Here is a 70,082-nt window from a genome sequence, read left to right on the forward strand (position 1 = left end):
TTGAGTTTGACCCCCAAGACTTGATAATAAGAAGCTTCTGAAAAAGCGGCCGTCTTACTTCTAGCCCTAATCTTCCCCACTCTCCCTTTCTTGTGTATAGTAACACAATGCGGAAGTGATCGAAGAATTACTCTGAATACATTGAGGCTCCGAACACGCAGATGGTAAATTCAGGTTATTTATTTATTTATTTATTTGTTTTATTGGTTTCTTGATTTCGTTTGCGTGAGCTGATTTCTTGGTTTTCTTTTTTCTTTTTTTTTCCTGATTCAATTCGGAAGACGGTCTCGTACTTGACTTCAAACAAACCTATTGAAGCTTAGTTTTTTTTAGAGTAATTTATTGTTTTGTTTTATGTTTATTTCTGCGAAATGGGTATTAAGCGGCGAGGACTCGGAGTGATTGTAGATATCCTAAAAATTCGGTCTGTAATTGAAAGAATTGAATGTTTAAATGATCAACATAAAGTTAGCTGATTGCTTTTGTTGTGGGTTTATTACAATCTGGGTGTTGATCGTCTTGTCTCAAAGTTGGGTAATTTAGTTCAAGTCTGCAGGCAATGCTGACGTTCTTCACTGAAATTTTCTTGCCAATAAAGATTATTGAAATTAGGGTTTTAGATTTTGTAATTGGATGTGAAATGATGGTTATTTATATATATATATGGCTGAAAAAGATATTTCATCTGGTGACAGTGAGGAGTTTGGAGACCAAAATGCCAGCGCGTCAGCATTTTTCTCGAATAGACACTTTTGAGCTAAAGACTCGTATAGAAAGGAAGGTGGGGCGCCCGAAGGCAGAGGAGTATTTTGACCTTCTCAAAAGATTTTTAAGTCTTAAGATTAGCAAATCCGACTTCGATAAACTTTGCATTGACAAAATTGGGAGAGAAAATGTTCGTCTTCATAACCATCTCATTAGATCAATCATAAGCAATGCATTTCTCTCAAAGACTCCCCCATCAAAGGACCACAAGTTAGAAGGTTCTCTCACTGTTAGAGTGGAAAATGGGTATCAGAGAAGCGATATTCAGTCACTATGCCGAGATATTCCACAATCCCCTCGAAAAGGGAGGACCCCAAATATTCGTGATCGCAAGTTTAGGGACCGCCCGAGTCCTCTTGGGCCTCATGGGAAGAACCATAGTGTTGCTTGTGAAGATTCAATCCCCAAAATTCAAGAGCAGCAGAGTGCTACTGAGCTTCTTTCTTTGGGTAGCAGACCCCCTGGCTCTGTGGAAGATGGTGAAGAGGTTGATCAGGCTGCTGAAAGCCCGAGTATTTATAGTAGAAGCCCTGTTAGAGCTCCTCTTGGCATCCCCATGAATACAAAAGGAACAAGGAAGGTGTTATGCAGTGGATCAGCTACTACATTTTTCACTGAGACTTGTCAGAATAGTGGTGAGCTACCTGATACCAGTTCCTTAAGGAAGAGTTTGGAGCAGAAGTTGGAGGCGGAGGGAATAAACATCTCGGTGGATTGTGCCAACTTATTGAACAATTGCCTTGACGTATATCTCAAGAGATTGATAAAGCCTTGTTTGGATCTTGCTGGTTCAAGGTCTGTACAGAAACACATAGATCAAAGACATGATTGTGACCTACCTGGTGTGAGGAGAACGTTGCCCATGAGATATGTACAAAATCAAAGTCGGCCCTTTTTTGCATCAATGTCAGACTTTTGTGTTGCAATGGAGTTGAATCCCCGAATACTTGGAGCAGATTGGACAACAGAACTTGAGAAGGTTTGCTTGCGTGCATCAGAAGACTGAACTGGAACTGATTAGCACATGATTTCGGTAAAGCAATAAGTTTGGGTTCGATGAGTTATCTCAACACAATTGTAAAATCTACTCTTAACAGTGAGCTTGAAATTACCAATTTTATAAGTACCGTCCAAGTATGTTAGTAAAAGTTGTCTTAAGTTTTAGATTGAGGGTGATTAGATTGTATATAGCTTTCAATGATTTTTTTTTTTTTTGGGGGGGGGATGGCAAAGTATAAACATATCAACAATTGGAAGAATCTTGCTATAATGGCTAGCGCAGTAGTCTTTTCTGACTAATATCTATAGTTTGTTAGTTCATTTTGTTATACTTAACCTGTTAATCAAACTTACCTTTGAAGTTTTCAGCCTACTGTTCTGTAATTCCTGATCCAATGAGATCCGATAGATGGCCATGTTGACAATTGTTATTCAGCTCAGTGTTATTATCTCTCTCTTCTCACTCATATGCACGCCCAGTCACACACATACATTGGGCAGTTAATTTGAAGAAGTTGAGGGTGAAGATTTAGACCCTATTATAATGTTTCTCATTCATTCCTTCCATTTTAAGGTGCTGCATACTTGAAACCCCCCTGGCCTCCCCCTATCTTCCCTTTTCCATCTTTTCTCTCATGAGGCTAAATTTAGTTTCTAACGAGGGAACAAAAAGAAAAGGCTAAACATAATAATTCGTACAAGATAATCAGACCCAAGGGAATAGGGAAAAAAGGATGTATAGAAAAAACCCAGAAGGACAAATTCAACCTTGATGATGCTGATACATGTAGTCGGTGGTTAAGGTGTGTTGAAACTCGAAAACACAGATGCCGAGTGATATAAACATCTGGAAGATGTTTGTTTTACAGCCTTGTGCCTATTGAATGCCAGCAGCAAAACAATATTCTAGGTGGTGGAAAGCATCCAGCATTGAGTGTCACAGCAAACTTAATATGCTTCTGCATGTTTCAATATACATGATTGAATTCAGTCACGTTAGTCCTATTTGCTTCTGGTAATCTTTTATGTTGTAAACCATACATATTAGTTCCAAATCTACCGATGCTTTGCTGTACAGTTTTAGTTTAGTTAGAATTTGGATATACACATAACAGAAGGTATTTAATCTAAGACAATTGCACTGAACATTGCTACACATCATCCATCTGAGACTCTGGAGAAGACCAAAAACTTAATTGGTATCGCCAGAAGGTATTGTATTAGACAAAACAAACTCATGGTTGGGTACCCCTGTGCATTGCCTCTCTCTTATTTGTTGGCAGGGCAGTGATCAGATCAAATCTAGGCACCAAAATGAAGCCACTGCAAGGAAAGTGCTGGTGCAGAGGAAAGTTGCGGTGGTAATAAGCAATTTATTGAACTTTGAAATGAACTTGTTTTCTGTCATTTTCTGAGTCAAATGAACTCCAAATATTTTTCTAAGCTAATTTCATGGTTAGTGATTGTACCAAGAGAGTTGAAAGATTTTACTGTTTACAGTTTACATATTAGTCTAAGCATCAATGATGAATTTCTATGCAACAGTTTCTTAATCTATTAGCTTGCTTCACTATACAAGTTGTAATTCATTTAGATCTTAGACATTCTGATAACAGAAACTACTTACTTATAAAAAAAAAAAAAAAAAAGTATTTACTCCAGGACTCACCTGGAAGGAACATTCCCGCGCATCATCTATCTGAAAAACTGTTGATAAGACTGAAACATGACTGCAATGAAAGTGCCGAAAGGTGGTATAAGATAAGAGAAACCATGCTCATAATTTGGCATCCATGTGCATTCTCTATCTTCTTTGTTGGCAGGGCTGTGATTATATCATGAACCTAGGGACCCAAGGGAAGCTACTGTAAGAAACGTTGATATTGTTATGAAAAATTTAATCAAACTTTTAGATTAGTGTATTTCAGTCATTTTCTGAGCTAACTTTGCTTCAAATATGTTTTGAAAAGAAAAAAGAAATGTCATTAATAAAATCCGGCTTGGAAGAACAATCTTAAGGATAGCCGAGAATTTTCTTACTGATTAAGTTTCTTTCACTCTTGCCTCTATTTCCATTTCGTACCCGTGTTTTTGTTATGATCAAAAGCATTGGGATATTGAAGAGTATAGTAAAACAGGGTTAAGAGTTATAATGCGTTTTCTGGTTGGTCTAGATTTTGGCTTTGCAGGAAAGAGAGAAGGAATTCCAATGATGCAAAGATTTACAAATCCTCATCAGCATGGCTAAGCTGTGCTGTACCGAATATGCAAGCATGTGACTGAACCTTTAGGCCTCGTTTGTTTTCGCAGATGAGATGAGATTAAAGTTGAAAGTATAAAATATTATTTGAATATATTTTTTTAATATTATTTTTATTTTGAGATTTGAAAAAGATGAATTGTTTATTTTATTTTATATGAGAATTTGAGAAAGTTGTAATGATTAGATGAGATGAGTTGAGAGAAGTTATGAAAACAAACAAGGCCTTATTCTCTATCTACCTATTAAAGCTCATTCACCTAAAAGGCTTCCCTATATAAAATGGCTTACTTATCTTTGGGAGATTGTCCACAGTGCCAGGTATTGAAGCATTTCATGCAGATCCTTCCTGCAATGCTCTAAAGCTGGTATCTTATATACTGGTTTCTTGATTAAGATTCTTTGATGTTAACTTGTACAGTAAAGTTAAAGGTTGAAACATAAATGGAGAAGCACTCGAACACTGTTCTTTGGGGGATATTCTACTGTACCAGGCACTTTGCCAGGGTTGTTTTACAGATTTTCTTGAAGCATTTCATGTGGATCATTTCTGTAATGCTCTAAAACTGATATCCCTCAACTCCAAGAACTTGTTTGCTTGTTTTGCTGGCAAATTACCCTTTATACTGGCTGCTTGAATAAGATTCTTTTGACGTGAACTTGCAGAGTAAAATTAAAGGGATGAAGATAAATAAAGCACTTAAACACAATTGATCGGTTCTACTGTACCTCCTCCCCTTAATTTAATTTGACGTGAAATATGACTCCTACAAAGCACTAACATGATTACTAGAAGTCTATTTTTCTATTATTTTATTTTTGATTTTTTTTTGAGTTCCTTTCATATACTACCTTTGCAGTTTGAAGCACAGTTATTTCATCTTTTGGGAACAAGAAACTTTTTGGAATTTCTCAAAAAAACTTCACTTTTGATCCAAACATCTTTACCCAAAAAAAAAAAAAAAAAAACCTCAAAATGTTTTCATCTTAAGGATTTACTTTGATTTCCGTAAACAAAAACCAGAACAACTTTCACAAACTAAAAAAATGGCTCTCACAAAAATTTTCTTCCCAAACATATTTTTTATGGACCCTGCGACTTTTACAAACCCACATAAAAACATGTCTAAAAAACTTTCTTAATCCAAACATATTTTGGATGGATCCCTCAACTTTCACAATGCTCCATAAAATTCAATCTCTAAAATCTTTTCAAAACAGTTAAAAGTTTACAGAAAAACCTTACATGATCTAATCTCTAAAAGTCTGTCTTAGAAAATAATTTGTGCATGTAATTTGGGTCACCAATTTCGTGTTCCATTCCTCCCGGCAGATATATAATCGAGTTGCAATCCTCTATTAACTTGTACAGTTGACTCATTTTCTTTGTGAAATTTGAAGTAGCAAGGAAAACTTGTCATTAAAGTTGTAACGGTGTGGATTATCAGTTTAAGCTTTGCTCTCATAAAAGATGAGTGTAATCCAGAGAGGACTCATCCATTTTTGTGTGTGTACACGTGTTTTTTTTTGTTTTTTTTTTTTAAGAAATGAGGACGGCACCTCCCTTTTATTGAATAGAGCCTCACTTAAGCGGTGGAAAATCCTGTTTACAGGACCCACACTGAAGCCAAAAACCAAAGCACTCCTAAAACATCAAACGTAACACAAAGTACTCCAAAGATTAACTACCGAATACGTAAATAGGGAAGATTTAGTTTATCCATGCAAATGAGCTCTCGGAGTTTCCTAGGTAGCTGCGTGGTATTGTGCCATACTCGCGGTCGTGTCCCTTGGCACCAAATTTCGCCAAATAGTCAGCAGGGGCATTTCCTTCCACGTGTGTGTAGACGTGTGCGTGGCAGTAAGTTAATTAACTTTACGTTGTCAAGTTTTTGCCTTTCCAAAAATTCCATGGTGTGTTCTGATGCATTATGTTCAATCAAGCACTGCACATCTTTCATTCAAGGTTGCAGTATAAAATTTCGTTTGTATACAGCTTTGCAAGGTAGGATTGACAACCTTTGAATGACTGAATGCAAGACTCAATCACTGATATTTCATATTTATGAGCACCCTTTTACCGGATGGCTGGTGCCTCAAAGCTCATGGCATATCCGCTTATCTTAATGGAAATGGTTGTAACAGTGAAAACTGAAAGCAAAAATATAAATGCTCGAAGACTTTTAGAAGTCTATGGTCCATTTCTTGGCATGGACGTGATCGATGGGTTTGGGATTGATATTGATTTTGTATTAACATGGGGGGAGGTGACACATGAACGTGATGTTTGTTCCCTTCTCTGAGACTTTTCCTTGTAATTGCAGACCACTTGTATAGGCTTAAGATGCTGATAGCGGGCCGCCGTTAAAGCTTAGAGGCATACGCGAGTTATAAATTTGTTGTTATTTTTCTTTTTCCTTACCATTAAGTAAAAATTAAAAATTAAAATATATGAGCGATAAATTTAAATAATTCCACTAGCATTTTTTATAAGCCTAATTCTTTTACGAGCAGTGCTATACTCACCGAAGGTGTAGCAGGAGGCGGGTGCCGATAAGAGTAAAAAATTATTATTATTATTTTTATATCCTTATATATATTTTAAAAATTTATAATATCATTCAAAAAATATTTTTTTAATCACTAAATAAATAAATAAAAATCTTGGCGAGAGTAGCATTTTTTTTATTTTACCAGCAAGAACATACTAATCACAGGTCCCTTGCATGCCTCTTTGATCGAAGAAACTATGCAATATTTGACCATGAACTAATTTGGCAGCTTTAAATACAACAAGACCTTGTCATTGTCAAATTGCACATGGCGACAGATCAGCCTTGTTAATTAAGAGATTTGAATAAGAGTTTTAGCGTGTAGCGGGGTAACATAAATGTGCGACAAATGCATCTCTGAGCAGAGTAACTACAGGTATTAAATACAAGTAAAGGCTAATGAGACATATGACAGAAAGCACCATGAGAATTATCAGGCCTCGTCGCTAATATCTTTGAGTTGTGTAAGGTATTTATGACACAAAGTTCCAGTTCTCTTGATTTATTCTATCTTTTTCTTCAGATGATAGATTCATATAGGGATTTCATAAAAACAAGTTTACAAATTGATTTATCTTGATGTAATATATCAAATTTATTTTAAAAATAACTGTATAATTTGAAATATTAGTTAAGATACGTTAATTTATAAATTTATTTTTATTAAATATTTTATTTATGAATGATACTGATTGGGGGGAAGGGGGCCCTATCTTTTGCCGTCCACCTGCTTGATTTATCGCTTCCGGAAAAGTCTTTGGATAGATTTAAAAAATATAATAACACTATTTCGATATTGTTCTTTATTTAACAATATGCCAATAATCTGAGCTGTCAAGCGTTGAATAATTCAAGGCTCTTATGATTCTTTTGTTTTTTTGCTTACGTCCACGCTAGAACAGTGTGAATCCAAAAAATAATAATAATAATAATAATGATAAGATGACTGAGCTTAATCGTTATAGGATTTTTGAAGTAATTGGGACATGAAATTGGTGTCTGATAGAGATAAAATACGAATAGTATTTTATAATATTTATTAAGTATTTAATATTATTCTTCAATTTAACGTTGATTTGAACATGAGAAATATTTTTTTCATTATTAATAAATAAAAAATGTTAAATGTACTTAAAAAATCTTATTTCTCCATGTGTCAGTTATTAATAAGATAAAAATCATGAAATTTAAAATTTAAAATTTAAATTTAAAAAAAATTAATAAAATGAGTCTTATAAATATATTTAACACTATTCTTAATAAATATAGAAGCCCAGCGTGGAATGTCTTCAACTTCACTGGTCCAAATACAAGGAAAGTCGACATTACGTATTATTCAAGTTACATATATAATGAAATTAATGTCAGCTTCTCTATTTGTTTTATTTTCCTTTGATTTGATATCATGTACGTAGCTTCATGCAAGCTGCGGACTTTTGACTATTGTGGGACTGGTTGCATCAATTAAAAGCAGCACAATTACGACGAATGTTGCCATTCTGGCCAGTCTTGACTCCAACTCGACCCAGCTTGGTAATGGCAGTGACAAAAGCAGTTTCAAAGGCAGAAGAGCTGCTTGCCCAGCTATTTACCGTGGGCTTAGACCTTGTGTCAGTGAACAGAACTTGGTCCGAGGTGAAGAGTCCCTTCCCCTGTTGAAGATTCTTGAAGTAGACGTTGTCAAACTTTTTGGGCGTGTTTGGGTCCATGTTGATGGCTATCCTGGGGTCCACATTCTTCGGGCACATTGATTGCAGCTGGGTCGCATAATTCTGCTCCAGCAATGGGTCCACCGGGTTCTGACGGCTGAAATTGTATATCCGGTTCGCAAATCTGCTACAGTGAGAGAATCCAACGGTGTGCGCAGCTGCATATATATATATATATATAATATATATCAAACACGCAAATCATTTTTATGATCACATTCATATGATCAACACGTAGCTAATTAACTAGGAGCCCTTTCCAAGCTTCCATCACTCAGGCCATCAACGTAAAACATGTGATTTACATCTCAAATTATCAAAAAACTTATATGTTTTACGTGCGTTTCAACTATATATAAAAAAAACATATAATTTATGAAGTCATTGTTACATCTCAAATTTTCAATAAAGTTACTTTTTATTAAAAAATAGATCTAACTAATCAGATAAAATCACGTCAGTTTATGAAATTATTTTTATATAATTTCTTTATGAATGTAGCAGTCCTCTTATTCTTAACTGTTAAGATGAATGCATAAATAAAGAAACGCGGACTGCATGCAGACTAATTTAAAATATACTTATCAATACATGTGTAACATTTTCTGAAAGAAACATATCATTTATGATTAGATATTCATTACTTGTCATATATATATATACTTTATCCCGTGACGAATCATAAGAAAGATGCAAGAAATTAGTTCAAAAATAAGAGGCCAGAAATCCCCTAGCAGAAGTACTCACTCCTGCATAGGGGACCCAGTCGCCCAAGTGACGAGCAACTCCGACGCCAACTCATCATCAATGATTGGAGGGTGTTGCGTTGCGTTGCGTACCTGACAGAGCAACCATATCCGTTTGGGAGAGACCATTGGCAGCGAACATGGAATTGAGCTGGTCCAAATTGAAGGTGGGCTTAGGCAGCTTCCCTTCTACGCTTGATGCTTTTGAGCTCAGGCCGTCCAATCTACCCAACTCTACAGCATAAGATGGTCCACCTGACTGCATGCCACGTCAAGGCATCATGATCAGTACTGTCATTACCTTAATTTCTTGATATTGAGACAAGGCAAACAAATCAAACAACAGTACTCCTAAAACCTAGTCCAGTTAAGTTGCATATACATGAGGAGGTTTGAATAATAACGATAAAAACGTTGTTCTGGACTTCGGAGAACCAACCAGTGCAATGACATCTCGGGTTGCCAGGGCCAGAATATCTGCGCACGAGACCTTGTTTGTGCAACTTGAGACCGCATCAACCGCCTCCTTGGCTTTAATCACGGTGTCAAATCCATCTCCTGCTAACGACAGATTATCAGGGTGATCCTTCTCTGCCTCGTTGCTTCCAGTGGATTGTATGATTACTGATGCATCACAGCCCTAACGGTTTTGGACAAAAACAACGTATGTTAACCATCAAACACAGCCATATATAAAATCCATAATGGACAAATGGGTTGGTTTCAATTAACACTGAATCTTTTTCGTTTCGTGCGTTGTTCTTTAAAGTACTTTACCTGGACAAAGCAATCATGGAAAAGGAGACGGATGGTTGCTGGAACTGTGACGAAAGTTTGTTTGAATTTCTTTTGAACCGCATCTCTAACGATGTTTTCGACATTTGGGCAGATGTTCGCATAGAAGTTTTTTTTTAATTGTGCTGACGCTGTTTGAGGGTAGAGGCTGAAGCCAATGGAAAGTGACCACACAGCTATGAGAAGAAACCGAGCACCCATTTGATTGTCCAAAACCCGAAAGCTTGATTATGCAGGAGGAAGATCGCAAAAAAAAAAAACAGAGAGATTCCTATATTCTACTATATGGGTGTCTCCCACGAGTTAATGGTTTGGAGTGAAAAGGCCGGATCATGTATATATAGATAGGAGAAGTACTGGAAGAGTGGCCCGTGGGTACGTACCAGCACGTATTTGGATTAGAATCTTCACGTAGCCAAATAAACATTTGTTATATATTATCATTTATCATTATTGCAATAATTATTAAAGTAGTGAGTTTGATTAAGACATTATTTTTGGCTCTGTTATTGTGTATCAACGTTTGGCCGCCTCGAATGTCTTATCCAAACGCTTGAGTTTAGCACGAGAAGTTTGAAAAACCCAAAACATGGTCTCTGTACCAGAAGAGAATATCTCACAAAAAGTGGTCCAAAGAGAAACGTGTAAGCGTCAGAGACAGATCAGGGGATGGCTAAAGTGAATTTCACCCCTCAACAACTACAAGAACATAGCATCCACGTTACGAATGCAGCTTCCAGCGGTGAGGGGACTTCCTAACTTTAGAAAGCATAGCAGCCATGCCTTTCTTCTTTTTTGCTTCTTATTTTATTTGCTAGAACATGTATACCAACCATGCTTTTCTCACGCATATGATTCCAAAACCATAACGATTATTGTGGCGGGTCGATTAAAAAAATACCAACGTACACAAGACCAGAGTCGATCGGTCAAATTAAGAATATGTATAAATATTTAAAGAAGTAAATCTCTAGGGGCGAAGTTATTGTGGGTAGGCAGAGCCATGCAATTGCTTAGATGATCTATAAGAACACTTATATAATAATAATGATTAATTAGGTTCTTACATATTATATATTAACTATGTAGTAATGAATGAGAATGACATGGCTTAATTAATTGCTCCTTATAATATAAGAGAAATGATAATTATAATCGTGAGTACATAAGTATCGTACAATCATTTAAAAAAAATGAATAAATGCGATATTCACATAAAAAAATTAATTAATTTTTTAATAATAAATTTTACTCTTTTTAAAAATAATTATATAATTTTTACACACTTTATAATTATATATAACGTTAGCTTAACATAAACATTATAAATAGTTAGGGGGTGGCTGATACGGTAGTACTGTTATGTTCATACAATTGAATTTATTCATTTTGTGCATGGGAAACATAAAAGGTAGAAGGAGAAACGTTTGGGCTCCACCACGTGATGGCTATATTATTTAACTAAGCTAAGCGATCGAGTCTCGAAGGGACACTTTCATTAGAAAAAATGCAATGTATCTATGACAAACACATGTGAAATAATACATCTCCTCGATATTAGGTTATTCAGAATTATATCAATTCATCTTATTTAATTATTATTATTTTTTAAATAAAATATAATAAATAATTTAATTTTTTTAAATTTTAAAATAATAATAATATGAAAAAATAATAATCTAATAACTTTAAATTTTTATCTCAATTAATCTAATCTCAACTCAAAAATATTACATAAATAAATTATTTATCTCATTTTTATACTATATATTGTTTAATTTTTGCTTCAAAACAAAATATATACAGGTGAGCAATATTTTCTATTAAGAAAATTCTTGTGGGAAGCAATGATTAGAAGAACTGACTCACTATGCATGTGCATGCCGGCGGCCTCTCCGAGGAAGGACAAGGTGATCAATTTTGACGGGATAAATGTTTTAATATATTATATTGTAAAATTTTTTTATCCATATTATTATTACTTCTCTTTTCACGTATTTGTGCACAAACCTCGGAATATTTTTTAAATAGTACGTAAAATGTGAAGTTTGTGTAACACTTCAAAATGAAAATTTAGTGACAATGACTTGAGAGGTGGCATTGGTCGATAGATATCTCTAATATTTTATCTAAATAAAAGCCCAACGCTCTTAATTAATACGATCGACAAAGTCTTGTGCGCTCAATTGGATAACGACCCTCGGCTTTTATATTATGTGTGCAGTATGATTCAAATTACACCCAAAGAACAACCAAATGTCAATCCGTCAACATTCAAACGGACATGTTGATTTGCATGTCATGTGCTTGCCAGCCAGATGTAGTCTACGTTTTCCAATCAAAACAATTATTATTTTTACAGTGCGTCCACGTACAGACGAATTGGCGCACCCCCTGCACACCCTCTGACATCAACAGTTATATTATAATAAAAATAAATAAAAAAACAAAAGAAGAAGAAAAAGACAAAGAATGGAAAAAAAGACATTGTAACAGATTTTGGTGAACCTGTTCATCTTCTCCAAATCACATTTTCGCACAATAAGTATTCAAAAAAAAGAAATTGTACCCAAAATTTTGTACTAGATTTTCACATCGTGAGTATTCAATCTTTAACCAGACGTATTAGCTAATTTTCTCTGCGAGCTACATCTATTCTCATCTCTATACTACTCTCTCTCTCTCTCTCCAACTTGGAAAATCTCGTGGGTTTGCATTATGAGCACACTTTCTTGGATTTTGCTTCAAATTTGCCGTTCTGATGTATTGATAGGATTTTGAGTTTCTCAAATGGGCAAATTCACTGCTTTATTCCCTATCTTACAACAACTTCGCTCCAAATATTCTCTCTGACTCATCCCAAAGCACAAGTTTGAGTCACATTGCATCACAGTTAGGGTTTAACTAGCTCAAAGCGTCTGGTCTCCTAAACAACAAAATCCTAATTTTCAACTTCAAATTGATGATTCTCTCTGAGAATGTTTTAATTTGAATGGATTTTGATTTCTGGAATTTAGAGTTTCCGGACTGGTCAATGGGTGCTGAGCAACCATAAGGGAGATTCTCATCCTTTTTCATCGTCATGAAATTTTCCTTCTTATTTTCGTCTCCTGCTCGATCCCCAACTGGCCAACTCTTCATTTTGTAAGATCAAAACGCACCGTTTCTTTTTGTGTGTGGCATGCTAGTCGCTAGATAGACTGGGGTGCGCAAGGGGTCCACGAACCCGCTTTCGTTTAGAGTTTCCCTTATTTTTAAGGATTTCTCGATTGAAAGCAGCACAATTCTGACGAATATTCATTCCCATTGGCGCCGGACTTGATTCCGACCCAGCCCAATTTGGTTATTGCAGTAATGAAAACAGCTTGCTGGAAGGCCGTGGATGTTCTGGCCCATTGACTCAGAATGGGTCTCGGCCCGTTTACTATGAAGAGGATTGAAGTGGAGTAGTTGGAGTGGGTCCACATCCTTGGGCCAAGCCGATTAAAGTTTGGGTCGCGTATGCTCAAAATAGCTAGACGATAGTTCTTAAAGGCCACTGATCACATCTTAGGCCTGTTGTCTGTGACTCTGTGATGTGTTCTCATTTGCATGATTTTTACGTGCTCAAGATGATAAAGTGAAAAAATAAATAAATGAATTAGCTCGTACTGCATGGCCTTATCACATTAAATGCCTGCAAACTCAAGTTTGATCATGGCTAACATATATATTCGTTAAAGGTAATATATATATATATATATATATATATATATGAAGGTGCAGCATGAGTCAGAGGCCTTAACAACCGACCAAATTGAATTTTCTATGGTCCTTGTCATGCATGTGATCACGCCAATGCTAATCTATTTGTCCCTAAAGAAAAAGGTTGGCGAGCCCACTATCTTAGACTTAAACCCAAAAATAAAAGATAAAAACTCTGAAATGTGATAAACATGATACGAGGGGAAATGTGTGGTTAAGATTTCATGAGCTAAAAGGTACTGGTGGTGACGAGTGGTTCTAGAAAGGGTTCCAAGGCATGATAAATTATTAGGTCTACCTTTCAACGTTTGAATGAGTTGAGTTGATTTATAAACGGTAATCTTTTATGAATTTTATGAAGTTGATTTTAATTTTTTTAGATTAAGATAAATTTAATTTTTTAAGATGTTGAAATATATAAAATACGTTGAGATGAGTTTAATTTTTTTTTATAAACAATTAAAAATAATAATAAATTTCATCAATAATTTATCTAAAATGAGTTCGAGATAAATTAGAATTTGATTCAACGTACAACCAAACACAATATAATGTATCTGCCTCTAGGGAAAGGCAAAAAAAAAAAAAAAAAAAAAAAAAAAAAAAAAAAAAAAAAAAGAAGAAGAAGAGAAGAAGCAGCAATAATGAGAAAAGATAGAGGAGAGGTGGGCTAGTGTCCAAACTCCAAAATGCCTGATAGTGCTAATACGAAAGCGTGTAGGAAGGCGTACATGCTGTCCTTTTTCTTCCAGTTGTTTTGAGATCGATAGAGAAGTTTTGTGGGTCCATCCTCCCCACTTGATTCTTCCTCTGAACCATGTTTTCCCTTCTGCCCCCACCTTGCAGACCTTTTCGGTTAAGCAATATGGATGCACTTTGAAACAACCGAGAATTAAGTAATCCAACTGAAAGAGTTTTTCATTGAATTATTTTATATATACTTGTGAATAGTAATTCTATATATATATTTATAATCTTATTTACAATTTTTTTGTACAAAATTCATTTTTATTAATTTTTTTTTAAATTTAAATTTTATAATTTTTAATATATCCCGCAATGAAAATGGATCGGTGCTGCTTCTTGATCTTCTTTTTAATGCAAGCATGAAACTTGGATTATTACCAATAGTACAGCATTGCTTAAACGGCAATAGCACTTAATGAAGTGATCAATCACTTGTATAAATAATTTATTTTCCATATTTGTTTAGATTTCAAGAGAGCTGCTATAAATATTAATTCCAAGATGTACATGACTTAAATCTTTGTCGCATCAAGTGGGTTGTAAGCTATCTATTTTACATGATTTTTTTTTTTTTTTAATTTCCTATATATATATCCATAATATTAATGCTGATGACAGCTTGTTGATATGTAATGTGGGTCCTAAATATTAATCCTTTAATATAAACGTACGATATTTCTCTGTTCATGGCTGCCATCAACTCCTACCCTACGTACATTATACAGCGTTAAATTAAGCAATTAATTAAAAGAACTAGGGTCGAAAATGGAGACCCAACTACCAGAAAATAGAATTAATTAAAAAGAAACCCTAGGTTGGGACAAAGAGGGATACAATCAAAACTTTCATTTCACTCTTTGATTAAGCTACGTACGTACGAACCTATATATTCAACAGAAGTTAACAACCATATATAGCTTACTTTAATTATATACCAGCATATTTGAATAATATTTAAACAGGGATATGCACATGTATGGCAGCTATACATATAATTTATATATATATATTAAAGTAATGTTAGATATAAATCTTAAATAAACAACCTTCATACAAGTCTTTTGTAAAATAATAGGTTCTATTAATAAAAAATAATTTTTTTATATTTTTTTAAAATAGAATCTAATTTTTTATAATGACTTGTATAGAACTTATTTATTTAAGATTTGTATAAATTATTTTTTTATATATTATATATAGAGGATCTGATCCATTTCTTGCGTCATGCTACTAAAGCCCAAGACGCACGCAAAAATAATATAAAAAGAAAAAGTTAAAAATATCTGGACCTCCGTCCTCAGTACTCCCAAGAAACCGTAGACGTTAAAACACAGCTAATTGACAATTGCTTTTGTGTTTTTTTCCTTCTTTTCCCTCCCTTTTCCGATAATGTTTTTGCCAGTTTTTTCTGCAAAAGGTGGGACCAAATTAAGAACAGCGCAAGCTCGTGGCTCAGCCTTTTCGCCAAACCCAATGGACCCACCGCCCCATACGACTGCACCTCTCCACACCAACAACGCGTGCGTCCATGTCCACCCCACTCCCTCTGTGTCTCTCTATCTCCCTGTCTTCCTGTTTCTTTTCCATCCTTTTTTTTTTTTTTTTTTTCAAGTTGTTTTCTTTCCCCTAATGGATTATTATTGTGGGGTTCTTCTGATCAGATAGTAGTAGTTCAATTCCATTTATTCTAACAAGCATCATGTGATCATCCTTCTCGATATTAGTTTGAAGATTTAAAAAAATATTGTTCATTAATTAATCTCGATATGTACGAGCAGATATGCAAATTGCTTTGTTTATAATTAATCTTATTAATTACTTTTAAGAAATTAGTATATAACCAAATCCATCTGTTTGCAAATTCACAGACTAAAATGGATCTTCATACTATTATTCCAATCTGTCTGTACATGCAGATACATGATCTTAACGATGACAAATTGCTTCTTAAAAAAATAAATTAGTTAAATCCCATTAATTCCTACGTAACGCTGTTGGGGATAATTGTTAATTACATTTTATTTCCAAGTCAAAAGAGATAATCATTAAAATCATCATCAATTTTAACATCAATCAGATTGAGAGAGCAACATTAATATATATATATATAAATAATAATTGTAGTTGTGAGTGTATAAATATTGTATAATCACTTTAAAAAAAATAAATAACTATTAAATGATAATATCAAACATAATTTACCATATAACTACTAGAAAAGTAGTGTATAGAATTATATAGACAAGTCATCTTTTTAAAAATAAAAAATCTTAGCTGCGGACCACTAATTACAGCTTGGACCGTCCATTGATAATTAGATACCCAACGTGGCCAATTGAGGTATAGTATGGTGGGGGGGTCTTCTCCAAGGGTATGGAAAAGGTCCACTTGGCATGTTCTTCCCCAATCACTTATACATCCATCGTACCTTGTAAATTAGGTAGATAGAATGCATTCACGCTGATCTTAATTTATTTCTTAATATTTTCCTTTCCTTTCTATATATTAATGAAAATTTAAAGCTCCTGAACTGTACGTTTGATTTTAGATCCTGTGGCCAGTTCTTCACTTTTAGACTGTTCCAACAGGTACCCACTTATCGTACAGTCCTGATCTATTTGTCGGCGGGCCAGATTTGCCACCTTCAGCTCCTTCATTCATTTCAAATTAATGGAGATCATATTCATAATTAATAAATTAGCTTTATTCACATCTTTTCGTTTTTAAAATTTGAAAAAGATAAACACAAATAATTTTTTTTAAACCATTTGACATAATAATATTTTAAAAGTAATATCTTTGTAAAATATCTTATAAAAATAATATCATTTTATAAAAATATTTTTATTTTATAATTATATGTATAAAATTTGGAGGCTCTTGATATTTCCCGGAGCACGTCCTTGGAAATATTGGGAATTATCTCATTGATAACTTGTTCAACATTTTTGTTTTCCCTTTTTATAATTAAAGAATAATATATGATATGGGAAATACTAAAAGTACGACACTTTCCAAATTAGTCACTAAACTCACATGAATGCGGCATAATTCTTAAAAAAATTAACAAAGAAAATCAAATTTAAAAAATAAAATAAAAAAGTAGAGAGGGAATTATAGGCTATATATACGTACGTACGTACATATATAGTCACTTCCTTGTCAAGAGATGATCAGGGGTGGCCACGCATCCAATTCCTTATTTAAAAAGGAGAAATATATGCTTTTATAACTATAAAAAAATTTCAAAAAAAAAAAATTATAAATTGATGTGTTTGATTTCATATATTAGTCACGGTCTTTTTAAATTTTTTTTTTTTTTTACTTTAAAAATTTTTTTAGTTTTAAAATTTATTAATTAATTTGTCACTAGCTAGCTCTATATAAATTTCTGATATACAAATTAATTAATCAAGTACAAAGAGAACATATAATTTAATTTCGAAAATGAGACGATATTATATCTTAATTATAATCTAGATATTATATAATACAGATAATAATAATGATGATAATAATTGTGCATCAATATATTATATGCAACGTCACATTATTGAGACAACTGTTACATAAATATTTAATATAATTCTTGGGTGCATGTGATTCACCTTAATTGACAGGTTAAGCTGTTCCTCTGATGATTGTCTTGAGCAATACAAGGCCGCCTTGTGATCCTCAAAATTATATAATTATCTAGATATAATAATTAATAATTAATAATTAATAGGGACATACTAATTGTTATCATATTCAATTTAATATATCTGCATTGCTGGACCTGTCTCTGGCATCTCTTTCACAATACTTTAAGCACATTGGCTAAAGACACTGAGATTTGTTTGGCATGCCTCAAACCCCAAATGCAACAGCACTTCGGTTTCTGTGTGGGGGGAGAGAATCTTAAATCCTTCAACTGTTCTTATATTTTTATTTATTTTATCTTTTGGCGCAGTAGGTTCTGATGGGGAACGTGAAGGCAAGGTGATGATCTTTCCCTATCTAAGAAAGCTGCATGTTGGTCAAGCAGCTGGGTTGTGACAAGGATCAGCTGTTAGTCTTTCACTGATCAGAGACTCCTTTTTGCTTTGCTTCTTCTTCGATCTTCGTCTTCTGGACAACACAAGAGATCGGTTGTGATCGCCTGATCAGCTCAAGAAACTCTTACAGGTCAGAATTAAGGGTCAGTGTCTTATCTCCATTTAAGCCACCTTTTGTATATGATCACTTCAATGGTGTGGAGTATAGGATCAAAAGATACAGTGTGGGCATGAAAGAACTTCATGTTTAGATCACTCGCTCAATCCTCCTCAAAATTATCATTCATTTGCGTGTGCCGCGTTAATGTTTTAATCTTCTGAACAACTTAGACAGTCCATCTCAGAAGGAAATTAATTCTCTCTCTCTCTCTCTCTCTCTCTCTCTCTCTCTCTGTCCAGGAGGATATCTATAAGTTATTTCGGTGATAGTTTAACTTGTTGAGTTTGCACCACAGAACTTTCGACCTGGATCATGTTCAACTAAGTACGTAATCCGCGCGTGAAGAAAGTTATAACAAGAGAGAAGACAAACTAATTTCATTTATTCTCATACGTACTCGTTTTTAGGTATATGTTTTAATTTTCAGATGTATTAGCTAAAATAGGGTACCTTGGCATATACCAGAACACAATATTTCTCGTGCAAGAATGGAGTATTTTCTAAGACGTTAATGAATCGGGAAAGTGATATCATTTCTTTGAAATCCTTCACAGGCCTGGTTTAATCTCAATGATATTCATTTTTATACGAAGCAAAAAATGGAAACCAGCTACTTCGCGGCCTGCAGATAACGGGCGGAGTAGTTGAATGGTCTAGATTAATTGTAAATTGTTTCCAAGATTAAAGCATAATATTCATAATATTTATGAATGCCGTTATACGTACCCCTATATTTCGTTCAGTTCCTTCAGGATACGATGATCTCTTTGTACAGAAAAGAAAGCTTTGACCATGGATATATGTTATAAAAAGGGCCGGAAAAAGAAAAAAAAAAAAAAGAAAAAGAAAAAGAAAAAAGAAAGTCTCGAGTAGGTACTTGAGATGCAGGCATTACTGTGGTGGTGGATGTGATAGGCTGTCATGTTGGAAGATATTTCATATGGGAAGTTATTGGTGTGGCTCAAAATGTCTCAGTCGACGAACAGGAAAAGAAACAGACAACTTTTACTGGAAAGCTGTTAATCTTATCAATTCGTATGATCCATTGCTGTTTTTGAAAGTTATTCGATAATGCTACCACAACTTATTTTGGTAAATAAATAACAAATTATTGATGCATTCTTAGCTTTGAACCTCTTTCCTCAATTCACAGGTGCAGTCTTACTATACGCACATATTCTTCGGGTAGAAGCTGCAATCTAGCGTTGCAGAAGCTAACTTGAGATTCGATGGATCAGAAGCTTCTTAACCCATATGACAGGGAATGCATGAGAATGGCCATGATAAAACATGAAGAAACATTCAAGGAGCAGGTACTTTTCTTCCTCGAAGGGGTTTTCTGTAAGGCTGAGAGTTGTATCCTCAAAGGGGTTTAATTTCTTTTTTCCTTGCAGGTAAGTGAACTTCATCGTCTATATCAGATCCAGAAGATGTTAATGAAAAACAGTAGGAGCAACAGGCCTTATATTGGAAGGAGCCAAGAGCTATGGAATTTGAAGAATGAACTTGGTTTCATTCAGAATAGTAATGATCATCATCAGCGTGATGCAGAACACAAACCACAAAGCTGGAAACTTGATCTGGAACAGCCTGCCGAGGACTATATTGCAGAACCAGATGATGGTGAGGGAGTGCTAGATCAGCTTATAGAGGAGAGTGAGATTGAGCTGACTCTGGGTCCATCAAATTACAACAGATGGAAGAAACCCGAGACTCCATTAACCTCAGATTCCGGACCAAGCTTTTCTTCTTCTTCGACTGGATCCAGTCAGATAAATAGAACAAGTTCTTGGATCCATCAGATGACAAGAGACCAGTTAAATGGCTATGAACTGGGGCTTGTCAAGGTACCCGACATGACATCTGGGTACCATAGCAGAAGCAAAAACAATATTGATGTCGAAGAACAACAACTAAGACAAGAGAGGCTAAACCAGGCTCCTTGGCTTTTCCAAGTCTTGAGTTTGAACATGACTTGAAAAAATCTACCAAGTTGAGGTGATCGAGTTTAAGGATTAAACTCCTTGGCGAGCGACTAATTCTATGACTAATGTTTGTGTGGAATTTTCTGCTTAGTTTTTGGCATAATGCATGTGTACTGATGGAGTCTCTTTGTGTAAAGCGATTTTTCCTGACTTGAAAACCCATCACCATTTGCAAAGTGACCCATTTTCATTTTTTCCACCAGTCATATAATCCATGCAACATCATCAATACTGCCAAAGACACTAAATATGTCGTTGATTGATGAGTTGATGATATTGCTAATTATTCCTTGCAGAGCTAAATCAAAATTAGGAGGTTGGGTTGGGTTAAATTAATATCATATCTTAGCAATTGCTCTTTCGGCCGCACCTAGGAAGACATGAGTAGGGCCTATTCATCCTACCTGAATGCAAGGATGTTTCGTGATCTTTAATTGCTGTATTCATGGACATCATGATATATATTCTACCTACAGGGACCACAATTATTGATATATATATATATATATATATATCATGATATTCAATCCTTTTGCGCGTGCATTAATTCCTTGAATCGATGAACTTATAAATTTGCCTTTCAACTTTTACCGGCATGTATATAGTCACTATGTACGTTGATTTTAACATGAGTACGGCTATTCTAAAACTTTTACATTACTCAGCTGCTAATTACATACTATAATTTAATTTATAAAATAAATTTTAAAATTTAAATATTACAAATCAAATATTAATACTATTTAAATAATATGAATGGTATGCTATACCGTACATCGACTTAAAAATATATAGAATAAGAGAAAAACTTCAAACCAGATGGGGTGATAAGTGGAAATTAATTTATACTATTTAATGATATTGTGACACATATACTTTCTATGAATAGAAAAATAGAACCGATTGCAGGTAATCACCGTTTCTCTTTCTTCTCTCTCGACTTCAAGTCGGCCAAAGAAATTGTCCCTCTCTTTCTGTCTCTCCTCAAGCCGCGTGATTTTTGTCCCCCTCTCTCTCTCTCTCTCTCCTCAAGCTATCACTTTCTCTCACCCCTTAGGTTATTGTGATTTTTGTGTTATGATTCTCATTTGCTATATCTTACAGCAGCTAAACCAATTTTAAAAAAAATCATGATGGTGACAAATTTGGGTGCTAAACCATTGGTGATTCAAATACCAATTGGTTTAGAAGATAATTTGAAGGGAGTCATTGATCTTGTGAAGATGAAAGCTATAATTTGGTCACGTGAAGAGTTGGGTGCTAAGTTTGTGTATGAGGATATACCAGCAGATCTTCAAGAATTAGCACAAGAGTATCGGTCATAAATGATAGAAACCATAGTTGAGTTGGATGATCAAGCTATGGAGAGCTACCTAGAAGGAGTTGAATCTAACGAGGAAAATATTAGGAAAATAATTAGGAAGGGAACCATCTAAAGCAGTTTTGTCCCAATATTATGCAGCTCAGCTTTTAAAAATAAGGGAGTCCAACCACTGCTTGATGTTGTTGTGGATTATTTGCCTTCTCCAATTGACTTGCTGGCAATGAAAGGGATTGACTCGTAAAGAAGACAGATTTGCAAAAGAAGAGATTTTTTTTAGCGCTTATAAGGGTGAGAGAAAGCGAGAGCTTGAGGGGAGAGGGAGAGAGAGAGAGGGGGGGGGAGAAATAGAGCACCGGGGGCGAGATTACGGGATTTGATAACCTACACTCACTTCTATTTCTCACTTGTTAAAAATATACATGTCACAAATTTATTGGAGGGTGTAAATTTCTTTTTAGCACCCGTCCGACCCCTAGCTTCTCTCATAGAGTAACTTTTTTAAGATGGTGAGTGTGTCAGCATTTTTTATCATATAAAAGAAATAATATAAATGGACCACTTTGAAAATTATGTGACGTACATCAAAGGAATCAATCGTTTTCTCATCTTAAAAATCTGTTAACTAAATTAAACAAAACCCTAAAGATCATCAATCACCAGTGAGCAAACTTATAATAATTTATTTAACAAAGACCCCACTTCCTAGGTATTGTAATCACACGGCACTAACTAATTAATGCGAGCTTACGTCTTATATATCTACGTACATGCATCTTTGATATCACGTCTTGCTCTATTAATTACTTAAACTCATGAGATAGGCGAATGGTGTGTACGTGTGACTAATTACCATTTTCATGTAAGATATTGCAATTTCAGAAATGATAGATAAGGGACTTCATTTGATGCACCTGCAGAACTTACTTGCCGGCTGTTATATATATATATATGCCATCGTACACAACTCTCAAACACCGCCCCGGGGGGGTGGGGTTTCAATAATTGGGTCCTAATTTTTGTTTTTGGGCCAGAGATGCATGCGCTCTCTCTTGACTTATGAGGTTGTTTTCCTGCATGACTACTTTCTTCATAAATTGGAATGGCCTCCAACACTCGGGGAATAAATGCAAGGCCTATATCTAGGAATCAGAGCTTTTTTTTTCTTTCCCTATGGGCCGAATGGGTTGAGGGAGCACAGTGTACTATCCCATTTTCAGTTCGAAAATCAAAGAATAGAGGTAACTGTCAACTTTTCTTGAATGCCCACCGCTTGCCCTTCCCTCTTGATCATCCTCTTGACGTAGCATCTCATGTGGTATGATTTAATAGATTAAAAAATTTCATCTTTTTCAAGCGAAAAAGTATATGCTCCATTCTCTCTTTCGTCTTCTTCAAGCCCCCTCTCTCTCAAAAACGTCTCTCCCTTATAAAATCCATCGTCTCCATTAACAACGGCAAAACATCAGTCGCTAGATCTACTCTTCCTTCTCTCTTGTTTTCATCTTCTTCAAGCCTCCCTCTCTCCTGATTTTCTCTCCCTTGTAAAATTTATCGCCTCCATCAACAACAGCAAACCACCAGTCACTAGATCTGCTCTCCATTTTCCATTGTTTTTATCTTCTTCAAGCCTCCCTCTCTCCTGAAAATGTCTCTCCCTTATTTTCGTCACCTCCATCAACAACAGCAAACCACCAATCGCTAGATCTGCTCTCCCTTCTCCATTGTTTTTGTCTTCTTCAAGCCTCCCTCACTCCCAAAAATGTGTTTCCCTTGTTTCCGTCGCCTCCATCAACAACAACAAACCATCAGTCGCCTCCATTTTATCTGGCCAAACCATTTCGCCGCCTCCATCAACAACGCCAAACCCTAAGACCATCTAAGCTCCTCATCTGAAATCGAAGCCTCCATTGTCACGTATACAGAGGTAAGACATTCTATTTTCTCAAATTATTCTCAAAATTTAAGGAAAAAAATACTTCATGTCGTTGCTTTCCATTTTTTTATCTTTTTTTTTTTTTTTAAATTAATTTGTGTTTACTTTGTTGGCAAATCATAACAAAACTAATTTATCCAACTTTAGTCTAATCTACTTTAGCTTTGATTTTTTTTTTTTTTTTTTAAGTAGGTATGGCGCTTCCTATGAATGATCGATCCACTTCCATGAGTCATTTTCTCTAGCTTGTTATTTCTACATTTGATAGGGAAGTAGAGTGAATTAAGGTCTTGTAATTTGAATTCAAGGAGTACTAGTTGCTTCTTCAACTTTGAATTCATGAATATGGTCTTGCAATTTACACAAATTGCTGATCATGTTTCACCTTTCCAAATCATTCTAACTTTACCAACGTCGACGATTATGATAGAGTACATAAATTTTGGCACACACACACACACACATATATATATATATATATCAATTAATTTGCATAATCAATTAATTTTGAGAAGTATTGAAATTAAATATGAATTATGTCTGGACTTTGAATTCAAAAACTTTGCTGGCTAAATATATATCCACCTTTATTTAGTTTCGTTAGTCCAGGAACTGTCATGGTTACTTCCTCCTTTGCCAGCTCTGATGTGCGTGCCTTGCTGATTGATGATGATGATGATGATGATGATATATTTATATATATATATATATATATACGTTGTGTTGGTCATGTTGATGTATACTTCTAATTGTACAATTAAATTAACATTAATGTTGTGTGCTGGCTATTTGTATGGCGTAAACTCAACTGGGAATCTTGAATAAAGATTTCAATTGGTGAGGAAATATACACTTTATTAGGAGACCTCTAGATCTCCTTTTTCTCTATCCAATTGCTTCAATTCTCGAACTTTATGGACATTCTTATGTGTTTTCTTAAAATTTTTTATCATCAATTATATAATTGATTGAGGCCACTAATCAATCATTTGGTAGTCTAGAAATAGAAGCTGTTAATATTGACACAATGTCTGAAACACCTAGTAACACTAGCAATATCTCATGCTCAAGAAACTCTTGTCAAAATGAATATCCAATATGTTTTTGTTGTATTAAAGCATATTGACGAACTGCGCATACAGAGGATAATAAGGAGCGCTGATTTTTCAGTTGCCAAAACTTTGAGGTATGTTATTTAACTCTTGTTCGCTAAGAAGTGATTGATAATCTTTGTTTGCTAATATGTGTTGGTTGATTTTGCAAGCTGTGCATTATTGCCATTTTTTTTTTATTAGTATGACCCGAAAACACCACCATATGGCGAGAAGAGAATCAACAATTTAAAAATCGAAATTGAAAAGATACAACTAGTAATGAATATCCAAATAACTCGACATCGACTAGAAATAAAGATTGAGAGGCGCAAGAGAAAGTTTGAGAGAGTCAGTGTAGTTTTAGTAATTTCAATGTCGTGAGTATTTTGTTTAGGCATGCTTTTTGGGAAATGCTGAGAAAAGATGTAATATATGTAGCAATTTTGCATTTTAGCTTATAAGGTCTAGTAAATTACTTGTAGAGGAGAATTTGAAGAAACACTAGGTTTTAAAGTTAAGCTTACTGGGATGTTCATTTGTACTATATTGAGCATTTTTCGGTTCATCTGTTTAATGTACTCGATTATCATGTTAGAAGTATGATTTCCATAATCGTTCTACTATTTTTCTACACATTTTAAATGAGCAAATAAATACCATTTGCAATTCATCTTCAACTTCCAAAAATTGACTTTAAAAGATAAACAATAGAAGTTTTATGCAGGTTCCCTCAAGACAGTAACAATTTGGCAGCCAACCTATTTATTTACACAAGAACCAGGATCACATTAAAGACCTCTACAAGTAATCTATTTGCAGCAATCCAGAAAATAATATGTAATATATGAAGCAATTTTGCATTTTACATTGGTCCCTCCCATAATTAATCTACTAGAAAAATATAGTTTAATTACAAAATATTGAGCAACTAGAAAATTGGTCCCTCCCAACTATGGAGCAAATGTAGTTTAATTATAAAAATGTAGTTTAATTACAAAACATGAAGCAAATATACAAAACTAATCAGCTATCTTCCAAAAGCATGACGTCTTCCAATCACCAAGACTGCATAATTTATTATTAATTTCTTGGATCATTATCCTGATTCGAGAAATGCAATCCTCTCCATTGTGCTTAAATGAAAAAAAAGTCACTACTATCATCTAAAAAAAATTCTAAAAAACTAAATATGATATTTCACATCGAGACTACATGCAGTATAGGAGCACTCGGTCCAATATGAAGAGCTTTTGTAGTGTATACTTGATCAGTTGTGTCCTAAAGGGGACATTAAAAAATGTTAAAAGTAGCAACACACTAAACAAAAAATAATACCAAAATAATGTATTTTGAATTATCTATGAGGAAGGAACAGTCTGTCCAATACCGAAATAATTAGTCTGTCCAATACCGAAATAATTCGTAGTGTATACTTGACGAGATGTGTACTATGAGTGGCATAAAAAAATTGTTAAATGAACCAATGTGTTAAAATGTGTGCACCATAACATAGTTTGAATTACCTGTGAGGGAGGGGCAGTCCGTCCAATGCCAAAATAATCTGTAACTGTTGAAGGAGTTGGAAAACAATTTGGCACATGTGTCCAAGCTTGACTATGTTGATCCTAATGGCAAAAGTATATCATTTTTCTTGTGTTTATAAACCTAAAAAATCTAGCAAATGTGAAGAGAAAAAATGTACCTAAGTTTGAGGAGCCTTATGTTGTGTGTTGCTCACAATGCATTCATCTGGAGTGTGATTACTCTGTTGTGCATTGGAATGAAGATAATAGTTTATCTTTACACGTCTATAATATTTTTTGAACTGTAAATTTAGTATGCAACATTAATAAAAAGGAACATTAACTTCGTCGTGGTGCAATCGCCTTCTCATACTAGATTTATTAAGACTTTTCTCAACAGTGTGCACTTTTCTTTTAGACGATGGTCTTCCCTTACTCTGAACTACCAACGAACTAATAACTCTGCATGTCGTGCCATCCATGGAAGTATCTGGATCAACTGTGTTTATGATCCAGATACTGTGCCTTCAACTATTCTATCTGGCTAATCAATTTAATATAGCTAATCTCGGCCTTTGAAGCATTGGAACATAGTTTATAGAAGCAATTTTGGATCATATCGTACCTTCAAGTATCGTCGATGCTACTAGTGTCATAACTACTTTTCACGAATGTGTATTTTCATTTAACATCCTTCCACCGATCAAAAATGTATTTTGATGGCATTGTATGCTCGCCTACATGAGTCAAGATACGAAGAGTATGTTTGCATAATATGCCCTTAAACTCAAATAACTTACAATTGCATTTAACATCAAGGGAATCTTGATCAATTTCGACAATGAAGGTTGCACGTTTTAACAAGTCATCGCCAACTTAAACCTCACCGACAACTATGAACATATATCTATCACCCTCACATTTCAATAACGAGATAATCAAATATAGAAATCCTCGTAATTTCTCTTATACTTTTTTGAATTTAGCAATTGTATATACTTTTTGAAATTGCTTCTCAAAAGGATAACGATTGATGCAAGGAATCTTCGTGTTCATTGGATTTAAGTTAGCAATTACTTCATTCTCTACCTTCCTCCTAAGGGTTGAATCATACTGGTCAACAAATTGTTTTAGAGTTGTTCTAGAGTTAACTTATCAGTCAAAAAATGCATTCATGCCTTCACTTCACTTTGTAGTTGACATTTCTTTCAAAAACGTGTCTCTAACGTAGGCTGGCATCAAAAAATGCCGATCACTATATAGGGATACCAACCATGCATTCTTATGTAAATCATAGGTATTGAGCATATCGCGCCAATTTTCTTCGAATTCATACTCAATAAAAGAGTCATAAACACACATATGTAGAATATTCTTGATTTTCTCATATCGATAATGTGATCCAAACTTCTCAAGAAACTTTTTTATTATATGCCACAAGTTGAAGCGATGCCTAGACATTGGAAACACCCTCAAAATTGTAATTTTCATGGCTTTATCTTGGTCTGTGATTATTGCATTTGGCGGTTGGTCATTTATACACTTCAACTATGTCTCAAACAATCACTCGAATGTATTTGCGTCCTCATTGAATATCAATTCGCACCCGAACATGATCGACTGCCCGTGGTGGTTCACACCCACAAACGGTGCAAAATGTATTTTATACGTATTAATCAGATATGTTGTATCAAATGTAATTACATCATTGAATGATTGATATGCAGCTTTATTTAGGGTGTTTGCCCAAAACACATTCTTTAACCGCATCTAATTGTTAACGTCTATCTTATAATAAAACTCCAGATTTCTTTTTTGCATATCTTGAAAATAGTTACATAGAGCTTTAACACCTCCAACCCTAAGGTGAAGTTGTTGTGTTTTGTCAATATAGTTTTGACACTCCTCCTGGAATGACACATTCTTGTAACCCCTCGCCTCAACAATCACAACTTTGAAATTTTTGGACAACTTTATTCCTACATCGTCATTTATTTCGAGCCTCTTAGCCACACAAGTATCAACTTTTTTAAAACATATTAAATGTCTTACCTTTCCTGGACTGCAAATGTGTGTGTGATCCATTGTCACTTTAGATATAGTATATCCACATTCTTCATTCAGTATTGCTTTAATCCTAGCCATACACCCTATTTTCTTTGTTTGTCTTAGTTTCATAACATTGGCAGCCTTACTCTTTTATGTGTCTCCTTGCGCACATGCCAAGCAAAACTATCTTACCTTCTTATCGTCATCCTGTCTAAAATTTCTTTTGCACACCTCAAGCCCTTTCTGCTTACCATACTTCATATAATAAGATTGAACTTCTTCTATAGATGAAAATTTCATTCCAACCGTACGTTCTTCAATAGTTTCATTACATTTAATTTCCTTATCAATTCCTACCTCATCACACTCATTATCTGAATGTTCAATGTCGACATCCATTGTCCATCCAAAGTTCAAATTATCTACAAATTGTTAGCACACTTGAAAACAAGGGAGATGCATTTTATGTGAAAGAACAAGCAAAAAAAGACAAAAAAAATACTATAATGTAGTTTGAGAAAAAAAATCGAAAAAACCCAAAAACTGATGGGCATAACCTATAACAATATGATATATCATTATCATGTATTTTGAACTAACTATGTATTTCAGCGAAAGACAAAAGCCAGCATATAGCACACTATCATTATCTAATCACAATATTCCATTTTTTTTTTATTTAGTGTTCTTTTTGCTTTTCATAGACTCCAAGTGGGCCATATTTCAAGCATATATCATAGATGTAAAAAAATTGCAGTCTGTCGATCATATAGACAACAATCTCCTGCTAAAGTTCCACGGGCAAATGCTTGAAAGGAACCAATTCATCTAAAAGAGAGGATCTTTCACGACATCTGACTTTCACAATTGTGTCACACGTCTTTATCTTAAATCAAATACAAAAATAGAGTTTGCAATTGGTAAATTTAAAGGAATAAGGATGTCTGTATCCAATTCAAATTGAAGCAAAGTTAGATGTGAAAGACAGTACAAGAAAACTCTCCATCAAAAAATTAAAATGCTTGTAAATTGAAGCAAATAGACAACTCATCCCATTAAACTCTAAGAATTATTGATGATTTTAATCCCCTTTAGATCCTCATCCAAATTATAACTGTAGCCATGAAATGCCGACCAAAAATATAGTAAATATAGCAGAAGACACAGTTCTAAGTTTCTATTCAATTGTTACAATTATAGCATTCCAACTCCTTTAAAAATCCCCATAGAGATTAATTAATCATGTAAAAATTTTAAAAAAGCAAACACAAGCAAACATAACATAACAAACAGCTTTAAAACTTATATTTAATTCTAGAACCACAATTTCAACCCATTTCAAGATCTTGCTCCAGATGATAATCGTACCAATAGATGCAATCTTGTAGCTTTTGAGTTTAAATTTTTTTTAATGTCACCACCCTTTATCACCCTTCAACTATACATGGTAACTTGTATAAAAATGGTTTCGTCACCTTTTTATAGATCTTATAGATCAAAACCCTATTTGATTCGAGTAAGATGGAAAAAAAATCTACCTCTCGGATTGGTGGTCGAATGGAGGAAGACGGCATCAGAAATAGATCTCGCTGCCGCGCAGATTGGATGCCGGTGCCAGACGGAGGGAAATAATGAGGTTTGATGGAGGGAAATTAGGAGTAGGTTTTAGGATTTGGGGGGTTGGGGTTTTCGGATTTGAAGAGGGAAAGAAACGAGGGAAATGTCGTTTCCTTTTCTTTTTTAATTTTTAAATTAGAAAAAAATCATTATGTCATGCCATGTCAAGCAGTATCTGTGAGCGGGAGCAATGGTTGGTTGCTATAGAACGACCCATTTTTTTATTAATTTTTTATTATTTATTGGGTAATGCAAGGTAAAAGTCTCAAATAGATAAATTCTACGTAAATCTTTTATACAAGATAAAAAATGCTACTTATCATCCCCATACTACACAACAATATGTAATTTATCTTTTTGTCCTTTTATTTAAACACACATATTTACACATTAATATGTGTGTGTTTAAATAGAATGACAAAAATAACAAATCACATGTTGGTGTGTAGTATAGGGGATGATAACTAGAATCTTTCTTAAGTGGGTCCCACTAATTTTTTTTTATACTTTTTCAAGGTGGGGTACACTTTTTTTTAAAGGTCTGCGCAAGATTTGTCTATTTAAGACTTGTATAAATCATTTCTCTATATATTATAGATCAATCAAATTCAAAATTTTGAGAAACACAATTATAAAATTAACCCATATCTATGGTGTCTAAATTCTACTACATTAATCAATTATCAGAATAAAACAATTCAATAAAATTGAAATTTATGTGAAAATTACAAGTGACGTAAATAAGGTTGATTGTTCCATACCTAACCCTAGTTACATTCCTTTTCACAAATAGTTTGTGGGCTACATGTGTTGAACTTTTTAGTAATTTAGTAACTATATAAAGAAACTCTTTATTTTAAATAGGACCAAATCTATTTTTTGCAATTATATATATTTATATATTTAGCTATATGTAAAAATTATTTTATTTAGAATTTAATAGCCAAAGGGTCATAGAGTAAGGTAAGTTTGGAATCTTTGGATTGTGAGTCGAGATAAAACGAGTTGATATGAAAGTTGAAAGTTAAATAAAATATTGTTAGAATATTATTTTTTAATATTATTATTATTTTGAGATTTGAAATTTTAAAAAAAATACAATAATAAGATAAAATAATATAAGATGAAACACTTTTGAATCTAAACGGAGGTAAATCTTGTCAGTGAATATGCCAATATGATATTTCTGCAACAGATATCAGCTTGATGGGAATATAAGTAAGATTACACTCAACAATTTCACCATTTATATCCTCCAGCTTTGAATTATAAACTTAAAGTCTCGTGGAAAACATCAGACATAATTTACAACGATTTTACACAAATGAAGTTGAAAAAGGAAAACAAAAGCAGGCAGAAGCCGCAGCTAGTCCTCTTTTCAAGCAAACAAAGCAACAAAGACACTAGACATCACAGCTAAACTACTAACAGAGCTCAGAAACAAATTACTAATGTCTTAAGATATGGAGTGCCGGCGATCCTTGTTGGGTTTCATCCGACCTATTATATTGGCAGTGGCACCATCACTTCGTATGAAAGGAGAAAGCCGCCCAAGTTTTTTGGACACACTGCTTATGAAAGATTTTCGAGGCAGGGGAGGCTTATCTGCAGATGGCAGTGCGTTTTTCATTGGACTGCTTACAGATGAACTATGTGTCGACCTTTCGATTTCTTTCAGTTTCATTTTCAGTTTCATGAGCTCTATTTTCAAGCCCTCGTTCTCTCTTCGTAAGCTGGAGAGCTCATCCGAAACCGGGCGGATATCAGTGGAGTATAAATTTAACTTGGAAGGTAGGGTAGGGGAATCTGCATCCATGAGGCCGCCACCGCCATTCATGACATCTCTAAGGCGTTGTTGCTCATAATAAAGCACTTGAACCACGGTTTGAACAGGAAGGCGTTCATTCTGAGCAGCATGTGCACAGGCCTCCCGAGATAGTTTCTGACAGTCCATCAAGCTGCAAACTTTCTTTCTCTCCAAGTCGCCTAATGCAGGATGAGCCTGTAAAGTGCAAACAGAAAGGTGGATTGATAAGGCTACTAGATTTCAGATTTCTTTGCTTCGTTTCTTCTTATAATTTGAGAAGACATCTTTGATCACCACCTAATTAGCGTCTAAACCTTTTGATCAAGAAAATAAGCACCTAAAGCAATCTTTTAGTTTGAATAAAGTACTTTATAAGGTCTATATCATATTTAATCGTTTGAGATGCTTAAAGAAGCTGCAGTAAGCTTAAAGCGACCATGTTGTACAAGAAGGAATTTGAAAGTGAGAGATTGCACCTTTAGGTAGATATCTATGGCTCTATAGATCCCATCTTCTGTCACCCTCGGTTGTTCTGGGATGAGTTCACCAAGACCAATGAACCTTGAAACAGATAAGTTTCGATCAGTGGCTATTTCAGCAAGGTAGTTCTCCATTAGCTTCACAACCCGTTCCAAGTCACTTGGTGGAGGAGAAACATACTCATCTTCTGCATTGTAGATCAAGCGGTTCCCATCGATTTCATATTCAAGGAAATTCATCAGGATCCGCTGCACTGTATCCACGTCAAACAATGTGTCCCCGGTAAAGGAATACGAAGGAATCAAGAGGTCATCCAAAACAGCGTGGCCTAATTGCATGCCCATCCTCTTCTCCAAATCAAGCCGGCAAGCAACTGTTGTCTCAAGAAATATTGCAGCTCGAAGCAGCATAGAGAGAAAGCTTAAAGACATTGCCTTCTTTTCCCTCGGCAAAAGACTTACTATTGTTTCTAATACAACCCTCTTCTCGTGTTCTTGTGATGGCTCAATTTTCTTCCTTCCCCTTCCAAAGATTTCCTATACCAAATTGGAATTGAGGTTAGCCACAAAACCACAGAAGTGGAACAATTTTGATGTATTTAGAGTAGGATCTCACCAAACCTCGCAGAGATTTCTGTGCATAGAGCATTAGTATTGGACCGAGAGCATATTGTTTAAAACCTCTAGCCATCATTGCAATCAGAACTCGGTGAAAGATATCAATTCTAAGAACAGTTAAATCCTCAGCCCACCAATCAAGAATGGCCTTTGAGTGAGAGACTGAAGAAGAAATGATACCCTCGTTGACACCCTCAGCCCTTCTTGACGTGCAGAATTGACTCTCTTTGCAGGCTATATATGCAATGGCATCTATGCATCGGCTCACCAGTTTTACTCTCTCTGCTATTGGAAGGAGGTTTTGTGACACATGTAAAACGGAAACCGCCCCTGCGAGGCTCGTGAGCGTCACTTCATTCAAGTAGGCTTCAGTTCTTCCCACTAAGTTTCCAACAGCGTAGTCCTCAGTCATCTCTAGATACTCTGCCACGCATCGTAGTGCAGCAATATTTTCTGTTGTTATCTCAAAATTTATGCCATAGCAGAATTTAGCTGCAAGCTCGAATGCATCTGCCCCGCCCGGGAGTTTATGGAGTTCAATGACAGAATGCTCAGCATCACTAGACTCAGATACCAGTTTCCTTATGTATCCACACTTTGAGACTAATGGAAACTGCAATGGAAGTAAGTAATAAACAGAAAAACTCAATAAAACTGTGCATTAAAATGGAATTCTATGTTAGATTCATGTTGTTTGGAGTTATAAAGGTCATAAAAACAGCAGAAGGAATACAAGCTAGGCCATCGAATACGCTTCTGTTATCATGTTCTGCTTCAACTACCGAGTATTTTTCCTATTATTGAATCTGTAAGATAATCCGGTACTTGAAACTGTAAAGCAGGAATTAGGATTGGATTTTACCTTATGCAAGGAAAAAGAGCCTTCTCCAGCATGAATGGTAACATCACTTGGGATCTCCTGGGAGAAAATCCTGTAAAAAGTTTTAAGACACCATCTTTAATATTTCTTCACCTAGTTTCCTTTTCAAGAAAATCCACCAAACAGTGAAGATATAACAGACATGATTTCCGCATTGTTTTAGAACAAACCCAGTAAACCAATTAGGAAGACATTTAGAAAAGAAGCAAACCATTCACTGGTTCTCTTCAGGGCAGTGGAAAGAAGCTCCTTCTTAGAAGACATGTGAACAGTGGTGGTTGCAGTCTCCTCCTGAACAAGATCCGCCATAGCCGATGAAACTGAGGCACCTCTTTTCATTGTCAACTCTCCATAATATAATGGATGATGAAGCAAGGAAGAGAAAAGAAAGACTGAGAGGCAATTCCTGTCTAAGGTTGTGGTACTGAAACAACTCCCATGAACATGTCATCCCCTGTACTTTTTTTGTTTCTTCTTGACACTTTTTTCAAACTTTCAATAAGAAGTTCGACTGAGCTGTTATGCAGGAAGCCAGCAATTAAAAGAATAAAGGCTGAAACTGCAGCTCTCCTTTCTCTAATAACTGCATTATCCCACTTCAGCTACAATAACAATCATCAACGTTTCACCATTTGGTCAATCACCCAAAATTGGCCTCCTGCGTTTTGCTAAAGATGTCATATAAGTAGGGAAATGAATGGCAGTATGGGCATTATTACCAGAAACAGGGGTAAACAGTAGATTTTAGTGTGTGGTGAGGGGCTCATAGAGTTGTGTTGAAGGGATGAGATTAGTTCCATGCTTATTGGCGGCTAACGAGTATGACTTTCCACGTGGGAATTATTCTCACCCACAAAGTTACTGATCCTCCAATTATTCCTCTTTTCATTCTTGCAATTTCATTGCAAACTAAGATTACCCATAAAGGGTAAATTACATAACTTGCCAAAACCCCAAGTAACTACTGAAATAAAATTAAGGACAAGTCGTAACATGAAAGGTGCAGGTGCAATGTCGATACCATTTATCCACTATTTTTCATTTTTTAAGCTATTATTAGGATTTTTTTAAACATGATAATAGGACTGAATGTCAGTATTAATTAAGAAATGAGCGTAGGAAAAAAAATATTATCATTAATCTTATAACATATATATTAATCAGAGTGAATGATTAAAACCTAAAAACTCGAATATTCAGGACTAGCTAGTAAATGATGTTATATTCATGACCTTGTAAAACTCATGAATCCCTCTTTTGGTTTTAGTACGATCTTGAGAATGCTGAAAGAGAAAGATGAGAGGATCACTGTGATGACGACTTGGAAACTGTGACTTCATACCATGAACCCAAAAACTCATCTGTCATTATTCAGATTTCAACTGCATGTACTTGTACGTTCTTATCAACATTGAGGGAATGAAACTTTCTTTTGAAGGCTCGGGTAATAATATATATGAATTAATATATATACATCATACATGCAGTGTTTCATGACTTTTTTGGATTGAAATATACCGACAAGTTAGACTTCTCCATCTCCAATTAATGGGGTTAAATTGCAGACACCAGAGCCCTTGAAGATTAAAAAAAAATGGGCATCATTAACGTATCCTAATTAATTTGGAACTTAATTATCATGCCAAGCCACTTGATTTCACGAAAATGCTTTGCAACTCTCTGTGGCCGAGAAACCTTCTTCAAGTGAGGGTAGGCCAGAACAAATTACACAATCAAATCAGAGAGAGAGAGAGAGAGAATGGCCAGTTGGTTGGACTTATCCTGTCCAAATTGAGATTGATAAAAACATGAGTAATACAATATACAGTTACGAGTTGATCAACAAGCGTTGTACTTCTTTTAAAAATGAGTTGAGTCTATTATTAAAAAATTAATTAATTAATTAATTTTTTATGTAGATATCATATTTAGTTATTTTTTTTAAAAAAAATATGCAGCGATTGTACACTCTGTAACTACAAATATCATTTCTCTAAAAACATAGTTTTTGGCCAGATGGGAAAGAGTACTAAATTCTACTGCTATATAGCATGTGAATGTGAATGATCTGTCCAGTGTCCCCATATATGGCCATCACCAACCAAAAAGGGTAGCAAATTTGGAATTGAATGCTAGCAAATTTTGATAACCATCATGACCGGTTTATGCAGAGGGATCGAGATGGAGAGATCGGTGATAGCATGTCCCTCCTCAATAAATAATTGTGGTTCTCGAATTTATTAGAACAGATCAAGCTCTTGTACACATCAAAGGCCTCACTCCGGGATGCCCCGTTCACATCATACAATTTAAGGCCTGTCTATTTCATATGTTGATAGATCATCGGAAGGATTATATTTCAATATATATCCAATATCTATATATGCATTAGAATTCAGATCTATCCATAAAATGAATATTTCAGCCCAGCTAGCATGTTATAACTTATTTCAGTGGGGCTATTGATGTTCGAATATGGTCAAAATATGTCTGTACGTACTCTTTTGATAATAATGTTCTTTATGAATTATCTACTAGTGTTCAATTTATAGCTGCATGCATGTCTCAAGAAATGTACTTATACGAAATAATATTTAGTATACACAAAAAAAATGTATTATATAATATATATATATGTAAACACCATTAAAAATAATAAATAAAATGAATAGATCAAAATATTCTGAACTATATATTATTTATGTATATATGAATAATTACCAAGTACTTATCATCAATATGTATCATATGTTAATATCATCACAAACCTAATTATATATATATATATATATCAAATCATCCTGATCTTCATAATTTCCAGGCCGGGAGAGGAACATTAATATAATTGACGCGGGAGTACTATTCTAGCAATCCAATTTATAACTAGAAGTACGTATAACAGGATAACGAGTATGGTTGGCCTACATGGAAGGTTTAGATTCCCTTTACAAATATGGTTCCCTATGTGCGGGTGGAGGGTTAGGGACCATGGAACTATGGGACTGTCAATAAATTAATTATGATTTGCATATCCGACACCTATATAGCTATATATATTAGTAGCTAGCTAGACGTACTGTGATAATTCACATATGTATAGTATAAATAATACCTACACAAGGCCCACAATCAAGGCAATAATTTTCACAAGCTCCATAGACTCGATCGAGATTCTTGCCGACTTTAGGATTTGGCACCTTCAATGTGTAGAATCTATCCACCTGGCAATTGCTGATGATATGGTCCGGACTTGTCACCTCAGATCAGCAGCTTATGTCTCCTAGCTTATTTACTTGACTTGGGTAAATTATTGCTTCAAAGGATCTCATCCACAAATTAAGATCTAAGATGGAACATGTCAAAAGGAGATCAAAACCGAGCCAAGCAACACCACAAAATTCGAATTAATGCATGTTCCCTTGGAAGCTACGGTACTGCATTTCACATTGCACTCTATTTGCTTGTAATTCAGTGGTTGTCTGAAAAAGGATACTGAATTTGGTACGAGACTACTCCAAAGTCATGATACGACAAATAGCAGAGAGGAAAAAAAAGGCTATATATCGGACACACAAATATATATAATGAAGCCAACATACGGCCCTAGCTGCAAGCTGTACGTTTCTTTTATCATGTATGTAGTTGTGGAGAATCTAATTAGACAGATAGCTAGATATATTAATACTAGCGGTTGGGCAATGCCCGGTTGAAAAATAACTTATTTTGTAAAATATAAATATGTTTTGGATTAAAAAAAAAAACATAATCTTAAGTAAAATAAATAATATATAGAGAATTTTTTATGAACTCAATTTCTACACCTAACAAGTGAAAAGAGATGTGGAGAATTTTTGTGATAGTGATAGTACTTCACTGCATAAATCGAAGCAATCCAAGCGAAGAAAAAAAAAATGAGAAGTGGTAAAATGAAGGGTTGGATTTAAATCTTAAAAATTTTAATGTACCAGCAGCAGCTTCGTCCTTCAAAAAACAATACACGTAGACATCATATCCTTAGATATGATTTGGATCGATGTATTAATAGTAGTGACATGGTTTGTGAATAGTAATATATAAAATTATTTGATTTTAAGTGTATGATATAATATTATTCTCTTAAAAATGTTCGGTAAAACTTTATCTTTTACTTAATGATGAAAAATTAATATTTTATAAATTAAAGTTAATTTTAAGTGTATGGTAGAATATTTATATTTTAATTATTTGTTTTATGTTAGTTTAAATCAATATTTAAACTTCTATTGTTAGATTAAATCTGAAAATTAAAGATGAAGGGTTGGAATTTAAAACCTAAAAACTAACATTTTCTCCCACTTTTCCTTTCTCACTCTCTCTCCTTCCCCACGCACGTTTGCCTAATTTAGTTAATTAAGAATATTATCGTATTTAAATTATGTTAAAACTTAAATTATTTATATAATTTTAATTTCTTAAAAATATTTAGTAAAATTTTATCATTTATTTAATGATGGAAGATTAATATTTAATAAATTAAATTTGATAGTTTATGTATAATATGATATTTATATATTAATTATTTAAATTTTAAATTAGTTTAAATCAATGTTTAAATTTCTATTATTAGATCAAATCTAAGAAATTAAAATGAATGATTGAGATTAATTTCTTAGAAATATTTAATAAAATTTCATCGTTTATTTAATTTATTTCAATATTTTTAATTAAATTAATATTTATGTATATTTAAATCAGTATTTAAATATTTTATTGTTAAATCATTTTGAAGACCCCAAGACGAAAGAACTGGATAAATGCCTATAGCTTCTTTCTTCTTCCTCACTTTTCCCTCCCATCTCTCTCTCCTCCCTCAGCTCACGCATACGCGGTACGCTGCCCCTCTCCCAGCCGAATCTTCCTCTGCCCAGCCCGACGCCGCCGTGCGTCGGTGAGCCCACCACCTCTTCCACCGGCACCGCCTCAGTCCGGCGAGTCCCCCCACACCGGTCTCCCTCTCTCTTCCTCTCTCTCGGCTGTGCACAGCCCGAATGGGTTTGATGTTGCTGCGCCGCCGTGCGCCATCCTCCGGTGCTACCACCTCCACGGTAGCCTCCTCTCCCACCGGCCATCCCCCTCCAGCGAGCTCGACCTCCATCTCCCTGTCGTTTGCTCCCACGAAATCCACCTCTCTCTTGCACGGGTTCTCCACACCCACGGCGGAGCTCCACCTCCTCTGGCCACCGCACCACCACCGGGACTTCCTTTAGCCACTGACCACCTCTCGTAGCCGTCCTCACGCCCAGCCGAGCCACCATGCATACTCACATTCCCTCACGGACGCCCACTTCCCCTTAGGCCACCTCCACCACCGTAATTTGTGGTGATTTTTTTTTTATTTTATGGTATTTTTGTTGTGAATTTATAGTGAATTTGCGGTGATTTTGTTAATTTGTGGTATTTTGGTGATGATTTTATGATGATTTTGCTTCGAGGATGTTTTGTGATTTTGCCGTGGTTTTGCTTCGAGGATGCCGTGATTTTGTGATTTTACCGTGTATTTTTGTGATGATTTTATGATGATTTTTCTTTGGTTTTGTGATTTTGCCGTGTATTTTGGAGGATGTTTTGTGAATCTGCCGTTTTGCTTCGAGGATGTTTTGTGATTTTGCCGTTGATGTCACTGTTCATTACTGTTCATAGAGCGATAGGCTCTTTTAAGTATAAGGAGATATTAATATATATATATATATTTATGTGTGTGTATGTGTGTATGTATAATGTAGTGGACACACAAATCATGTCTAGCTTCAGTTTAGCAACGTTCCGAGCCCATCGATAAGTAGGAAGAATGAGGCTAGCTATTGTGTGTCTTTGTATGTCCATGTGATTCATGAGGTCTATCTGATAATATTATTATATGCATGCATGCATATCTTCAACTATTCATTAGTTTTCGTAATTAATATTGCAAAATGTGTCTCAACAAACGTACGTAGAAATCAAATCAAGAAACGGAGTTGGTTCTGAATCGAGTAAGCAGTAAGTAGAAGTGTACGTACGTGGGTGTTGCAGATAGACAAAATGAAGGCCCGGCCTGCCTAGTAGTTTGGTAATCATGCTAGCTAGCTTCATTTAAAGAATGATCAAAATCTCCTTTCTATATATCTTGATTTAGTAATGCATACTGTTGAAGCAGTTGTTCTCGTCACTATTGCATGCATGCGGTTGCTATCGACCTATCGGTGCTGGTGTGACGGTACGTGTAGCTAGATTTAACATTCATGGGTCGGAGTCTGCATGTAGGACCTGATCAGTAATGAGGGTTGCTGACTATATATACCTATGCATGGAAGATGGAATTTTGTACTGTGTTATGTAGGGGTGATGGCGACGGGTACATCAATCATTAGCTATTTGATCGGAACAAGATCCTTGTGTACCATTGAGGGATTCATTACAACTTCAAATTGAAAATATCATCTCTTGAGGGGAAAAAATTCATGATCACATCTAAGGTCAAAAAGTCGTCTTAATTAAGAAACTGATCTTCTTGCTATATAAATTGTATTGTCTCGTATCCGAAGAGTTAGGGAGTCAGTTTCTAACACTAAAATCACATCCCAACAAATACAATTATATATAGACTCCAAATAACACAGGGAAACAATTTTATAACTCGTAAAACTCCTTTAGTACTAGTCCAAAGTATACATTCACAAATAAAACATCAACGAACTCTTCCAACATATAATAATAAAGAACTCCATAAAGTCTCAACAAAACCTTCAAGATTCCAAAATACCAATCAAAGAAAGTGACAAAACTTCCTAGTAAGCCTCTGAGGCCAATAAACTATTGTGCCCTTTGGTACTTATTTTGCTGCGTACAATTAATCTCGTCTTACTTCATCTTTTTGATTTTTTGTTGAACCATCATAATCATCTAAAAAATATTAAAGATATTATATGAGTTATCAACAACTTAGCAAGCAATGAATATATATTAATGTGTAAACATGAGTCAGTTATAAAATACAGAACAAAACAGATTATTAAAATATCAGAACGACAGTTAAGAAACATTTAATTCTAGGATATACAAAAAGTTCTTTAGCTTAAGCATAATTGAGTAGCATCATAAGAGAACAGATTCCATGTTTAACCTCGTGGTAAGATTGTGCTATCTCAGGTGGCCAAACTAAGCAGAAACAGAAGTGAAATCTTCTCCTTATATTATTAGCGCGCCGAGTGTGCACACAGTAAAGACAACTCAGAAACAGAGTTGTTGCTACCAACGCAATAACAGAGACCACAGTTTTACACCCGTGGTAAGATCGGGACGGAAGCAAAAACATAATGTCATGCCAGAAGGTTTTCTAATGCAACATATTATATCAAAACATGATGTTGAACAGTTACAAATCATATAATCATATACAAGTTTTCAGATTTAATGCTCGCTCTTCTAAACATTAGAGAACAAAGTATAAAAAATGTTCATGTCTCCACCAGTTATGACAGAAAAAAGAATAAGAAATAGTGCAAAAAAGCGACTGAGGTTGTTTTCATAATAAAACAAACAATTTTCATAAAGTAAATCTCAGTCTGTTTTTAGGCAAAGTCTAGTAAGAGCACCGCTTACCTGATTCTTGCAGTGTATTATCTAAGCCTTGAACTCGAACAAGAAATAGCTTTTCCACTAGCACACTACTGTTCATAAACTTCTGTCATGACAAACAACTTACACTATCCTACAATTTAAGTTCATCCCTTCCTACATCCACAATATTAAAGTCACGAGACCATCCAAACAACAAACCACATCACATAACCTTCAGGTTCTACCAAACAAACAGAGACTATCTAATTTTCCAATGAACACAACCATACATGCCACAAAAAAGAAACAGTGCGAAAAGCGAGACTATAAGATTACCATACCTAATTTCGTGCGGTGGCCCGTTGAATTAGAAAGCAATGCAACACTGTCTAGCTAGTGGCGTTGGAAATGTCCTGTGATATAGAGAAATCGGACGAACGATAGAGAGAAATCGATGTATACCTTGGCGGTGAGAGGCGCACGTTGACTCAGGTTGCCTCTGTCAGTCGTGACACAAAACAAAGAGCGAGAGAATGTCTGCGGCAGGGAAATTGAGGGATTAGTGTTGGCAATAACAGAGAACAAAATTTATTGGTGCGAAGATGCATAAACAGACTGAAAACTTATCGGTGTCAACGAGAGGAATATGGTGGCAGTGTGGATTGGTGGACGACGCGGGGCCGCCGGTTGCGATTTTGTGCACAAAGAGAGAGAGAGAGAGTAATAGTGAGAGGGGTACTAATTAATAGAGAGAGAGTGAACAAAAAGCGTGAGAGAGAGAAGCTTACCGTTGTTCAACAAAAATCCGATAATGGAGCTTGTCGACAACAAGAAATCGAGAAGCAGGCGGAGGAGGTGGAGGCATGTAGCACAAAACCCAACTGTTGGAGAGAGAGAGACAGAGAGCACAAATAGGAGAAACGGTGCACAAAGAATGTGGGGATTGGAGAGGGTAAAGTACGACATGAAAGTAACGGTAATGGGGCACGGGTGTAACAGAAATGGAAAGGGGAAGGGGGTGTCGGCACAGGGGAGAGGAAATAAAATGAATAGTCTAATCCTTACAAAAGAACCAAACGGTGTACTTCACACCTGGACTAGGTTTTCCTCTGTGCTTGGACCGAGTCTTACATAATTTTTTTGCAAACTACCATTATTAAAACTAGAAAGAGAAATGTAAGGTGAAATATACATCTCGGGACAAAATATATAAAGCATATAAGAAAAGTAAATCTGAAAATGATACTGAACAGTTAGTCTGGTCTCATAGTTTATTGTCCTTGTAATTGAATAGAAAGCGACCAACATAAAGATGATTGCTGACTTTGAAACGTTTTACACAAGAGGATATTACATTAAAATGGTATCATATGTTGCTTCTAACTGCACTACAATGGTATATAAATGTTTCTATTTCCAAATCCTCCATGTTTTCAAATAGGAGAGCATGCATGAATTTCGTTAGTTCCCAGCAAAAGAGAAACTCGAATCCACCTTTATTGGGGCTGAGGGTAAGATATCGATCTACTTCTCAAAGGGATGAAAAAAACTAGATAGTCACTGAATGGGATAGCAGATTGATTTCAAGCACCAACAAAAATAAGGACCGCTTGATGTTGTATTGTGAGCAACATTGATAACATCTAATATCTAAAAAAAATTAGAGACATAGAAGAGCAAAGAAAGAAGAAAAGGGAGAAAAGGGAAGTGAGGAAGATGGGAAGATAAGGGATGTAGAGTGGGAGAGAAGGGAGAAAGAAGTCCTCAAATGGGGCAGATTTTACAACAAAAGTGGGTGGGGATGGGATTTTTGGCTTTAGAGAAAGCTTGGAGTTGGGGATAAGAGGGAGGGAGAGTTGTATAGAGGATCTTTTCATTTAACTACCATATTTGAGTGGATGAAACGATACAATCTTAACTACCGAATTTTAATTGAACATGCACGCTCTTGACTTTTTGATAATTTGATGATGTAATATAAAAAATATGTGAATGAGAGGAAGTTAAAGATGTATTTTTCTTTTTAACATCTAAATAGCATGGTTTAAAAAAACAAATCTAATATCATGGAGGCCTTGATGGCATAACACTCAAATCTTTAAAATAGAAGTCTTGGATTTGATTCTGAAAAAATCTACACAACCTCTTACTATTCACACAACTTTCACATATAACATTTTTTTTAATTTTTAATTTTTTATTTTTTATCAAATATTTAATATATGAATAATGAATAGAAAATTGAATTAATTTTAAAAAAATAAACTCAAAAAAAATTTAAAAAATATTAAATTTTTTTTTTTAAAAAAAATGATGTGTAGAAATAGAGAGGTTGTATAGGATTGATCTTCCACCCTCCCATACCCCAAAAAAACAAAAAAAAGGCTGAACTTGAAGGGCATCTCTCAAATACGTGCCTCAATTACGGCGTCGTTTCTCTCGCCAAACTGCCACTCCCTCGGGTAAAATATCTCCCATCATACCGTCCCGTAGATAGCATCGTCAAGTCGTTTCTTATCCGCTCTCCCTGCGAAAGCCCCCTCAAAACCCTCTCTGCTTCACTGCCTCCGAAAACCCTTTCGCTTCAATGCCACTACATCAGGTAATTCGTACTCCTTGATTCTTCTCAACTCCTACACTTTGGATTCCCCTACTCAATGGAACTTTCATCTTCCTTCGTACACTTTCACACATGCAACAATTGCTCTTCTTCATCCTCCTTCTCCCCCTTCCCAATCCAAACCTACCGCAATTCCACCAACCCCACGCGGAGAATCCTTCGTATCTATGCGGTGGCTGTCGACCCACAACAAGAACTCCCCAAGAACAGCCCCCAGAGGCTTCTCAAGGAGCTGGCCGAGCGCAAAAGAGCCACTTCTCCCAAGAAGAAGTTTCCCCCTAAGAGGTTCATTCTGAGGCCCCCATTGGACGATCAGAGATTAGCCCAACGGTTCCTCAACAGCCCCCAGATGTCCCTCAAATCGTTCCCCTTGTTAAGCTCTTGCTTGCCGTCCTCGCGGCTCAACTTCGCTGACAAGACCTGGATGGAGGAGTACCTGCTCGAGGCGAAGCAGGCTCTGGGGTACCCTTTGGAGCCCTCGGACGAGCGATTCGGGGACGATAACCCGGCGAAGCAATTTGATACTTTGTTGTATTTGGCCTTTCAGCACCCCGCGTGCGAGAGGACTAAGGCGCGGCACGTTCGGTCGGGCCACTCGAGGCTTCTGTTCTTGGGGCAGTACGTGCTTGAGTTGGCGTTTGCCGAATATTTCTTGCAGAGGTATCCGAGGGAGTCCCCGGCTCCGATGAGAGAGAGGGTTTTCGGGTTGATTGGGAAGCGGAACCTGCCCAAGTGGATTAAAGCCGCGAGCTTGCAGAACTTGGTGTTTCCGTATGATGATATGGATAAGTTGAAGAGGAAGGAGCGCGAGCCGCCCGCGAAGTGAGTTTCTTACTGTTCTTCATTTTAGTTCAAATGCAAAACTTTCGCTGTTGAACAATGTGGTAATTAATTGAGTGGGTGTCTTACTGAAGTTGAAAGTTATAGTCTTTCCAGAAGTGGGTACTGTGCTTTTTTTTTTTGATAGTTAATAGGAAAATTTTATTACCAAGAATAGGCTAAAATGATGTGGTCTGATGGACCACGTAGCAGATATTAGACTGATAAGAACAGATACTACACTTGATCTTAGCCAAAAGGCCGAGAAAGGTATAGAAGACTTGCTGTGCATCTGATTCGTCATTGATTTGATCATAATGGTAATTGAGGTTAAGAGTGTCTCTTGCCAGAATTTCCCATAAATTTACTTCTAATTGAGTGCCAATCTTAAGAGTGTTGCTTGATTCACAGATGCCTGCACCTTTTTATAGGGATGCCTAATGCACTCTCTATGATCCCATATTGGGGAGTGTAGGTGGTAAATGGGATCTCACATTGTTTGGGACGTAGAAGTTTTTTGTTCTTTATAATGAATTCAGAGGGCTCTAATTGTACCAGTCCTTTTTGAGTATACTCAAATGTGGCCTCGGCCTTCTTTAGGACATTACAAAAATAGTATCAAAGCCAATCTCAACCAGAAATGTGGGATTTTAGCCGTGCCACCTATAGGATGGAATGGTTCGATGAGGATGTTGAGAATTTATTAGGGGAGATTATGATTCCCCATATTGAGGAGTATCGGTGGTGAATTAAGGAGTATAGGTGGTGAATAAGATTCGACATTGCTTGGAGGGAGAAGTCCTTGCTTTTTATAATGCATCCAAGGGGCTTTAATTGTACCATTGACTAGTTCTTTGAGTATAGGCTCAGATGTACACACCTGCTTGCTTTAAAAACTCTTGCCTTGAAACGTTCTCACATAGGCTCATAAATTCATTTCAAAGTGTTCGATGAAATGAGGAACCATTAACTTTGAAAGCTAAAGCTCATTAATGCGTGCATCAAGTAAGCAATCATTCTTATCAAAATCAAGTAAGCAATCACATAGGCTCAGAAATGACAGTTAGGCTCTGAGATTGTACATTCTTGCCTTCCAACAGGGCATGCCTTAACCAAGTACATTAGGCATATGGTTGCTGATGGCATGGAGCATCGAGATGGTTGCATTTTTTTCTTTATGCTCCATATTTACCCCATATGAGTTTCTGTAGACACGGTTATCAGGAAAAGAAAGACAAAAGTAAGTGTCCATATATTTCTTTTTTTTGTTATTGAAACCAAGTATCCAGGACAAAGTCCCGACTAATGAGCAAGAGGTTGCTATCGTCAGAACTGTATATGTGATGGTATAGCAGAATTAGTTCAAGTCAATCACTTCCTACCCATCTATTGGAGGTGGAAATTTGATTGTTGGAAAAAATGTGTCAATAGAAATTCAGCTTAGACTTATCAATGGTACAGTACTCTATGCTATGAACTTGGTTATTCTTTTGCTGAGGGCTATGAATACCCTATCTGACAGATGAAATGTCATGTAACTATTATGTAATGAGAACAGTCAAGCAAGATCTTGCCTTCCTGCAGTGGATTAAAAGTTAGCTATGAGTCTTTTGTTTGCTGTTGTAAAATCATTTACCATGATGTGTTTGATTTTTCCCATGAGAATTCATAATTGACAGGCAGAAGATAGATTTTTTATTTGTTCAATGCTCATAATTGACGGGAAAAACACACTGAGTTCTAACTTTGGTATGATGGGAGCAGGTTTGTATTCTGGGCTTTGTTTGGTGCAATATATCTTTGTTTCGGTATGCCCGAAGTATATCGGGTTCTTTTTGAAGTGTTTGGCATGGACCCAGAAGATGAGGACTGCCAACCAAAATTACGAAGACAACTGGAAGATGTAGATTATGTCTCTGTTGAGTTTGAAGGCAAAAAGCTCAGCTGGCAAGATGTTGCAGCCTATAAAGTAATTTTCTGTATTATTTCTCCACCAAATGTAAACACGGAGTCTAATCTTGTGCACATTATAGGCACACCCAAGCTTGACCGATGTGGACTATGGACTAGATGTTTTAGACTGGACAAGTTTCTAGATTTGGTCGTTTTGAATTTGGATTTTTGAATTATAAAAGGAAAGTAATTTTGAGGTCTAATTATGTTAATCAATATTAAAGTGAGTAGGTAGTCTTGCATATATTTGGTTGCTGAATACAATTTGAATGTTGAAACGTTAACTCTAATCACGTTGGAAGGAATCCCACATAATTTTTCTTTTTAACCTCTTCACAGCCTCCAGAAGAGGCTCTTTTTGCACACCCAAGGCTCTTCAGGGCCTGCGTTCCACCAGGCATGCATCGGTTCAGAGGCAATATATGGGATTATGAGAGCAGACCCCAAGTTATGCAAGCACTGGGATACCCCTTAGCAATGAAAGATCGAATTCCAGGTATCACTGAAGCCCGGAACATTGAACTTGGACTTGGGTTGCAGGTAGTTCTTTTGCTGCCTCTTATTTCACTTTTCTTCGTTCTTCTTAAACACATGCATCTATTACCCATTGATTGTAGCATGTTGTTTTTTTAATGCATTTCTGATGAAATTTAGAAGAAGTTTAGGGAAAAATTATATAAGCAACCGTGCTTGTAGATAAAGTTGTCTTGCCTGATGTCCTTTACAATTGTTTTGTTGTTCTATGATTAGTGCCATACAATTGATGCACAGATAAAGTTCAATGGTGTACACTTGGTGAACCATTTTATCAACCATCTCTCAACACCTTAAACTCCCAATCATCATGATTCGTATATGGCTCAGAACTTCTACTTGGTATTTTTTGATATATATATATATATGTATATGTATATATATGAAGTCAATTCAATTTAATTTTTGAATACCTGGTTTAAATTATGTATATATGGTTAATTGTCTGACATTTGTGAAATTTTACTTTTTACTTATCTACTGTATCCTGATGTACTGTTTATTTCTCATTGAAATACAGCTTTGTTTTCTACATCCGTCAAAGCACAAGTTTGAGCATCCACGCTTTTGCTACGAGCGATTAGAATATGTTGGGCAGAAGATCCAGGTAATAAATGTTACTGCAATGCAATCCTCGTGATAGTAACCAATGCATTATCACTCGGTTTAAAAGCACAATCCAGACTTTGTTTTACCCTTATATAATGTGGAGGAAATGAGACATCTTGATATTTGTGTGTCTTTGTCTGGTTTAGGATCTTGTGATGGCGGAGAAATTGTTGATGAAGCATATAGATGCCCCTGGTCTGTGGCTACAGGAGAGGCACCGGCGGCTTCTCATGAACAAGTTCTGTGGGAGGTATTTGAGGGACAAGCATCTCCATAGCTTTATCATTTATTCTGAGCAGGTTCAAGATGCATTCGAGCACAATCGAAGACTGAGGAACCCAGCTACTTCTGCTGTTCAACAAGCCCTTCATGGGCTAGCATACACTGTTTACGGGAAGCCTGATGTAAGACGCCTCATGTTTGAGGTTTTTGATTTTGAGCAAGTCCAACCTAAAGCCGTGTGAAGATGTAAGGGCATGAATAGGAATCCAGGGTAACATATGATGAAAGCATTTGCATTCTCTACAGACTTGACCCTTTTTTACAAATGAGGTATACTTCCATCCACAGCTTGTTGCAGATCCAGTTCGTCTTAGCAGGGCTTATGTAATGTAGATTTTTAAGTAATGTTGGTTGGTTATTTCAAACTCCATCAAATGCTTTAAACTCAAGTGCCATGAAAGCTTTGGGTTCTAAAAATTTCTTCTTCGGGTGGGCATTTTGTTTGTTTCCTGACAAATCTGGACCCCAAAAGACTGATTGCTAGATATAGAAGGCGTGTCAAGAAAGGAGCATACTACCCAAGCTTCGGGACCAACGTGAAAAGCTTCTTCAAGCCCAATTTGTGAGGAAAAAGGCTATATCTTTCTTGTGCTTTTCGTCTAAAAAAGATTGGCGAAAGCGCCTGAGGGATTGTTATTTTTTGTTTGGACGTTGTTGTTATAGAAAATTAGCAGCATTTTTATGGGTTAGGTATTACCGTGAACGCCACCGAAGGGTTGACAATCGATTATAATATCATAGCAGCTGGACGTGAAAAGGGTTGTTCTCTTAGCATATCCATCACAGATCAAACATAAAAGTTGACAAAACTCCAAATAGAAAATTGAAGTATGACGAATGGAATAATATCTTTTTAAACGGAGTCCAATTCCTATACGATGCTGAAAATTATCTTTTTGAACTTTTTTTCTTTAACTTATTTATTCTTCTTTTAAAAAATATTGTTATTCCTTATAAATTTATCATTTTTTTCCCATTATTGACGGGTAGTGATTGAAATATAAAATTATTTCGAATGCATTATATCAACAAATATGATTGATAATAATAAAGATTTAAGATGAAGAGAAACATTATTATTTATTTTGTTGATTTGTTTAGAATATCTCTAGCTTGTAGCATGATAAAATCTATTTGGGATCTAGAAAAACAAAGTAATTTTCATAAAATTTTTGTTATCCATCTAAATTTTGCAAAAATAAAAAATACTCATCAATATTTAAATATATATATATTGGTATCTATCTTCTTCCTTTAATTCTAAATCTTAAAATTTAAGAAAAATTCTTCATTAGTTATTATTTACTATCTTATATTTTTTTAAAAAAATAATTTTATATTTTATGAAAAAAAAAATTATAAATATAAAATATGAAAGTGAATAATACCTTACGCTTTTTCAAAATTTAAATAAAAAAATCTTTATGGAAATGGGGAATCACTTGCCAACGTCATTTGATTCTCAAAGTTCAAACCTACACACACCCGCACAAAGGACAACATCCAATAATAAATTCCATTAGATAATTTCTGCCCTTGGTATCGTGCAACGTGGAAGTAGCGATGGGCTTCTGGCGCGGCTCATGAGAGATGCAGCACTTTTAGCCCTCCCCCGCCTCCACCTAGTCTGCACCCTCCTTTCTTTGGTTTCCCCGGTTGCGCAGTCCCCTATCCTGCGCAACCCCTCTTTTCCTAACCCTACCCACGACGCGATAGCCATCACCTCCTCCTCCAGCAACGGCAGCAATAAGGTCGATACGACCAACCTCATCGAGATCTCGTCTTCTCGCGCCCGAGGAGCCATGTCTTCCAAAGCCCGTGTTTACGCTGAAGTCAATGTCGTGCGGCCCAAAGAGTACTGGGATTACGAGTCTCTCACCGTTCAATGGGGGTATAAAATTTCGGAAGCCCTAATATGAAACCCTTTTTTCCTCTTGATTTTGTTTATTTATTGGCCCTCTTGTTTGGTTGGTTAGAAAATTTTTTAATGGTGATTACAGAAAAGATTTAAGATTTTAAATCATAGGCCTTATGTCTTAATAACCTGAGCTTCTAATTTTTAAAATTAGGTAATAAAGATCCTTTTCTGTTTTTGCTATTTTTCATAACTACCAAACAGAGCGTAAGATTTTTAGTTTTTTATGTATCTTCTTCGATTAATTAGCATCTAGAGGTGAGCTGTTATGATCGTTAGCCTAGCTCGATTATATCTTCTGCCCTATATGAAATAAGATGAGAAACCCCTTGATGTGATCACATTGAGTGTGAAGGGAATGGATTCAATTGATTAATTCTTGGTTTCGCTAATCACAAAAACCGCTCTTATAAAAAAAGAATTATAGAAGGCAGCACTTGAATTTATGAAGTTACAGATATTGTTTTAAAAATTTCCAACTGTGAAAGTTCTATTTATCGGATTGAGGTTGGTATATAGAGAATATTTGGCATGATTCGGTTCGAGAAGGGGATGATTAATGTTGTTCATGTAATCTGAAGTATCTTTAATTTTCGTTGTTAATGCATTTTTACTTTCTTTCGTGGTTATGTTAGTGATCCTTTGAAAATCTGAGAAAATTCTGTCTTCTTTTCAGTGATCAAGATGATTATGAGGTTGTGCGGAAAGTTGGAAGGGGGAAATACAGCGAAGTTTTTGAGGGCTTAAATGTCAACAGCAACGAGCGGTGCATAATCAAGATACTCAAGCCTGTCAAGAAAAAGAAGGTGAATTTTAATTGTAAACTCTATCCTTCAGGACAGTTAGCATGTCAGCAGAGTTGGTTTGTTTCTAAAGTACTACATTTTACACGATTTGGCACTTTGTTTGAATTTTTTATCTTGTTGTATTTATCATAATCCAACCTTGCCAATGTGAGAGGAAACATAGTGTTTCGTAACAAATGTGTGAGCTGTAGAGGATCATCTATCGATTGATTTAGATATTGTACTTACAAAAAAAAGAAAGATATTGTACTCTTTTGCTTGCTCTTGCTTGCCATTCATGTCGTTTTCTCTGTAAATGTAGGCGGATAACAATTAAGGATCAAGCATGATGTGCCTATGTTTCCTTTTGCAGATAAAGAGAGAGATAAAAATTCTTCAGAACCTTTGTGGGGGCCCAAATGTTGTCAAGCTTCTTGATATTGTCAGAGATCAGCACTCAAAAACTCCTAGCTTGATATTTGAGTATGTGAACAGTACAGATTTCAAAGTTCTTTACCCCACATTGACTGATTATGACATACGCTACTACATATATGAGCTTCTCAAGGTAATTTATGTGCTCACACTTTCTCCCTTCGACACAATTGCTCATTTTTGAATCTTGCTGGTAAATCTATTGCTTACTTGAGATGCTGCAATATTTTTTATGGGAAAAGAAATAAGACTATAGAAGGTTAACAGCTTTGTGGGAGGAGAGGAATCACGTTCATTAAATTTAGAATCGGGAGTGCTGATTGTTCAAACTTGCATTCTCCAGCTCCCTTCTTGAGTTTTGTTGCTTAATTTGGGAAATTTGGGATTTAATATCTCTTGAGGGGACATAATTGACAGGATCTAAAATTTTCCCTTATTTCATCCATGTGAAGTCATTATGTGGCAGTTTTTTTTCGGGGAATTTGGTCTAACACCCCCTGTGCTATGCGATACGTAGGTTTAGCAATTTTGTTTAGAAATAACCCCCAATGATGATTTGATTAGAAAGTGAACCTTTTGTTATCTTTCTGAAAAAATAACCCCTATGTTATGATTATATTAGAAAGAGAACTTTTTTTATTTTTCTGTCCATCAACGTTAACTGAAAATGTGCTGTAGATTAAAAATTTCCACTTATTTAATTTTTCCATTGTTATGGATTGAAACACTTCTCTAACTTGTTTTCCTTTAAGTAGTGACCTTTCATTGGTGTTGTAAATGCATTTTTACCAGGGGGACTGATTCTGATAACTTTATATTGCAGGCTTTGGACTACTGCCATTCACAAGGAATAATGCACAGAGATGTCAAGCCTCACAATGTTATGATTGACCATGAGTTGCGAAAACTTCGCTTGATAGACTGGGGTCTTGCTGAGTTTTATCATCCTGGCAAGGAATATAATGTCCGTGTGGCTTCAAGGTACTTTTCTAAGACATTAATAATTTCCTATAAATTGAAACATGCATCTTTTGAAAGTTTGCATTTAATGATCTTACCACCATAAGTTTTCATTATAGAACATTTGTAAGCAGGATGTGGGGTATGCTTGTGTCTAAAACCTGGCTGGGAACATGAGGATAATATCTGGTACATAGAACACCTGTTACAAAACACAATAAAGATAGTCTGAACTTTCTTATATAATGTAAGGTATATCGTTCATTTTGATAGAATTGCTTGTACGTGATAATATTAAATGGAATTAGTGGTTTTAGATACAAATGAGTGCACAAACATCTTTTATAAATCATACTTTGGGCGGAGGCACAAATAGAATTGCAGTGTATTCATTATGGGTTCTGCTTAACCTAAATTTGCATTATTGTCTGATACTGTGTTCACAGCGAAAGATCAAAAGGGGTTTAAATGTTTAAAAAAGTGTTCCATAATGTAGATTTAAGCTGATTCTCCAAATTGAAAATTCATCCTTCTGAAAAGATTGAGTATTTTCGTATTTTATTTTTCAGATACTTTAAGGGTCCGGAACTTCTGGTTGATTTGCAAGACTATGACTATTCCTTGGACATGTGGAGCCTTGGCTGCATGTTTGCTGGAATGGTAACAATTACAATGACTGGATTCTAGTAAAATACATATGGTGTAAAGCCATTTAAAATGTCATTTGGATAGCATGTTGTTCTTTGGGTACTTGTGCTTGCGCTTTTGAAGAAGAGTATTATATAGTTAGCTTGATCATTTCAGTTTCTGCTTATGTAGATATTTCGCAAGGAGCCATTCTTTTATGGTCATGACAACCATGATCAACTTGTCAAAATCGCCAAGGTAGTGATTATTCTGATTCGGCAAAAAAATAGAATTTATATACATCTGTCACAAGAAAATTAAATTGTTTTTTATCAAGTGTTAGCAGTTACTGTGGATGAGCTGAAGCAATTCTTCTTAGATGTAATTAGGCATGCTCCTTGTATACTACCAATGTACTTAGGCAATGCCTTTTATATCAATAAAATTTTACTTTTACCTATCAAAAGAAAAAAATGTATTAGCAGTTACTGTGTTTATGACTCCTGTTCACTATCTTTTTTCTTTTTTGGGTGTTCATGGGATTTAAGTGGCTTGGCTAAACAGTAATTCTTCTTTCCATTAAAATGATCTTTGATGTTACAATACTTTCCTTCCCCAGAAGAATTCCAGTATGAATTTAGTTGGTTGCTCTCCAGGTTCTTGGGACTGATGAGCTAAATGCATATCTGAATAAGTACCATTTGGAGCTTGATCCTCAACTTGATGCACTTGTTGGGAGGTAAGTTGGGATGAGCTTTCTCAACCTTGTGGAGTCAGTTCTTCGCTACTTGGTAAAAGATAATTTCACTAAACCATGACTTCCATAAGAATTTTTTTTTTTTTTTATAAGTAATAAGAGATTTTATTCCAAAGAATAGGCATAAGCCCAACTACACAGGACTTCCATAAGAATATATAATATTTAATGGTCCAGTTTTGCCTCAGAAGTGCTGCAATGAACACAAAAGATTGAAGTCCCTTCCATTCAATAATAAATCATCACATGCAGCCTCAAACCTTCTGTGGTCACTTGTTATTAATACGTCCAATACCTTCTGCAGGCACAGCAGGAAGCCCTGGACCAAATTTATTAATGCAGATAATCAGCATCTAGTTTCCCCTGAGGTCATTTTCTTTTTTCTTTTATATGAATCAAATTTTAGCTTATCAAGGTAATTGATTGATTTTTTAAAATGTATTTGAGTGCAGGCCATTGATTTTCTTGATAAGCTCCTCCGGTATGATCATCAAGACAGGCTAACTGCAAGAGAAGCCATGGTAATTCTGTTTGTTCTAATTCACTACTATGTCTCTCTCTCTCTCTCTCTTTTTTCCCTTCGTTGATATTAATTGATAACATAATTCATGCTTTCATTGACTTCAGTTACTGATAAAAAAAAATGCCTTCATTGGGTTCAATTAAATACTTATAAAAAGGGTTCAAACCCCTAGGGGTTGGCTCAAGTAGTAAAACCTTGGGTTTGTGGGTATGCTCCCCCTAGGTCTAAGGTTCAAATCCCCTTGGGTGCAAACAATTTCTAGGGGCTATCGGATTGGGGGATTTTTCCCTTGAATTACCCAAGGTGCATTTGCAGAAACTCCTTACCGAGGGCCTATGCACCCTTGAGATTAGTCGGGACGCTGTTCCAAAACACCCGGTGCCAATCAAAAACAGGGTTCAATCAAAATATAGTTCCATGCTATAATAGAAATAGTATATTGCCAGGGAGTATTCCTGGCTGTTCTTGTCGTTTTGGAGTGAGTGGGAAATAGTTGTTATGTTCCTTTGATTGAAAGTTCCCTGACATGCGAATTTTTTGTTGACAAGCTCAGTAATCTCATTATTATTCTTGGGTATACTAATCTTAGTGCTGCCATGCTTATGTTGGTACTGCAGGCACATCCATATTTCTCTCAGGTGAGGGCAGCAGAAAGTAGCAGGATGCGAACGCAGTAGGCTCTGATCGTATCAAGTCGGTATGTAAACAAACCAGAGGCCATGCTATATGGAATATGTATCATAAAGCCTATACAGTTTTATTGCTGCCTCTCACTGGAAGTAGGCAGTGAAACTTGTGTATGGGGGGGAGGGGTTCTTAAATGATTTTGTGAAGTCTGTTGTTTCGGTTGAATTAATGTGTTCTCAAGCCTCTACTTGATATCGGAAGTTTTACAATTTCGCTATTGTCTTTCTTTTGAAGCCCTTCACCATTCACTTTGTCGTCAATTAATGAGTGTACCTGTTAACATTCAAAGTCGGGGGTTTATAAGGTGAAATAGGAAAGCAACCGTTCAATTTGTCAAGCCCTCATTAGGAAAAGTCAATTCGTTTTAAGCACAGGTTGGTACGTGGTTTTTCATTTTGATTCAGAACAATATTTTAGTCTCTATCAACGTAAGCGTCAATGGAATGAATCATAAGCTCTTATCCTCAACCATCTCCATCTCAACTCAGCTCCGCGTATCCAATATTATCTCATCAGATCATGAAATTTCAAAAATAAAAACCCAAAATCCAAGAATTAGAAGAAAAAACTATACTTTCATCCCTTCAAAACTCTCAATTCCAATATGCCATCATGCGATGGGTCAAGGTCCCCTTTGTAGAGAAATTTACGGGTGGTCAACCCCTCTTGCACGATGATCGGGGCCACGGGGAAGTGGCAACAACCGGCCTGCTCTAGACGAACGTAGTGTAGAATAAGGAGCGATCATTACTCTTTCAATCTTTATTTTAATGTTTAATTCTTTAGTTATTTCACCTTTTATTTTATTTTTTATTTTAAGTGAGTAAAAAAAACGTATTCCTAAAAGAGTAGGATGTTTATGTTTGTGGCACAACCTATCAGAACAGAATCCGTAATGGATACAATTCCAAGAAAGATGGATGCACAGGATTTATTCCACATATCCATGGGAATATGGGATAACACCAATTCAATGGGCATAGTTCACCAATTCAATGGGCATAGTTCATTGAAACTGGAACCAAATTAGTTGCCTAACAAAACTTTGAAAAACCAACCCAGGTTAGTAGCAACAATGGTGCGGGCAGCCATGCCAGGCAGTCTAGTATAACTGGTTCTAGTAAAACTACAGAAGGGAAAATGTCTACCAGCCTTCCTTGAGTGGAGATATAGAGTGGCTGAGATTATAAAGACTAGTTTCTGCCATCTCCTGATTCCTGTGGAAATTTGAAACAGAAAAGAATGATGATTTCTCATACAGCTGAGGATATAAATAATAATGCATTCAGATGTGCCAGAATCAGTGTTTTAATAATAGCCACGCTTGGCTTCGCAACCCAACTTCATTATTGAAGATGCGTGGATCGAATACAGACTCTTCCAACCTTTCATGAACAATGGCACTCATTCATCATAATTAAACAAGTTTCCATTACAAGTGACAATTAAACACTCAATTCCACTTTATCAACGAAATACACAACACTCACTTCCCTCACTCATGCAGACAGTAATACAACATGCATAAAGCAACCTTGCTGTTGGACTTAACCCAATTGTAATAGAAAGATTTACATATTCTTAACCCATCTCCACATTCCTTTGTTGGTTTCATTCAGTTTTTGAGATGAGGGAAGCAAGTATAAACATCAGATTTGGGGTGCTTTGCTTCTGCATGTTCCCTGCACTTCACCTCGGTAGTGGTGCACATAAATGTCTGCATGCAAACCTTGCACTGCATTGAACATTTCACCAAAAACATTACTGACTCACCAAAAAATTGAAAGGAAGTAAATATGCAGGACAATTTTAGCTGAGCGAAGATACAGTTGCACCAATAGATCATATTCTCGACCAATGATTTGTTATAGAGATAACTAGTACTACAATGTTTCGCCTTAAACCCACAAGGGATTACGGCAATGATTTCATGCATTCCAGATGTGCAGGAAAATTTGGTTTGCTACAAATAATAAGAGCAATACAAAAACTACTCATGCCCAAAAAGCTACAATTTCACATCAACCTGGGATACTTGTATGTACCAAATAAAATGCTGCTATTGTCTAAAGACTCAAAACTTCTCATGCCAAAATAGGCACTTATTCTGATTTAAGTTATTCCACACTAATCATTTCACATATTCATTTCTTCAAAGTATCAGCCACAGCTACAGTAACTGGAGATGGGTAACAAACTCAAATTCTATAAAAGAAAAAACACACAAAAAAGGGAAGCTCAAAGCAAGATATGTTTGTTTTAAAGATTTTCTTGAAAATTTCTTAAATCAAGGTAACAACTTGTAGAGAGAGGTTTTTGCAAGTAACAAAAAACTTTATTGATGAGGATAATAGGCATTACCATTTACACAAGACGTATACAACAGAGAGGTCTAAATTTCAATAGTTACGCACTAATAAAGGGACTAGAGCGGCCTCGATAAAGATATCAACCAAATAATACCTGGATTGACATCGCCTTCTTGTTTGAATCTAGCTGGCTTCCTGAGAAAATCAATCAAATCACCCAATTAAGCACAGCAAAGATATATAGACCTTTGAAATTAGATTGAAATAATGGACGATCCCCAAACGGCTGTTTTTATATGAAATTGAAAAGGAATCTAAAAACAAAAATCATTTACTAATTCTCCACGTTATCTTGATTGCCCAGTAAAACCCACTATTTATGCTCTTACAAAGTTCAGCTCTGTGTTAGAAAGTGAGAACATGAGACGCAAAATGCCTAATTTGTTTAAATTTGCGGTTATATTCCCAGAAACCAAGTATAGTACAACGGAGAAACTTCAAAAAAAGAACGAAGGACTAAGGATGCGAAAGAATTTTACCCTTAGCGCCTTTTTGCTTCTCCAAGTTCTTCTCGCGTGCCATCTTCGCCTTTTGCCCGTTCCCTCCTCCCATGTCTGCAATGGAAAGAGATGAGAACCTGAAAACCCTAATTTCGACAAAGAGTCGCCTTTCGACACGAATCGGATCTGTTTATATTTGGGTACACACGACACTGCACAACTCTTGAGTCACCCGATGGGTTTTCACTTTCAGCAATCATACCGCACAATATATTTCAGTGAAAATATTTTTATAAAATGATGTTAATTTATAAAATAATGTTATTTTTTTAAAAATATTTTATTAAATTATTTTTATTTTAAAATATAATTATATAATATATTGTAAAAAGTTATATGCTAGACATTTTTCTTTTCAGTTCTTTTATATACAGTCGGTAGATATAATATGCGTGCAGTCGTCTATGCCACATCAGATTTAAAATAAATTCTTCCTCTCTCATCAGTTCTCTCTCATCAGTTCGGTCTTTCTCTTTCATCAGTTCTAATAGCTCGATCTCTCCCTCTCCTCATCTCTCTCTCATCAGCTTGGTCTCTCTCTCATCAAGTGTCTCCACGTCAGTCACGTTTGCACGCCGTTTACACCAGACGCTTGTAACAAGCGTTTTTCTTTTCTTTTACATTTAAAAAAGGTTAGTTTGTTCTTACTGTTGGTGATTTATTTTAATAATATTTTATTTAATTTTTAATTTTTATCATATAACAGTTAATTTATTTGTGCCGTGTCAACCATGATTTTAAAATCTTAGCTGTCAGCCTCATCTCTCATGGTCAGGCGAATAAATATGACTTTTGAATTAGGGTTGGAAATTGTATGGTTTTGTTTGTTTGGATTCTAGACGTGTGGTATTGTTTGGTTTTTGTAAGGCTTGATTTGTTTGGTGTTTAAAATGCACATATATCATGTGCAATCTTTCTAAGAAACGCAAATGCTATATATCATTATTTTTGTCATTATCTTCTAACGTAATATTAAATATTTATCATTCATTACTTATTATTCAATCATTAGATACTAAATAAAAAGATTGTGTGAAAATAATAATAATTAAAAAAATGATGGATAGAATTTGTTGAGTGGCTTTATTTTTATTGAAAACATCATTTCAGAGACTTGACTTGACCCTGGCTCGACCTTGATTCGAGCGAACTTTGGCTCGACACTTCGCTCGAGCTAATCCAGACAGATTGTTCGTTCGACATATGCTCGATAGTCTGCCTGAGCGAATTCCAAACAGATTGTTCGCTCAACACTTGCTCGACAGTCAGCTCAAGCAAATGCCAGGCATATTGTTCACTTGACACACCGCTCAAGCGAATGTTCGTAATTATGGTTTTATGTGTCGTACGGTATAAATACATGTTATTTTTTATTGTATTGGGACTTGAGCAAGAATACAGAAAGAGAAAGAGAGATCATTTTGTGAGATTTCTGAGAGTTTATTGGATGTATTGGGACTCTGGAATTGAGGATTTTGTAATGGATCCATTGTGCTCCACCTTTGTTGATAGTGGATTCATTGAAACCAACCCCACCAGTGGATGTAAGCTTACACTAAGCCGAACCACTTAAATTTTGATGTTCTGTGTGTGATTATCGTTTTTTTTTTAATTTTATTTCCGCTATTTCACTTTAACTTAGCCGTTGAAAACCAGTTAATCCCAACAAACCGGTATTAAAGCACTAGACTTTGTGCGAGATCTTAAGGGATGGCTATGACAAAGTTTGAAGTGGAGAAATTCAAAAGTCAGAACAATTTCAGTTTATGGCACATCAAGATGAAGATTTTGCTGCAACAATAAGGTTTCGATTTCATTTTCTTCGAGAGGTTGTTACAGAGGGTGTGATAGAAATTCATAAGATTGCTACCACTTAAAATCTAGCATATATGATGATGAAGCCAGTTTCAGTATACAAGTTCAATCTTTGTTTGGACTTGTTTGGTGTTCGGGTTCTGTGATTCCCTTAAGGGATTTGGTGGAGGGGGTTTGCTCTTGGTTTAATGAATTTTATTTTAGGCTTGACGGATTTCAAGTTAAGGTGGAGATTTGTTGAGTATGGATTGATTCCTGTTGAAAACGTCATTCCAAATACTTGGTTTGATTGTGGCTTGACCTCAGCTCGAGCGAACTTTGGCTGGACACTTTGCTCGAGCGAACTCCAGACATATTGTTCTCTGAACATCCGCTCAAGCGAACCCTAAGCAGATTTCTCACACGACACTCTCTCGACAGTCAGTTCGAGCGAACGCCAGGTAAATTGTTTACTCGATATTCGCTCAAATGAATGTTCGTAATTAGGGTTTTCCACACTATATAGTATAAATACATTTTATTTTTCATTGTATTGGGATTTTGAGCAACTAGATTTATAGAGAGAGAAAATGAGATCCTTTTATGAGATTCTTGATATTTCATTGGGTGTATTGGAGCTCTGGAATTGAAGATTTTGTGATTGATATCTTGTATTCTACTTTTGTTGATAGTAAATTCATTGAGATCGATCTTACTAGTGGACTTAGGCTCACACTAAGCTAAATTACTGAAATATTGACATTTTATGTGTGATTGTTGTTATTTTTTTTTTATTTTACTTTCGCTAATTCACTTTAACTCAGTCATTGATAACCAATTAATTCTAAACATAATTTGTATTTTAAAGTAATTCTATTGAGAAAGACTCGGCGATGATTAATGGCCTCCCAATCTATCATTTCATGCAACAGAACAAATGCAAGTGGGTAGGAGCAAGGGAGGCCGGCCGTTGCTACCTGTCGGGTAGGTAGCAGCCCCATGAATCAACCAATACTAAGCAGCTTTAGCAATCTTACATGGCATGATACCATTGAATTTGAAAGTTAGAAAAATTATTAATTTATTTAAATGGGTATGTTTTTAGTCAATTTACAATAGTGTTTTAATTTTACAGATTTTAATGATTTGAATATCATATATTCTCATGTTGTTCGAACACTTCCCCATCACGTTTTAAAAATGTGTATTCTACACTATAAGTGGAGCTTAACCAATCAAAGTAGTAAAGTTGAATTGGACTCATGATGAAAAGTTTTATTTCTTGAACGGTGGGTGGGTGCATGCATGGTTGTCTTCCGGTTGTCCATTCTAATGTTTAGAAATAAATATTAATCTAGTGACTAAAAAAACATGTAGTGTTTTTTAAATAAACATTAGTCTATTCCAATCCGTCCCTAGTCACCATCTCCCTCGTAGAGCTATCCACCTCACATTTCGTTACACGTGACTATCACGTAAAACGAAAGCAATTGTCCGTAACAATATATTTCCCTGCTAAGAGGTTTGTAGGTATTATATTTCCCGGTCAAGGGGTTTGTAAATAGTAGTAAGATAGTTTGAGTTGAATATTTTTTAGATTTTAAAAAATAAGAAAAAAATAGTTAAATAAAAAATATGATAAATTAAAATATTGTAAGAATTAGTTTTATAATATTATTTTTGTTTGAAATTTGAAAAAGTTGTAATTATTTTTTATTTTTTATTTAAAAGTTTGAAAAAATTATAATGATTAATTTAAAAATTTTATATTTAAATTATGTTTGAAAATAAGATGAAATAAAATAAAATGAGATTGAATGAAAATTTTATACCTCATCCTATGTTCCAAACCTGCCATTGGGTGGTCAGGCTGCCAATAACTTATGTACATGCATGATAGATTACTAAGGCTACGTTTGTTTGGATATTAAGAAAAATTGAGTTGATTTGTAAATAATAGTATTTTATAGATCTTATTGAGATGCGCTTAATTTTTTAATTAAAAATGTATGAATTAAGTTGAGATGAATTTAATTTTTTTATAAAAAATTAAAAAAATAGTAAATTTTATTAATGATTAATTTGAGATAATTGAGATGGTTTTTTTTATATAATTGATAATAACAAAACAAGCCGAGTTGATTTTAAATTCATTCGTAAACTTTTGTTGGTCCTTGTGAGCTGGGTAATCGGGTAAAGACGTTGAAATTGAGACCACGAGACAATCATGAACACCTGCATTATCAGCCATAATTACCCGAACATAGTGCTAATAAAAGGATTCATGAGCTCCCTTGACATAGACACATCTTCTACATGCACAGACCAAGAACCTCTAAAGTCGAAAGCGAGACGTGCCAAAAATATAAATAAATAGCAAAATTTATAGGACCTCAATTACTCTATATCAGTCCCAAGAAAATAAAATGTCATTTTCTCTTTTTTTTTTTTTAAATTTATGAAAAATGGTCCTTTTCGTCTCACTCTTGTATTACGTGCCTTTGTTTGTATCAGACCATTTAAAACAAACAGAAAAAACACATTTTTTTTTCCTTTTGAAATAATGAAAAGACACATTTGAATTGACACCATATAATACTACAAAAGAGCATTTAAAATTGTATTGAAGGCATTTAATGTATATTAATTTTTAACTCAGTCCCAATACTTTTAGATTGAAAATAACTTATTTTTTTAGATAAATACTAGCATGATGAAGGAGGAAACAAAAGTACAAGGACAAGTTATCTTTAACTTTTTGACATAAAGTCTATATGTAATACCTAACTCTTTTAACATTAAAAATTGAACAGTAAAAATACACTATTAGCGTATTATTGATACGTAATAGTGTTTATATATTTATAATTTTATATGCTTAGATTTATTTTATCAATTTTTTTTAAAAAAATTAAATTTTAAATTTTATAATTTTCAACATGTTATGTATTCACGTATTGTTATCCAAATAAAAATTACAAATACAATTATACAAATAGCAATTTTCAAAATTTAGTCTACGTACCATCCTCTTTTAAAAATTAGTCATGTAAGTCCATACATATATATTTAAAAAAAATTAAAATTATAATAATATATTTTTTAAAATAATATATTTTTTTTCTTATTTTATTCTTATTAATCAATAAAACTACCCACACAATCTTTTATTTGAGATTATAAATAAAATTTTTCTTTTTAAAAATATATTATAATTGAAAGCGGGAAAAAAAAAAAAAGGAAAAAAAAAGTGTTGGAAATTTGAAAAACTGGAAGGACCGGTCCACCGCTCGGAGGGTCTCGGTTTTTTAGCGGAAGAGTCCTTTTCGAAATAGGGCTCCTTATGTGTAGACGCTTGCCAGCAGATCGACACCTAACAAATGCACAGCAGAATATACTTTGCTCTGCTCTGCAATATCCCCACCCTTTTCTGATCTCAAATCAGTCTCTGATCTTCAATCCTTTTTCTCCATCTCACAAAGCTTTCCCATGGAGCTTTTGTCTGAACTCTTCTTGACAGTTTCTCTTTCTCTGACTCTCTGTTTCCTCCTCTCCAAGCTCCTCTCTGCAGCTTCTGCCGGTGACAAAAACCGCACCTCTACGTTGACATCACGTAGGGCTGCGAACGGAATATGGGTTATGCCTGAGGAGCTTATGCGCCAAATCGAGAGAAGATTCCGGTTGGTTGAAAAAACTGATAAAAATGAGGACAAATTGGATGTTCAAGAATTTGTCAACGAAGGGTTTGAGTCAACGGAGAGGGACATTAGGGGAGAGAAACATATTGAAGAGGTATCAGAGCGTTGCTGTGTGGGAGAGTGCGGGGAAAGCTTGGTGGATGAAAGTTCTAAGGCGGAAAAGCTTTGCGAAATTGAGTTAGAGTCGGTTAAGAGCGAGGTGGATTCGGCGAGGGATGTATTGGAGTGCGGAGGCAATGAGGGATGTGAATTCGACAAAAGTGGGGATGATGAGTTCAAGGAAAAAATGTTTGATTCGGAGGATGAATGGGAGGGGATCGAAAGGACCGAATTGGAAAAGGTCTTCGGCGCCGCGGTGGTGCTTGCGGGATCTGCCAGTACTGCTGGTCGAGCTTCGAGTCTTGGCAGTGATGTGGAGGCTCAGTTATATGGGCTTCACAAGATTGCCACCCAAGGGCCTTGCCATGAACCCCAACCAATGGCATTGAAGCTCTCTGCTCGCGCTAAGTGGTAATTATCTACTCTTACAGCTGCCTTATTTAATTATGGTTGCCAAGTTTTCGTTGAGTGCCACTACTTTCTATTTTGTAGTATCTACCAAATTCAGAAATCCTTTCTTATAGATGATTGGCGCTAGAAAGGGGTTTTTTCCCTTTCCTTTTTGAGAAAAGGGTGTTTCAGTGTGTGTGTTTCTTCGGGATGTTGGAGAGGTGGAGAAGAAACTAAGTATCGACATAAATGGACTTGATGCCATACCACCACATTAAGGCCTTCCCTTCCAGTGTATATAGCTTGGTCTGTAGTCATCCCAATAAATTTTTGGCCCTTCAATTTGATTCTGATTGTGGGGCATATAATGCACTTGATGTCATTTAATTGATATAGCACTAATTACATTATGCAAGGAATGCTTGGCAACGGCTTGGTAATATGAGTCCGGAGGTAGCAATGGAGCAATACATCGCCCTTCTTTCAAGAAGTTTTCCTAGGTGGATGCAATATGATTTTGTTGTAAGCCTCTCCTTTTGGACCATATGCTACTGATTCTCCTTTGAGTGATTTCATCTATGGACCATTTGGAGTTCATATTGCTCACGTAGTTTTGTTGCTTCAGAGAGATAATAAACAGGTTTTAGAAGAATTCGAAGCATTTAGGAAGCTAGCTTCTGATTTAGAGGAACTGCCATCAATCCAACTAGGTGCTGCAGATGAAAGGTAATAAATACCAATATGTCCTTGTGGGTGATCAGTGGATGGTGTTTAAAATGATCTTTCATTTATTTAATTGCTACTTATCCTTCAAGAGCCGACTTTAAGGCAGTCATTTTTTTCCCCACAGGACAATGGAGATGAAGCCTTATTTTGAGGGTTTTTATGTTACAGGATTTGGTGTCCAAAATCCATGATTAGGTATGCACAGATTTTTGGTTAAGATGTTCATGACTTTAATTTGTTTAGAGACATGCAAGCCAGACATTGTCCGTTGATATGGTTGTGTTGCATATAGTCGGTAAACTGAGTGTGTTGTCTATTAATTTAAAAAATGTGCATTGAAAAAAAAATCCTTATGTACTGCTCTGGAATGGTTAGAGTATAAGCATAAATGTGACTAGATCTTTCCTTAGATCGTTACAATGGAATATTGGTGCTCTATATGAGAATCACTTGGGAGGTATCCTCGATGCTGTTATCAGTTGGAACAAATATTGAAGATGGCTGGAAATTATGGAATAGATGGATTCGGAATTGCACAGTTGCAGCTCTCTATGATAAGAGATAATCAACCATTAGAGTGTTTACTTGTATAGAGCTGTGCCCTTTTATAACTTTTTTATTCATAGAGGAAAACAATATTGGCATGGTAATATATAGAATATATCAAAGCACAATTACAATGAGTCAGATTGGATAATGTAATTACAGTAGCTGGCATCCTTCTTTTTTATATGTGCTCAAAACTTGTTTGAATATAAAGTTAATAGGATTAAAAATGAGGGATGATTTCCCACATTGCCCATATTGCATTGACTAACCTGGCATGGTTCTTCATCTTCAGGACAAAGACATGTCAATTGCTCTTCATTACCAGAATGGCATCTCCTAAATCCTTAGAGTACTGATGGAGGCATCAGACTGTTTATAACCTAGTAGATATTACGATGTTCTGTGCAAATAAAAAACAGAAAATGTATATCTGGCATCCACTTAGCCTTGCTACCAAGACTTACTAGTAGAAGTATATAATCGTGGGCCTAGGTATTTCCCATTGGACATTTTTTTTTTTTTTATATATCTTTTTCCTTTTTTTTGGCTCCTTTGATTATGATCAAGAGAGAAATTTGGAATGTTAGAATTTCTTCCATATAATAGGAAGCCCATTTAGTTTGTACAGTTAATCTGAGCAATGAGATGTCTATTTAGCTGTTAAAAATTGTGGATGTATATGTTTTAATTTCACCGTTGGGTTAAGAAACTGCCAAAACCAAGCACTAATCAATTTCGCACTCCTCACCAAACGCATAGAGAATAAGCAATAAGCATGCACCTGTTTTGAAGTTGTAATGGTACTTACCTGTTCTGGATTTGTTATATCCTAGTAATGCAAATTTTTGGCTGAGATGGCAACTGTGTTAACTAATGTAAAAGCACACCTTCGTTCGATTCTTCTTGGCTTTGTTAAAAAATCGTGAGGATGGGTGGGGACTAATTTATTTGTTTTGCATTTTATTTTTATATTTTATATTTTTAAGTGTTGTTTTATGCCCCATTTGAATAGTTAAAGTGTTTTATCTCATTTTATTATTATAATTTTTTAAATTTTTACACAAAATATAATAAACAATTCAACATTTTCAAATATCAAAATAATAATAATATTAAAAATAATATTTTATTTATTTTTTTAATTTTTATCTTAATTCATCTCATCTCAACTCACTATTCAAATATCACCTTAATTATATTGAGGTGATTGTTGGAGATATTCACCCTCTCTGCATGAATTTCAATAATTGTGCTAGTGTAATGCTCGCGGGAAAAAAAAGAAGGAAAAAGCATATCATCATTTGATGATAAGTGTTTTTGGATTGTTTGTTTTCACACATAAGATGAGATGAGTTGAGATTAAAATTAAAAATTGAATAAAATATTGTTCGAATATATATTTTTTAATATTATTTTTATTTTGTAATTTAAAAAAATTGAATTATTTATTTTATATTGTGTGAGAATTTGAAAAAATTGTAATGATTAGATGAGATGAATTGAGAAGAATTGTAAAAATAAACGAGGTCTGAGTTTGAGTTTGAATTATATTTTTTATTGAATAATAATAAATTTTTTAATAATAAATTTTTTAATAAAATATACAATGTAATAGAATAAAATAATATTAGATACAATTTTAAAATATACAAATTTTGGACACTCTTTTTATTATAGAATCAGAATGTAATCTACCATTAAAATATAGATTTTTTCACAGTAGATTCTGCATTCAGCCAATAGCTTTTTTTAAAGGTAACACACATCCTAGAATGCATAAGCGGCAAGTTTTTTCATAAAAATAATTTTTTTCATTTTCCGGTAAATTTGTACAAATGAGAAAAATGGAATATAGTAGTTGAAGATGTTCTTATTTGAAAGAAAAAGAAGAAGAATCGAAAAAGAAAAAAAAAAAAAAAAAGGTGGTGCAAGCGGCAGGTTTTCTATTGGATACGTCTCACGTTCTCCTACGCCTCGCTAGCGGTTTGGTTGCAATTGGGGGGCCGAAGCTTCAAATGAGATCCATTATTTAGATCTGAACTCCATCTCTATCCCTCCTTTGAGCTTCTCTCTCTCGGAGTCACTTTAATCCATGGCTCAAGATTCAGGGGTTCTCTGAGATTCGAATTACAGGTTTTTCCTTCTATACTGAATTTTCCGAAGAAACAAAAAATGGGAGTCGTCATTGAAAGCTCCGTTTGGGAACCGAATCTCGCCCTATACATTTTCATCTTCATCTCCTGCCTCCTTTCCATATTTCTCTTCCCTTACGCATCCAATAACAACAGCTCCATTAAAACCCCGGCCCTCTTCGACCATGGATTCTCTTCCTCCTTCTTTCGTTTCCAGCGGAACTTCCTATTCGTCTATTCCCTCGCTTCAGGTCGGTCACTTTTCCTATTAAAAACCCTAACGAATTAGGCTTATTTTGGTTGCTGAGAAAAATGCGGCTTGACAAAAACCGAAACGACACGTTGTGCGTTCTCTCCATTTGGTTGCCGAGAAATTGCAAGAAAAGAAAAAGAGAATAATCATGTTTGGATTTCGGATCACTTATATGATTTTGTTTTTTTAATTTTCTCGCAGCAATGGAAGGACTATGGGCAGTCTTCGGAGAGTTCGAGCTGGCTCACTATGGAGTTAGCAGAGAGCAAATGATTTTGTCTCTCGGTGTTGGTTCTGCAGCTGCTCTTTTCGTTGGCACTTTCTTAGGCATGCTTTCTGATCTAATGTAAGTGCGATCACTTGCTCCAGAACGCCTTATTTTTATTTATGTATTCTCTGGCTTATTCAGAGTTTAATTGACGAAATAAAAGAATAAAAAATGATTCATATGAAGCAAAACTGGAGATATTGAATTTTCTGAATTCTTTAGCGGTCTACTTATTTGCAGTGTTGAAGTCTGTTGGGAGAAAGGATCAGTGTTTTTGGAAAGAAATGTGAACGAATTTAAAGTTGAAAAAAAAATGCAATTCCCGTCTCAGAAATATAGGGGGACATTATGTCTTATGTGGTACAATTCATGGCAATCCCAAAAGATAAATTTTCTTATCCAAAAAAGAAATGTAGGGGACATCTAAGGGTTAAAGGGAGCATTGCATACACCTATTACAAAAGATAATCTCTATCTTACTACGATCTTCTTTATACTGAATTATTGGTAAGTTTCTCTGTCTTCAAAAAATAAATCTATCACTTGCTTGATTTAAATGGTGGAAACAATCCCATTTCTTGAAGTTTAAAATGTTTATCACGTTAACATTTAAGGTCTCAGTGATATGCTCTCTCCAAATCTAAGATTCAAATCCTCTTGGGTGTAAACAATTTATAGAGGCCGTCAGGTTGGGGAAACTTTCCCTTGAATTACCCAAGGTGCACTTGCTGAAAACTCTTTGCCGAGGGCCTGTGCACCGGGATTAGTCAAGACTTTGTTCTCGGACACCCGGTGCCAATCAAAAGAAAAAAAAAATTAAAAATTCCAAACACTCAATATAGTTTTCTCTTAGTGTATATATGAAATGTTAGTTTATATATGAAGTGGCGTGCTTCTAGTGTGCTTTTGTTTTGCAAGAATACTGTGTGAGAAATATCCAGGCCAGATGTTTGATTTCTAGTGATTTGCTTTCACATTTTTTATGTAGCCCTTTTAAACTGAACATGGGAACATAGTACAACTACGTCTCCTTTTGGTAAATTATGTCGATATTCCATGCTTTATGCATAAAAAAACATATTTCAACTATGATACTTGAAGAACATACAGGTTTGCTGAGTGCTAGCGTAAACTCCTGCACTTTGGTGTCATCTTTGGGGCTATAATTTTTTTAATTTATGGAGCAGAAAATGTAACGAACCCTAACAAAGTCACCTATTGTATGCTTGTGCGCAGAGGTCAAAAGAAAGTTTGTCTCATTTTTTGCATCCTTCACCTGTTTGTCGGCATTTGGAAGAGGATTATTGGTCACCCAAGTGTTCTGGTAGCAAGCATCTGTTTGTCTCTCGCCTCTTCAATATTTTCATTCAGTTTTGAGACATGGGTGGTAGTTCAACATGAAAAGGTTTGTAAAGAAATGTCATTCTTCACTTTTACTTCTCATGCAGGCAGTTCTTTGGTGTAGGTACCATAACTTTTCCTCATTGAAGTGAGCCAGTTTTGTTTGTTTTACCTGATTAAATTATTTGTTCCTGTTTCTTTTGTACCGTGTTTTATCTGACTGTGAATGCCTATGTGAAATTATAGGGGTGTGATGAAATAGCCAGATTGCTAATGATTATGTTTTTTGGATCTTTTCTTTGCAGCAAGGGCAGAGGCAAGATTCAATGAGTGACACATTTTGGTTAATGACTTTTTTTGAGTCTGCGTCTTACATTGGAAGCCAGGTGCTTGCAAATTGGCTCATTGGTGATAATATGGAGAAGAACATAGCATCTCCTTCCAATGCAGCTATCTTGTTGGGAATGATAAGCATAACTTCTGTTACTGTAGGATTGAAAGGACCTTCGCAGACTGCTTCATTTAAGGAGTATAGAGTGTCCTTTTATTCATATATTTTAGGTGGTAAGACTGTAAGAATTCAATTTTTTTTAGTAGAATTATATTGCCTTTTATTTTACTCAAACGAACTAAGCTTGGGAAATTCCAAAATAAAGTTTTAAAAAAAGCTTCAAAATACAGTTGAATCAATTATTAACTGTTCTAAAAACTGGATGACAACAGGTATCTCGACTCCAAATTCATTCTAGGTATGAAAATAACTGAACTAACTGTTTGAATTCTATATTAGTTTGACAGGTTTCAAAAATGTTAACGAGTGTCTTTGGGCCATTGTTTTGTTGGCACCTTCTAATCATACTTGTCATGGCCTATTTTATTTGCTTTGGACTTGATCTTACAATTCATTAATCCCTGGATCCATGAGTCTTTCATCTTTTATCTGCCCAAATCACCCTTGAATTTCAAAGAGAAGATAAGTACTTATAGAACATCTCTCATATTTGGATCTCATTTTGATTGTTACACAACTAGAAAATTGCATTGCCTTTAAGAGGA

The 70,082-nt window shown here is 35.3% G+C and overlaps 9 protein-coding genes and 1 pseudogene across 14 annotated transcripts in view; 6 read left to right on the plus strand and 4 right to left on the minus strand.

Moving 5' to 3' along the window:
* LOC108982342 overlaps positions 1-1,984 on the plus strand; it is a 2,053-nt gene extending 69 nt beyond the window's left edge. The window contains exons 1-2 of one of the 2 annotated variants that reach the window (XM_018953682.2): positions 1-174; positions 696-1,984. The exon at positions 1-174 is cut by the window's left edge and continues 69 nt beyond it. In XM_018953682.2, the coding sequence (XP_018809227.1) occupies positions 162-174; positions 696-1,771 (1,089 nt within the window). In that variant the 5' untranslated portion in view covers positions 1-161 and the 3' untranslated portion in view covers positions 1,772-1,984. The remainder of the gene's footprint in view (positions 175-695) is intronic. The other variant, XM_018953683.2, reaches the window with a different exon arrangement.
* A 5,848-nt stretch (positions 1,985-7,832) lies between these two features.
* On the minus strand, positions 7,833-10,231 carry LOC109004171 (peroxidase 73-like). The gene is made up of 4 exons (XM_018982635.2): positions 9,809-10,231; positions 9,471-9,671; positions 9,125-9,290; positions 7,833-8,443 (listed from the first exon to the last, which is right to left on the minus strand). Exons 1-4 carry the CDS (start codon positions 10,025-10,027, stop codon positions 8,037-8,039), a joined length of 993 nt encoding a protein of 330 aa, XP_018838180.1. The 5' UTR covers positions 10,028-10,231; the 3' UTR covers positions 7,833-8,036.
* Positions 10,232-18,083: 7,852 nt separating this feature from the next.
* Positions 18,084-20,683, plus strand: LOC108988674. Of its 3 annotated transcripts, none has more exons than XM_018961998.2 (3): positions 18,084-18,484; positions 19,668-19,827; positions 19,909-20,683. In XM_018961998.2, the coding sequence occupies exons 2-3, from the start codon at positions 19,744-19,746 to the stop codon at positions 20,491-20,493; spliced, it is 669 nt and encodes a 222-aa protein (XP_018817543.1). In that variant the 5' UTR covers positions 18,084-18,484; positions 19,668-19,743; the 3' UTR covers positions 20,494-20,683. The 3 variants fall into 3 exon arrangements, with proteins under 3 accessions (XP_018817543.1, XP_018817542.1, XP_018817544.1); XM_018961997.2 differs by having other exon boundaries at positions 18,101-18,497; XM_018961999.2 differs by lacking the exon at positions 18,084-18,484 and adding an exon at positions 18,504-19,549.
* Positions 20,684-31,258: 10,575 nt separating this feature from the next.
* LOC109015888 (BTB/POZ domain-containing protein SR1IP1-like) lies at positions 31,259-34,478 on the minus strand. Its single transcript, XM_018952128.2, has 5 exons — positions 34,035-34,478; positions 33,806-33,875; positions 32,942-33,556; positions 32,323-32,862; positions 31,259-32,041 (listed from the first exon to the last, which is right to left on the minus strand). Exons 1-5 carry the CDS (start codon positions 34,160-34,162, stop codon positions 31,496-31,498), a joined length of 1,899 nt encoding a protein of 632 aa, XP_018807673.1. The 5' UTR covers positions 34,163-34,478; the 3' UTR covers positions 31,259-31,495.
* A 9,404-nt stretch (positions 34,479-43,882) lies between these two features.
* LOC108981050 (ribonuclease III domain-containing protein RNC1, chloroplastic) lies at positions 43,883-48,961 on the plus strand. Its single transcript, XM_018952120.2, has 5 exons — positions 43,883-44,843; positions 46,605-46,809; positions 47,133-47,333; positions 47,848-47,934; positions 48,083-48,961. Exons 1-5 carry the CDS (start codon positions 44,059-44,061, stop codon positions 48,398-48,400), a joined length of 1,596 nt encoding a protein of 531 aa, XP_018807665.1. The 5' UTR covers positions 43,883-44,058; the 3' UTR covers positions 48,401-48,961.
* LOC118349129 lies at positions 44,996-45,114 on the minus strand (annotated as a pseudogene).
* A 715-nt stretch (positions 48,962-49,676) lies between the features above and the next one.
* LOC108981052 (casein kinase II subunit alpha-2) lies at positions 49,677-55,133 on the plus strand. Its single transcript, XM_018952125.2, has 10 exons — positions 49,677-50,109; positions 50,810-50,939; positions 51,292-51,486; positions 52,177-52,334; positions 52,883-52,973; positions 53,133-53,198; positions 53,597-53,679; positions 54,002-54,065; positions 54,150-54,218; positions 54,838-55,133. The coding sequence occupies exons 1-10, from the start codon at positions 49,802-49,804 to the stop codon at positions 54,895-54,897; spliced, it is 1,224 nt and encodes a 407-aa protein (XP_018807670.1). The 5' UTR covers positions 49,677-49,801; the 3' UTR covers positions 54,898-55,133.
* Positions 55,134-56,175: 1,042 nt separating this feature from the next.
* LOC108981054 (uncharacterized protein At2g23090-like) lies at positions 56,176-57,955 on the minus strand. Its single transcript, XM_018952127.2, has 3 exons — positions 57,756-57,955; positions 57,371-57,411; positions 56,176-56,642 (listed from the first exon to the last, which is right to left on the minus strand). Exons 1-3 carry the CDS (start codon positions 57,826-57,828, stop codon positions 56,523-56,525), a joined length of 234 nt encoding a protein of 77 aa, XP_018807672.1. The 5' UTR covers positions 57,829-57,955; the 3' UTR covers positions 56,176-56,522.
* Positions 57,956-62,915: 4,960 nt separating this feature from the next.
* On the plus strand, positions 62,916-65,699 carry LOC108981053 (acyl-CoA-binding domain-containing protein 3-like). The gene is made up of 5 exons (XM_018952126.2): positions 62,916-63,778; positions 64,174-64,279; positions 64,383-64,483; positions 64,608-64,678; positions 65,325-65,699. Exons 1-4 carry the CDS (start codon positions 63,060-63,062, stop codon positions 64,672-64,674), a joined length of 993 nt encoding a protein of 330 aa, XP_018807671.1. The 5' UTR covers positions 62,916-63,059; the 3' UTR covers positions 64,675-64,678; positions 65,325-65,699.
* A 1,253-nt stretch (positions 65,700-66,952) lies between these two features.
* Positions 66,953-70,082, plus strand: part of LOC108981051 (molybdate-anion transporter) — a 5,642-nt gene continuing 2,512 nt past the window's right edge. For 2 of the 3 annotated variants that reach the window (XM_018952121.2, XM_035691864.1), the window contains exons 1-4: positions 66,953-67,415; positions 67,619-67,763; positions 68,922-69,090; positions 69,332-69,590. In XM_018952121.2, coding sequence (XP_018807666.2) covers positions 67,205-67,415; positions 67,619-67,763; positions 68,922-69,090; positions 69,332-69,590 — 784 coding nt within the window. In that variant the 5' untranslated portion in view covers positions 66,953-67,204. The remainder of the gene's footprint in view (positions 67,416-67,618; positions 67,764-68,921; positions 69,091-69,331; positions 69,591-70,082) is intronic. The other variant, XM_018952122.2, reaches the window with a different exon arrangement.

The sequence above is a fragment of the Juglans regia genome, chromosome 7 (assembly GCF_001411555.2).
Source record: "Juglans regia cultivar Chandler chromosome 7, Walnut 2.0, whole genome shotgun sequence".
Taxonomy (NCBI): Eukaryota; Viridiplantae; Streptophyta; class Magnoliopsida; order Fagales; family Juglandaceae; genus Juglans; species Juglans regia.

Bases quoted from the DNA above. Each gene is read 5' to 3' on its own strand.
- LOC109004171 (XM_018982635.2), bottom strand. From the start codon at position 10,027: ATGGGTGCTCGGTTTCTTCTCATAGCTGTGTGGTCACTTTCCATTGGC. The intron at 9,672-9,808 runs GTAAAGTACTTT...CAAAACCGTTAG, and splicing joins TCCATGATTGCTTTGTCCAG to GGCTGTGATGCATCAGTAAT. The intron at 9,291-9,470 runs GTTGGTTCTCCG...CGTGGCATGCAG, and splicing joins CCCGAGATGTCATTGCACTG to TCAGGTGGACCATCTTATGC.
- LOC108988674 (XM_018961998.2), top strand. From the start codon at position 19,744: ATGGATCAGAAGCTTCTTAACCCATATGACAGGGAATGCATGAGAATG. The intron at 19,828-19,908 runs GTACTTTTCTTC...TTTTCCTTGCAG, and splicing joins AAGAAACATTCAAGGAGCAG to GTAAGTGAACTTCATCGTCT.
- LOC109015888 (XM_018952128.2), bottom strand. From the start codon at position 34,162: ATGAAAAGAGGTGCCTCAGTTTCATCGGCTATGGCGGATCTTGTTCAG. The intron at 33,557-33,805 runs GTAAAATCCAAT...CTTCCATTGCAG, and splicing joins GCTCTTTTTCCTTGCATAAG to TTTCCATTAGTCTCAAAGTG. The intron at 32,042-32,322 runs GTGCAATCTCTC...TGCACTTTACAG, and splicing joins CCATAGATATCTACCTAAAG to GCTCATCCTGCATTAGGCGA.
- LOC108981050 (XM_018952120.2), top strand. From the start codon at position 44,059: ATGGAACTTTCATCTTCCTTCGTACACTTTCACACATGCAACAATTGC. The intron at 46,810-47,132 runs GTAATTTTCTGT...ACCTCTTCACAG, and splicing joins AAGATGTTGCAGCCTATAAA to CCTCCAGAAGAGGCTCTTTT. The intron at 47,334-47,847 runs GTAGTTCTTTTG...ATTGAAATACAG, and splicing joins AACTTGGACTTGGGTTGCAG to CTTTGTTTTCTACATCCGTC.
- LOC108981052 (XM_018952125.2), top strand. From the start codon at position 49,802: ATGAGAGATGCAGCACTTTTAGCCCTCCCCCGCCTCCACCTAGTCTGC. The intron at 51,487-52,176 runs GTAATTTATGTG...TTTATATTGCAG, and splicing joins ACATATATGAGCTTCTCAAG to GCTTTGGACTACTGCCATTC. The intron at 54,066-54,149 runs GTCATTTTCTTT...ATTTGAGTGCAG, and splicing joins AGCATCTAGTTTCCCCTGAG to GCCATTGATTTTCTTGATAA.
- LOC108981054 (XM_018952127.2), bottom strand. From the start codon at position 57,828: ATGGGAGGAGGGAACGGGCAAAAGGCGAAGATGGCACGCGAGAAGAAC. The intron at 57,412-57,755 runs GTAAAATTCTTT...TGATTTTCTCAG, and splicing joins GAAGCAAAAAGGCGCTAAGG to GAAGCCAGCTAGATTCAAAC. The intron at 56,643-57,370 runs GTATTATTTGGT...TGTTCAATGCAG, and splicing joins AGAAGGCGATGTCAATCCAG to TGCAAGGTTTGCATGCAGAC.
- LOC108981053 (XM_018952126.2), top strand. From the start codon at position 63,060: ATGGAGCTTTTGTCTGAACTCTTCTTGACAGTTTCTCTTTCTCTGACT. The intron at 63,779-64,173 runs GTAATTATCTAC...ACATTATGCAAG, and splicing joins CTCTCTGCTCGCGCTAAGTG to GAATGCTTGGCAACGGCTTG. The intron at 64,484-64,607 runs GTAATAAATACC...TTTTCCCCACAG, and splicing joins CTAGGTGCTGCAGATGAAAG to GACAATGGAGATGAAGCCTT.